The sequence below is a fragment of the Gossypium hirsutum genome, chromosome A01, assembly GCF_007990345.1.
Source record: "Gossypium hirsutum isolate 1008001.06 chromosome A01, Gossypium_hirsutum_v2.1, whole genome shotgun sequence".
NCBI lineage: Eukaryota > Viridiplantae > Streptophyta > Magnoliopsida > Malvales > Malvaceae > Gossypium > Gossypium hirsutum.
The window spans coordinates 6,039,861-6,111,485 of NC_053424.1; the positions used below are offsets into that span (position 1 = coordinate 6,039,861).

The window sequence follows — 71,625 nt, forward strand, 5'->3', positions numbered from 1 at the left end:
TTCCATTTAAGAAAAACTCCAAGCACTTCATCTTTAGTTTTCATGGTATACACCCAAACTCTTCTGGAAAAGTCATCAACAAAAGTAACAAAGTAGTGTTTTCCTCCCAACGAAGGTGTTTTGGAAGGCCCCCACACATCTGAGTGAATATATTCCAAAATACCTTTTGTATTATGGATAGCAGTGCCGAATTTCACTCTCTTTTGCTTTCCCAGAACACAGTGCTCACAAAATTTTAATTTGCAAGCCTTTGCACCTTTCAACAATCCTTGCTTTGCCAGAATTTGCAAGGATTTTTCGCTGGCATGTCCTAACTTCATATGCCACAACTGCATTGAGTCCAAGTCTTTGTTACCGGAAGCTGCAGCGACTGCTCCAATAACTGTACTACCTTGGTAGTAATACAAGTTATTTTTCCTGATGCCCTTCAATATCACAAGTGCGCCAGATGTCACTTTCAAAACCCCATCTCTCATAGTAACAACTGAACCATTGGATTCCAAGGCTCCCAATGAGATGAGATTTTTCTTCAAACTGGGCATGTACCGAACATCAGTCAGAACTCTGGTTGATCCATCTTTATTCTTTAATTGGATTGAACCTATCCCAACAGTTTTACAGGCATTGTCATTGCCCATATAAACAACTCCTCCATTTAGTTCTACTAAATCAGAGAACCACTCCCGGTTAGGGGACATATGATAGGTACAACCCGAATCCAATATCCACTCATCTGAATGGAACGACGATGATGATGCAACCAGTGATAGTTCAGAGTCACTAGTATCATGCTTAGCAACACAAGCATCTACAGCAGCTTTTCCCTTATTCTTCAGCTTTGGACAATTTTTCTTCCAGTGGCCTTTCTCATGACAAAAAGCACATTCATCTTTCCCGAGTCTGGACTTTGACTTTGATCTCCCCTTTTGAGTTTTCTTCCGAGTGTATGAACGACCTCGGACTACTAAAGCTTCTGTATCTCTGATTGAGTTTTTCTGTTTGTCCTTCTTTCTCTGTTCATAACTGTATAAGGCCGCACAGACTTCGCTCAGAGATATATCACTCCTGCCATGAAGTAGAGTAGTTTCTAGGAACTCAAACTCCTCAGGAAGTGACCCCAACAGCATCAAAGACAAATCTTCATCTTTGAATGTCTCATCCATATTCAGCAAATCAGTGACTAACTGATTAAATTTGGTGATGTGATCATTCATTGTGGTACTTGGGACGTATGTGAAGCGAAACAGTCTTTTCTTCAAGTGGAGCTTATTTTGACTGTTTTTCTTCAAAAATTTTTCTTCAAGTGCCACCCACAACTTATTTGCAGAAGTCTCCTTTGAAAAAGCATACCTCTGCTCTCGAGAAAGGCATGATCGAATTGTGCCACATGCCAACCGATTGATCGCCTTCCAATCTTTCTCCTGTACATCATCTGGTTTCTCTTCATCAATGGCAATGTCCAGACCCTGCTGAAAAAGGGCATCTAGAACCTCACTTTGCCACATACCAAAATGGCTCGTGCCATCAAAGATCTCCACGGCCAATCTTGCATTTGCAATTGTCGGTCTTGTCCACATGGACGATGTTGAAGCTCCTACACCGACCGTTTTCTCCATAATCTTTCAATATACCTAAGGAAATCTTTTCTGATGTGGAAGATCAGTTCAAACTGCAACCACAGAGCATACTACGATTAACCTTCGGCTCTGATACCACTTGTTGTTCCAATAGGGTCGGAAGCGTGTAAATTATTGTACTAAAAAATCACACAAAGTTCAATTCCCAGGGAAGAGAGGTGGATCACATGGATCTCTTAAATACCAAGTCTTTCCTTAGACAGAATATCCCTTCTATAGTAATTTAATAGCACAATTAAATACTACTATTATACCCTCAAATATTGAAAGAAAAATAGGACAAGAAAGAACACAAGAGATTTAACGAGGTTCAGTAAATTATACCTACGTCCTCGGGCACTAACACCAGATGATAACTTTACTATCTCCAAAGTATTACAAACAAATAGAATTCCTTAAGAATTCTCAAATGGGAGAAGAGAGAAAACTAAGAGAGAAAGATTGGTTGGGATGAATTGAAATGAAAAATGAGAATGCCTATTTATAGTTGAGGTTTAAGGACCAAACAATAAATAGCCCATTATCTCAAGGACCAAAAAAAAATTATCCCATGCCACTTTTTCAAAGTCAACTTTAGGGTGCTAAACTTGCACCACTTTGTATTGTTTGCCATTAATGTTGTCTCCCATTAATATTAACACGACCTATATTAATTTTTTATATATTTATTTAAAATATAATATATCAAAAACACTAAAAAGCATTGATAAATATTTTTCAATAAATTAAAAATAAATTAAAAATTATACTTAAATAACACTAACATAAGTACAATTTATTTTTAAACTTATATTTTTAGTTAAACCTTTGAACCCACTAACTTTTTGAACCCACATTTAATATATCCATGGACAAGTGTTGTTATTTTACTTCATTAACCCACTTTTACATTGTGTTGCTATTTTAATTAATGGAATTATTATGTATCTAAAAATATTTTTGATAAATAATAATATCTTTTTTAAGCAAGATAATAATAATTAAGATATTCATGTTATTATTAAATTTTATATGATATTTTTATTTATTTATTTATATCAAATTGTAGAGTTAAACATTGTCAGGTGATTCAGATCATCCTTCTTTTTCTCCCCAAAAATGACAACGAAAATAGATTAAAAGGGAAAAAGCCCATTCTACTCTCTAGCCTCTGTTTTTACTTTTTTTATTTTTATTTTTTGGTGTGTCTGTGTACTTTCTCTCATTTTCTCACCGCCCAAACAAATAAAAGAATATTGAAGAGCAAAGACACTGTAACACTAAAACGCTAGCTCGCCAACAGAACTACCGCAAAATGGCGGGAACCCATTAAACCTATTCGGCTCTTCCCGGAGCCCCACATCTTTTTCTATGCTAAAACTTTCCTTTATCCTCACAGTCCCCAATAAACCCAAAACTCCTCTTTTGTTTTGCCACTTCTCCAAACCAGAATCCCCTAAAAGCTCGAACCTTTTTTCTCATTTTTCTTTTCACTTCTGGGAAAAGCGAAATATGTCCACCAAAATCGTAGCTGAGTATGCCAAGTCTGGCAGGTCCTCTTGCAAAAAATGTGGGAAAACTATAACTGCTCAGGCCTTGAGGTTAGGCCTTGTTACCAGAGATGCTAGGGGCTTTGATATGACCAAATGGCATCACTTGGATTGCTTCCATGAAAAAATTGATTCCCTTGATGTTATTAAGGGCTTTGACTCTCTCAAGGTTGAAATTCCTTTTCTCTTGCAGCTAAAAAATTATTTTAAAAAATTGGGTTTTGATTAAAAAGGGATTATTTTCTGTTATTGGTGTTAGGGTGTTGACCAGGAAGCTTTAAAGAAATTGGCTGATGGGTCTATTAAATCGCCTAAGCAGGTACTTTGTTAAGTTTCCGAACTGTGATAGCAAATATGAACTGATGTTATCTTTTGCTGGTTAATTTTAGAGTTTCGTAGTTGGTTTAGCTTGGATGCTTCATAACACAGTTGAGTGTGATTTGAGAAATGCCAGTTAATTATGTCTGATTTATGTTTGTACTGTTGTGCTTTGTATCCGAATTTTAGGTCAAGTTTGTGTATTGATGAACCATTGTGTCCAAGAGGACTCTAGTTCTGTGTTCTGTTTAATTCTTTGCTGTCATGAGTGTAATGACTAATGAGTCGTACAAAAATGTATTGCTTATTCAGTTATTCTCTCTCCTACCTGAAACTATACATTAAGAACAAACAAGTATAACTAAAACAACTATTTATCTGTTTCGTGAACAGTTGCGAGGAAAAGATGATGAAGAGGAAAGGGAACAAGAAGAAGAAACTGAATCAGAGAAAAGCAATACAAAGAAAATTAAGGTAGGGGAGTACCCCTTTCCATTTTCTTGCATGGCATAGAGACCTTCAGAAAGAAAAGGAGAATAAGTTTTCCAGTTTTACCTTTCCGTTGCACTTATTATCATTTATCTTTCATATTTTATGCCATGTCATGAATGAAAGTGAATTAAAACAAAGAAGATATGAAGTGGAGGAAGTAAGGGCGGGTTATCCCTTTTTTCGCTTTCCTTGTATGTTGAGCACCCTAAAGAATAAACAAAGGAAATAACGTTGTAATCACCTATTGTTATTTCCAAATTCAAAGCCTGCTTAATTGACCGTGCACTAATTATTCTATGCATGGATAAATGTGTAAAGTGTGGTCGGTTCATGTGGTTAATACATATATATATAATGCTTGAGTTCATGATATTTGTGTAGTTGAGGATCCCCAACAACTAATCAATTCTAAATTTGTATGCCATCAACTAGTTGTCAGCGCCTGATGAGAAAGCTCAGTTTGACATAGCCTTTTCTGTCTCTGATATCAAGGATAAGTATAAGGTATAGTATATCTTACTTGATGTTTGAACCTTAAAATATTCTAAAGAAGTTTCATTATTTAGGGCTGAAATGTTTATAAATTGTTGAAAAGTTTTCGGCCTTTACCTGTTTGTATCTTTTTCTTTGCCTTTAGGATGCTGCATTAGAACCGAAATGGAAGGCATTCCAGACAATTATATTTCTTGAGCGGGTAAGATGCCAATCATTTAATACAGAAGAGAAACGAAGGAAGAAAAACTTGACTTCTTTTATGATAATGGATGCACAAGCTCAATAATTGGTTTAATCTTACAGATTCTAGCTATTTGTCATTTTACTTGTTTGATCTTTTGGTGGTATATCCATATGCTTCTTATGTTGAGACATGTTAATGTTCTTGAATCGTTATTTATTTTAATTGATTTTCTGGTATCGAGTACTTCAATTATAAGGTGACATCTCCCTCTGTCTTTCTCAGGATGATGGTCTCCATGATTCTGGTAAAATTGCAGCTTTTGATTTTGATGGTTGTCTGGCTAAAACATCTCTTAAAAGGTATGGTTATATGCAGTTTTTGTGCATTTAATTATGGTTGTTCTGCATATATACATTTGAATTTGCATAAATTTGACATGTATTGGCATTGGATGAATAAAGTACTTGCTTGTTTTTCTATCAGTTGATTTCGCATCTTTGTTATATGAAATTCTCGAATTTTTTTCTATGTCATTGATATGCTTGCCCATTTTTTAACTTGTTTTTGGTTCTGAATGATGTTAAATTCTTTTAAACATTTTTCCCTCCCACGCATTCAATTTGATTGGATGGAGTAGAATTCAACATAACTGCCATTCTGGATATAGGAATTAGAGGTTTAGGAGGTATGGGGAATAAAGGGGAAACGGTTATTGTGCCGATAAATGTGGGAAAGGTTATTGTGTTGAATTGAAGCAGCTGCTCAATTTTTTGAAATGATATCTATACTCGTCTTTCAGAGTAGGTGCAGATGCTTGGTCCCTTATGTATCCTTCAATACCAGAGAAGCTGCAGAGTCTTTATGAAGAGGGCTTTAAGCTGGTTTTGTCTCGTGTTCTGAAAGATTTCTGTTTGTTTATTTTCTAAGAAAATATAGCTGCAATCTGTTTTCTCATTGCAACTTTGGGTTGTGCAATATTTAGGTAATTTTTACAAATGAATCCAATATTGACCGCTGGAAGAATAAAAGGCAGGTAGCTGTGGACTCGAAAATTGGACGTATCACCAATTTCATCAATAAAGTAAAGGTTCCAATGCAGGTGTGGTTTTGCTCCCTTTGGTAAACCTTTATTATTCCTCCATAAAAGGAAAGATCCTCCATTCTATTTGAACAAATCTCGAATATTTTCTAGCACTGAGACTTAAACCAGCATGACGGTGCTTGTTGAAATAATTGCTCCCAGTCTTCATCTCAATGGTGTTATCAAGGTGGTGCTCAAACCTTTAGATGATGGAACCCTTCACTGAGAGAGTGGGGAAGATACTTTCATCTGGCAAACCCAACTAGTTTGAGATTAAGGCTTATTTAAATCGAGTCTAATGTGCTGCTTAAAGTTTGCAGCTTGCAGCAAATGAACAATTATAGTAGTAATGGGGACAATCCAAAGTCCAACTCAGAGGTCTGTTGGGATCTTTGAATGCACTGAATAAAACAACTTGTCAGGCATCATTCTCTGATATCTGAAAAGGTTTTCATGGTCACTTTATAATGCATGATGCTATCCGAACAATGAAGTACAAATCACCATACTGATTTCTGTAATGATGGGATCATCTCTAACGAACATCTGGCTTTATCTTCTTGCTTGATTTCATACTTTTTAAATGACCGTGGAATGCTTCTGAAATGCTCTACTATAATGTAAGAATAACATGAATTTGACAGGTCTTCACTTGTTTTATATGCATGCAGGTTTTCATAGCTTGTGGGATAAGCAGTTCTGGTGGTAAAGCTGTTGATCCTTTCCGCAAACCAAAGCCTGGCATGTGGCACATTATGGAGAAACATTTCAACTCTGGCATTCCAATTGATATGGATCAGTTATTTTTCCCGTCTTTGTTATCTTGTTTCGCTACATTTCACTATTCTAAACTTTTAAGTATCTATGTTTGTACTTGCTGTTGGTGATTCACGAAAGATTTTAGTATAATCGTGTCATGTGGGCATTTAAGTTTATTTATTTGACAGGAACTATGATTTTCTGTGTTCTAGATCTTTTTATGTTGGCGATGCTGCTGGGAGACCGAATGATCATAGTGATGCTGATATAAAATTTGCACAGGTCTCATTTAACTTGTTCATTGTATTGATTATTTTATTTCATTTTTCCGAATGCATTAGTTTTCATTATTGATTTATGTTTGCTTAACTTGTCTTTCTACGCTGGCATTTTGGCTGAGGCTGGAATACTGAAAATGGCCTTTTTATATCAATAACCAATATTCCTGCCTAGTTATACAATTTTGTAACCTTTTTTCCATGGTCTTGCTGTTGTTTCCGCTTAGCCCTTTTTCTGTAACCTGCAAGAACGAAGAACTATGGTCCTTTTAGTGCACATCTTCTAAACTGCCCCCCGTTTTCCGCTTGTGTGCCACTTGGATGCCTCAATTATTGATATTGATCAATGTCTAAACTCATATATATTTATTAAAATAGCGTCATTTACACGGTTTTGTTATGGTTGCAGGCGGTAGGATTGAAATTTTACGTTCCTGAGGACTATTTCAGATCTTAGTTCGGGTTAGTGGATGCCGGCATGTAGTACTTTATGAGTGACCGGCATGTAGTACTTTATTAGTTTCAAGCTATACTTTTATCTTATCTTAGATATCCTTTTAACAGCAAAACCTGGACTCAAATTGCTTGTGAATAAAACTTTATTAGTTTCAAGCTATACTTTTTATCTTATCTTATATAGCCTTCATGCTTTAGATTGTTTCATTTAAGGCCTTTCTTTGCCTTGGCAGCATATTCATGGAAAATAAAACTTCATTCGCATCGGTTATCCCTAAAATCGAGCACATTCTTCCTAACAGAAACACTGAGTTCCCCTGGCTAATTGCTAAAAGGATCAGCGTTCCTGTTGTTTTCGAATTTTGGGTACCTGATTTTACATTGTCATCTTGTTGGAGATCATGTACAGCTCTTGTTGAGATATTTCAGTAACAGAACATGAAACCAGTTAAGCTCATATGACTCTACTGGTATTTGAAAAGTTTCCAATTTTCTTTTCAACATCAAAATTGGAGGGTTTTAGATATATCAAGTAATAAGAATTTGGTGGAAATTCCGAACATGTTTAACATGACTGAGTTCATCATCGTACTGGATTGGAGATTTGCTGTTTCCGATTATTTCGAGTTCAAATTTACGAAGATGTTTTCAAATTTGAATATGATATTTAGTAATAAATAAATTATCGAGTATAAAAATATATTCATTATCCGTAACAACGAATTCAGATAATAAATATTTGAATTTAAATTTAAATATTATCCGAAATTATAAGAAAGAAGTTGAATATAATATGTTTTATTTAAGCCCATAATTGAAAATAGGAAGAATCTCATTTTAGCTACCTTTTAACACATAAGCTAATAGCTAAGCTTACGGAATGACCATAATAGCTAAGCTTATGGAATGACCATAATCTGATGTTGATAATTTGAGAATTTAATTAGAATATTTTCAAGTTTAAAAGCTGATTTAGATTTTAAGCATAATTTGAGGATGTCTGTTATAATTAATCCAATTCTCTAAATATACTTTACAGCTCGCGACGTTTATCGTACAAGTCACGTGTTCTTTCCTCCCATAAACTCAGCTGTCAAAGAAAAAGAAGAACACGAAATCAAAATCCGAAATCCAGTGTCAATGTCCAAGCGGAGCCACCATCACTTGACGGAACTCGGCTGCATCGCCTGCGAAGATTTGACGGAGTTCGGTGCCGGAAAGGAAGGTTGGTTAGCCCCTGATGCCGGCACCACCGTCCTCTGCGCTCTCGACGTCCATTCTCTCGCAATCGCTAACCGATCTGTTGTTCTCATCCTCGGCTGGTCCGACTCGGACGAACCTCGGGTTAAGATCCGACCCGAACTGTCACCTATCGAGGCAGAGCGCATCACGGCCATCGAGTGGCTGGTTTTCGATGATATTAAAGTGATTGCAATCGGAACCTCTAGAGGATTCCTTTTGATGTACTCTTTGCGTGGTGATTTGATTCATAGACAGGTAATGCTTCTATATACTTATTTTTCTTTGGTTTGGTTTGTTTGTAATTGATATTTTCTTGAGAAGTTAGTTTATAGCAAAATTATGTAATTTGATTAAACGAACAATAACTGGAATAAATGTTTATAATAAAGATTGTTACATTATGTAAAAGTAGACTTATGCATTTGGTCATCTAGAAAGATTGTGTTTTTAATTTTAATTCTTCGCACTTACTGCTTTTTATATTATGCTTTTGGAAAGAAGTAGTAGAAGCATCTAAAAAATTGTAGTTTGATGATTTTCCATTTATTCAATGCTGGGCTTATTTATTATTATTTTTGAATTTTATGCTTTGCTAACTTCATTAAGACATGTCTAGTTTACTATTGCCGTAAGTTTGTTGATGCTTAAGCTTTGTTGCATACCAGGCTTGGTGTGTTAGAATGCAAATGCTCGATTGGCTCGAATGTCTCACAATGGAGAATGAGCTTCTCGTTGTAAAAAAATTAACTTGTGCAAAGTGAAATTAACATTATCGGTATTCTTTTTTTTTTTCTTTTGTATAATTTTTGAGGAAACTATAAACTTGAAAGTTTTATATGTTTCATTAAATGATGAGCCATACGAGTCTTCTTGTGTTATAATCAGTTGTATCTAGTTTAATTAGGTATAGATCAGTTTAGATGTAAATTGCTGTTGGAATGGGTGAACTCATATGTTTAATATTTAATTTTATAGATGGTATATCACGGACAAATCATAAAGCTAAGAGTTCGGGGAACTAAGAAAGATCTGATGCAAGATATATCTTCAGAGGATGTTTGTGTTGTCATGCCGGGTGTAATCGCTCGTTTTGATGGGTCTGATATACGGGTGAGTTACATAGCTGTTTGGAAATGTACTAGTTATTCTGCAATTGGCATGAGCCTACCTGTTTATTTTATGCAGAAGCAAAATGTTATCAATATGTATATGTGGGACATGTTTGACTAACTTAGACTACCTGCCTCTGTTATTGTAGAGTATGCTTCAAAGGTGGTTTCAAGAAACTCATTCTCGTTTTTGGGATGAGAAATCAAATAAAGATTCAGAGGATAACGGCAACTTTGACGACAGATTGCCTTACCAGATATGGAATGTTAATAAGTATGGGTCATGTGTTGATGCAGCAATCACTGGCATAATGCCACCTCCACTCATGGAACTCCAGGTGATTTTTTTTATATTGCTTAATCTTATAGGCCCAAAACTCAAGTTAGAAGTGCAAGTACTCATTTTCTTATTCTTAATTAGTGGCCACTTGACTTTGAATGTGCATATGGAAAACTGTTTTTGCTTGTTCTCTGTTCATTTCTTGTTCCTTGTAGTACATTGTTATCTATGCTTTTGGTTCTTCTCTAATAAATTATGGAAGTTTTCTGAAGTTATGCTGTTATATGAATTCAGCTGCTTTTATTGTTGGGCAGTCAAGTCAACGTTACTATTGTGCTGTCACCATTGGAGATGATGCTGTGATCTCTGCTTTCAGGTTAGTTTCTCTGCATTTTGAAATATAATATGATTTACCTTCCATAAAAAATGGATTCTTTTCTTCCTTTTTATTATGTTTTACTGATCAAATTTTTTAAACTATATTGAAGACTTTCAGAAGATAGGAAACGTTCCTTGGTAGGAGTTATTTTGTCAAAAGTTATGCCTGTCACATTTTCCACTATTGCTTCTTTTTCCAAAATGATATGGCGGAGTGAACCAACACCAACCAGTAAACCAGAAGAGAAGCTTCAGTCATTTGCTCGAGGTGGAGTTTGTTAATTTTTTTCCTCGTGTTTCCTTATTTTGTTGGGGTATTGTTTTGTCCTAGGATGAATCTCTAAAAGTATGTGCTTGTCCAAAATCCATTTATTCTTTTAATTGTCCTTCAAGAAATGTGTTATCAGAATTAAATTTTAGGTTATTGAAGTTGATAGACATTTGTTTTAACTGATCTTTAGTTCTCATTATTGCTTTGGTACAATCACATTTCACAAATACGTTTAGCAGCATATCTTATATTTAAACATGGAAATGCTGCTTGCATCTTTCTCATCTTATTGTATTTACCAAGCTCTTAGTCTCTTAATTTCATAAATTTTCCTTCTCATTCATGCTACATGCTTATTTATGCTGTTCAACTATGTGCTTATACTGAGCAACAGAGTTCATCATAGTGTGTTCTGATGTGAAGTTAAATATTTAATATGTTTCTATCATAATCTCAGATAAAGAATGTTATAAGTTCTTTGTGCATTTTTGAGGTGTTGTGAATGCTAACAGGCTTAGCACACAAATCTTAGTCATTTTTTGTTCTTATTAATGTTTTTCCAAGACCCATAGAATAAGTTACTGATGTCATGACTTATGCCAGCTTCTTCATTGACATGTTTGAAGGACTACCCAAGAAAGGGTGAAAAGCTGACCTTATCACCCAGTGGCACTTTGGCTGCTATCACGGATTCACTTGGTCGTATATTACTCTTAGATACTCAGGCACTTGTAGTAGTGCGAATTTGGAAGGTTTCTTCTGCTTTTATAATTTTGAATTCTTGGGAACCAACTGCTCCTTTTTCTGGTCTAAGCAGTATTTTTCATGCACTCTTTCAGGGATATCGTGATGCAAACTGCTTTTTCATGGAAATGTTAGTGAATAGAGATGATAAATGTGCAAGTTCCTCTTACCATGTACCAGGAAAGAGTGACTATTGCCTCTGTTTAGCCATTCATGCGCCCCGAAAAGGAATTATTGAGGTTTTTATATTCTTACTTGGTTCTTATTGGAATTTCCAGTTTATAGTTTAAACGTTTGAGGGCTTACAAATCTAAGATCAAGTAACTTTCGATATAAAGCCCATTTTGCTTGTTGTGTTAGGACCTTGAGAATCTATTTTTATACTATGATCATTAAGGTAAGAGAAGCAAGAGTCTGACATTTATTGGTTTTATATCATCTAACGATCCACAGGTATGGGGTGCATAAGGGCTACACGCAAAAAGCCAGTGTGAACCCTTGCCTATGGGTGGTTGCAACTTGTATATATATTATTAAGGTTTTTTACTAAGCCAGTGTGCCTTAGCATTGCGCCTGGCACTTGTTCCTTAACTAATACCAGCAATGGTAAGGCACATTGCACTCCTAAGGGAGAACGCAGGTTCGAACTTTGGAGACGATATTGTTGGGATGGATCACCACGAACCCAAATATCTGTAAAACAGATATGGAGAATATAAAAAAAAACCCTTAACTAATGGTGTGTTGTAAGGGGCCAAATTTTTTCTGTGGAGAGGGAGGGAAGATTAAGTTATATATATTTATGAGAGCTAAAATGCAATTTCACGATTGCATTGGCATATATCTTTATAGTTTTTAGGACTAAATCAAAATTTTATCATTTTGGGGGGCCAGGGCCCATCTACCCCCTTACCTTTGCCTGTATGTTGTTGTAACTTTTTTTTATTGCTCCTGTAGCTTTTTATTTTATTATCTCTTAATCAATAATAGAACAATTCCAATAGTTTTATCCAATAAATTAATAAGAATCATAAGAAATTTCATAACTTTTCTAGGTGTTCCCCAAAATAATGTTCACCCACATATTCACAATATATCCTAATAATTTCATTAGAAATAAAAAAAGAGCTTTCACTTACTTTTTCTTTTAATTGTAAGACCAAAAACCATTCTCTATCATTCCTCATCTCTTTAGAGCTTCTCCTCTTTCTCTCAATTTTTTTTTTCCTTTTTGCATGCTTGATAAGAAATTGATGGCAACTTTGATTTTTATTTCCTTAGGTTTCCATTTTTTTAACCCTAGTGTGTTTTTTACTCATGGGCTTTAGTCAAAACTCTTACTAAAACAATTGGACCGTGCTATTATGATTTGATCGAGTAATTACATATTTCAAGTAGAAAAATTGTGTGAATGGATTGATGTATTAGTCTAAAACTTGGTTCACTCTTAAAGGAAACATCTTAATTTTATCTTCTCACGAGTGAATTGAATGTTACTAATATTTACTCTATCAGGATATATGAATTTGACTGATTTTTGGCTTTGCTGTTCTGATTTGAGTTGTGTTGGGGACTGAAAACTAGACAACATTTGGATGGTTTTCTTTATATATGCAGCTCTTAGATCTTCATATGCAATTACCGTTATGCACTTGATAATATCAATTTCTTGTGTCAAGTGGTTGAGTATGTGAATGTGCACAGGTGTGGCAGATGAGAACTGGACCACGTCTCTTAGCTATCCAGTGTGCTAAAGGCTGCAGATTGTTACAGCCAACATACAGGTTTGGATCATTATCAGACTCTCCTTATGTTCCTCTCGAAGTGTTTTTGTTGAATGGAGACTCAGGCCAGTTGTCAGTGTTGAATCGTTTTCTTAATTGAAAATTTTACATAGAAAGTTCAAATGTTCAGTCTCTGTTCTCAATTTGATTTCTTTACCTACAACTTAGTTTGCTTCTCTTAGAACCACAAATTAAGGTTCTATGAAATGTATGTATGTTGTAGACAGAATTCATGCCTCATTTCATTTTCCAGTGAAAGCTAGTAAATGGCAAAGGAATGGCTTAATTTGATGAGAAAATTAGCTCCTTGTTTCTGTAAATGGATGATAATATAAGGTTCAAGGAGACTTCTTTTTATCCATCTATAAATGGCATGAAAATGGCACAAATGATGCATTCTTAATAATTAAAAAAATGCAAGTATTGAGCACCCGGGTCTAGTGTAATAGATGATTTTTGGTTAAATTCTATAGTAGGTGCTTGTACTATATACATTTTTGTTGGATTTAGTCCCTCAATTTAATACTTTTAGTCGCTTTACTTTTTTTTTTCTTTTAATATGTGTTTCCAATTTTGAAGCCAACAAATTTTCATTAAATTCCAAAAATAATTTGGCGTGATTATTTTTGTTAAACATGTGGTGAGGTGACGAATATATCTTGACAGTTCTTTTACGGTTGGACATGTTATACATCTCTTTTTAATTTGTTCAACCATTAAAAAAAAACCCAAGGTCTATATGTTAGCTACGTTAAAACTAAATGATGGTAAAAAAGTTTGCACGAAAATACACATTTCAATCATAAAGGCAAATTTCATATAACTACAATTCTAATTAGAATCGAGACTACAATGTAAAATTAAAACTAAAAGTACATTCGTATGACTTCCATAGACGAATTAGGGAATTACAATTACAATTATTATGACAAGAATTAGAGTATTACAATGCAAAAAATGGATGAACAATCTAAATTAAAATAAATCTGGACAGGGTTTGGACATACAATGTGAAATGAGAATCCACACTATCCAAATAATGAGATACTTGAAGCTGTCTTTGTTACTTCTAACAAAATTGTCGTAATCATTTTTTTGGAAAACGGGGATCGACTTGAATTTTAAAAAACGAAAATGAAAAATGGGGAGTCGCCACCAATCCTTTTTGATGAGGTGTGATCGGATCACCTTAAATTAATCATTTTAATAAAAATTAAGATTTATCAAAACGATAAGTTTTGGTCTACGAAAATCAGAAAATGAGCTCGGGAGTCGGTTACGCACGAGGAAGGATTAGCACCCTCGATACGTCCAAAATTGGTACCTAGTTGATTAATTAGTGTCTTAGTGTCGAAGATTAAAAACTTGAGAGACTTTTGAAATACGATCCCTTTTTTATAAAAAAGTTCAAGTGTTAAAGACCTTCTCGTCTCGAAATATGAAATGTCACATCCAGTGAGTTAGGACTAGAGGTGATCATGGGCCGGGCCCATACAAATTTTTAGGCCCGTCTACTAGGCCTAGGCCCTGCCCGGCTCGAAATATGGGCCTAAAATTTTGCCCAAGCCCGGCCCGAAATAAAATTACTAAGCCCGAGCCCGGCTCGGCTCGGCCCATATTAATTTTTTTATTTCATTAAATAAAAAAATTTAAAAATATAATAAATCAAATATATTTAAAAACATAAAAACAAATAAAAATAATACTAAAACAATTCTTAAAACATACACAAATTAATAATATAATAAAAAATGATTATATTAAAAATTTAAAATAATTTAAAATAAAATAAAAATATATATTAATATATAATTCGGGCCGGGCCGGACTGAGCCCGGGCCAAAAAACTATTACCCGAGGCCCAGCCCGTTTTCTAAACGGGCCTCATTTTTTTGCCCAAGCCCATTTTTTGGGCCTATATTTTTACCCAAACCCTCCTATTTTTTGGGCGGGCCTTCGGGCCGGGCCGGGCCGCCCAGCCCATGATCAGCTCTAGCTGCGATGTCTGGGGCACTTATTCCTTTTTTATTCATTTTGTATTCCAGCAATGTTCGTTGACTCTGATTAATCTATTCCCTTCAAATTTTGTTTCTGACAAATTTCAGTTTGTCATTGTTATAATCTTTCGCAAGCATTTTGCATTGAAATGATGATTAATGGACTAAAGCCATTTTCTCAAAAAAGAGTTCTGTATATTACTCTGAAAGTTTCTAAATAGTACAGGAATCTGAAACAGGACTATTATTTAGAGCTAACCAAACTCAAAGATTGGAAGCATCTGAGAAGAAAGAGTTTAAATTGGGACTACCTCTTCAGGTTTTCTGTTCAAAATTTGAGCTGAACAAGAAGACAATGTGCCATTTTAGTGAAAGAACCTCGATGAACAAAGAGCAATAGCAACCTAAACATTAAAAGGGACTCACGCTCACCACATGTTGCACCCATACATTCATAGATCATTCATAATGCATCTAATTAGGAGCATTTGGTTCACTTTGGTCATAGCATCCTAATTCTTTGGCATAAGCATAAATACATGGAACTGATTCTACAGGTCATGTCCTTAGAATCAGTGAATTCACCAAGCCTTAAACCCCTAAGTAGTAGGGTAACAGGTTAAATTTACAGACCTTAACCCCCTAAGCAGTAGGGTAATAGGCTGAAAATTACAGATCTCGTCTCCCTAAAGTTATAGTGGGACAGATTAATTCCAGCGAATCTTTTCCTGAAGTCTCAGCGAAGCAGATTGAAGTCACTAGTCTTATCTCCCTGAAGTGCAATGGAGCAAACTGAAGTTACAAGTCTCATCTCCCTGAAGTCGCAGTGGAGCAGACTAAATTTATAGACCTTAAACCCCCTAAGCAGTAGGGTAACAGGTTAAATTCACAGATCTTATCACCCTAAGCAGTAGGGAAACAGATCAAAGGCAACGAGCTTTAACCCCTTAAGCAGTAGGGTAACAAGCTGAAGTTTATAGATCTTATCGCCCTAAGTAGTAGGGAAACAGATCGAAGACGGAGGGTCTTAAACCCCTAAGCAGTAGGGTAACAGGCTGAAGATTTACAGATCTTATCACCCTAAGCAGTAGGGAAGCAGATCGAAGATGATGAGCTTTGACCCCCTAAGCAGTAGGGTAACAAGCCAAATTTACAGACCTTAACCCTCTAAGCAGAAGGGTAATAGGCTGAAAATTACAGATCTCGTCTCCCTGAAGTTGCAGTGGAACAGATCAAATCCAACGAATCCTATCTTCCTGAAGTCTCAGCGAAGCAGATTGAAGTCACTAGCCTTATCTCCCTGAAGTGCAGTAGAGTAGACTGAAGTTACAAGTCTCATCTCTTTGAAGTCGCAGTGGAGCAGACTAAATGTACAGACCTTAAACCCCTAAGCAGTAGGGTAACAGGTTGAATTCAAAGGGCTTTAACCCCCTAAGCAGTAGGGTAACAAGCCGAATTTGCAGATCTTATCAACCTAAGCAGTAGGGAAACAGATCAAAGAAGATGGGCTTTAACCCCCTAAGCAGTAGGGTAATAGGCTGAAAATCACAGATCTTGCCTCCTTGAAGTTGCAGTGGAGCAGATCAAATACATCGAATTTTGCCTCCTCGAATACTGTGAAGCAGATTCAAACTACCAAGCTTTAACCCCCTAAGCAGTAGGGTAACAAGCTGAAGTTTATAGATATTATTGCCCTAAGCAATAGGGTAACAAGCCAAATTTTCAAACCTTTAACGCCCTAAGCAGTAGGGTAACATGTTGAGTTTACAGATCTAAACCCCTAAGCAGTAGGGAAACAGATCAATGATGACAAGCCTTAACCCCCTAAGCAGTAGGGTAACAGGCTGAAAATCAAATATCTTCTCCTTGAAATGGCGTTGGAGCAGTTAAAAGCCACAACAGATCTCCTTGAAGTTTCAGTGGAATTGATCGAAGCTACAGCAGATCTCCTTGAAGTTTCAGTGGAATTAATCGAAGCTACAGCAGATCTCCTTGAAGTTTCAGTGGAATTGATTGAAGTCACATGTCTTATCTCCATAGAGTTGCAGTGGAGCGGATCAAGACAAACCTTAACTTCTTGAAGTTGCAGTAGAGCAGTGAAGCGGAGCGAAGCAACAAGATTGGAATGAAGCTACCTGGAGAAAAGGAGCGCTAAACAAGTCCAAACACGGTGAGACCGGGCAAAATTGGTCTTTCTTAAGTCTTTGCTCTGTTCTCGTTACACGACAACAAGCAAAGAGGGGCAGCTGTACAAGCCCAATTTTGGGCCCAAATAAACATAACCCAACTACCCAATTAAAACCCAATACAAACCCAAAACCCTTAGCCCAAAACTTAGCCCAAAACACTAACCCAACCCAAAGAAAATCAAAAAAAGAAAACCCTAATCCCACTAAGCCTCACCTAGGACCCTCTGGCCGTCTGCCACCTCCTGCCTGCTGTAGCCACCGCCCTCGTCACTGTGCCACCGCCCAAAGCTGTACCTGCAAGCATTAATGAGACAAGACAGAAAGCAAGAAGCAAGTTGTAGAAAAAATGCCTATAAAAGGACAAATCAAAAAACCATTGTACATTCGGCCTTTGATGTAATGAAAAAATAATCTTAGGTTTTAAAACACAAGCAAAGAAGCTAAAAACTCTAGCAATATCAAAAAGCAAAGAAAAACAGTTCAAACACAGGAGCAAAGTTTGAAATCTAAGGTGATAGTTTTATTATTTTCGTGTTCTTGTTTCATTTTTTTCGAATCTTTGACAGGTATTAACATATATATATACATATTATAGATACATATAAAATATAAAAAAAACGTACCTTTTCGATCTCCGGCCACCGTGCACTGCGGCCGGCACGGCGGACGGCACAGCGGTGGTTGAGGCTGCGATTCCCCCCTAACCGGAGAGCAAAGAGGAGCTCTCAGTTTTTTTTTAAGAATGGTGTAAAAATGAAATTTTTTAGAAAAATTTTAGCTTTTATAGGCATTTAGAAACGACGCCGTTTTGGGCCTTGCTCCCACAGGCCAAAACGACGTCGTTTAGCTACCCTAACCCGAGACCCGGCTCCGACCAGCCTCAGGATTCGCGTGTTTTCGTATGATGGTCTAATTGCACGCGCGGTCCTTTCGCTTTTCACACGTTTTGCAATTAGCTTTTTATTTCTTTCAAATTGGCCTCTAAATTCATCACGTTTTGTGATTTAATCCTCCCTCCTGCGACGTCGTTTTAAGGGTTCGGGTAAATTACCCTTTTGATCCTCTGCAGTCGCGCGCGCATTCAAAGGGGTCCCTTCTTTCATATTTATTTTAAAATCGACCCCAAAACTTGATATTTGTTTCGAATTTAGTCCCTTTTTCATATTTAATACTGTTTCTGTATTATTTTTACTCTTTATTATTTTAATATTATTCATTATTCTATTTTACCATTCTTGTATTATTATTTTTAGCATATTTTATTATTATTTATATATTTTTTTAAATTAATATTACATATATATATTTTATAGTTGTTTTATATATATTATTATTGTTCCTAATATATGTTTTATGTATACATATTCAAATGATCTATTATGTACATTTTGTTATATCTATTCTTACCTCTATATTTATTATTAATATTAATATATGTTTTATTATATATCTTTAACATATATACGTATACATTTATATATTCTTATTATTAGTTTTTGATATTATTGTTTTGTTAATACATTTGTGTCATATATACATACTTTTAATATATATTTGTATATTATACTTCATATTATGCCCATGTAAATTAATATTATATCATGTCTATCATTTTGTTATAGTTTTTATGTATTGTAAATATCATATTATATTCTATCATGTATATTATGTATGTCATGTATATGTTTTAATATATTATGTGTTTATTTTGTTTTGTATTACACGTACATGTTATGTATATACATTTGATATTATCATATATTTATTTTCCATATATTTATGTAATGTTTTATTATTATTATCATTATTTTGCAATTTTACTATAATTACTATTATACCTTTCACTATTATCACTATTGCATTATTACTTTTATTACTATAACCTTTTTATATGTAATTACCTATACGCTATTGTTTTTATACTAACTAATTTAAAATATATATATACGTATTTTAGCGTACTTATGTCACTTATATATATATCATTATTCTCATTATTATCGTTTCGTCACCTATTTATTTATACCTTTGTAAATTCTTTCAAACCTTAAATCATTCATTATTTGTATCATCATAATTATTATTACTAACATATATATACTATGTAATTTTATTACGTATACATTTTTATATATACTATACATATGCATCTTTTAATATTGTACTATTATTATATATATTTCCTTTATATATTTCTCATTACTACGTATGTACCTTAATACACATATGTATATGCTTTTATATCGTTATTATCGCTATAATTGTCATTTTATTTTGCCATTATTTATTTATTTATCTATTTGCTTGCGTGTTCAACCATTTCACTTCCCTCACGCATTAGTTTATATTTACATATTACTAACTAGAGTTGATCATGGGTTGGGCGGCCCGGCCTGGCCCGAAGGCCCGCCTGAAAAATGGGAGGGTTTGGGTAAAAATATAGGCCCGAAAAATGGGCTTAGGCAAAAAAATGAGGCCCGTTTAGAAAACGGGTCAGGCCTCGGGTAAGAGTTTTTTGGCCCGGGCCCGGCCCGGGCCCGGCCCGGCCCGAATTATATATTAATATATATATATTTTATTTTATTTTTAATTATTTTAAATTTTTAATATAACTATTTTTTATTATATTATTAATTTGTGTATTGTTTTAAGAATTGTTTTAGTATTATTTTTATTTGTTTTAATATTTGTTTTTATGTTTTTAAATATATTTGATTTATTATATTTTTAAAATTTTTTATTTAATGAAATAAAAATTTTTTTAATATGGGCCGGGCCGGGCTCGGGCTTAGTAATTTTATTTCGGGTTGGGCTTGGGCAAAATTTTAGGCCCATATTTCGGGCCAGGCTGGGCCTGGGCCTAGGAGACGGGCCTAAAAATTTGTATGGGCCCGGCCCGAACCCGGCCCGGCCCATGATCACCTCTAATCGCAGCGTGAGCTTCTCTGTACTAACTTCTTGAGGACTCCCTTTTTTGCCCAATATGTGTTTAGGGGATCTAAAGTACCTTTGTAAATGCCCCAAGACGTAACATCTCTCTTCCTTGTTAATTTAGGTATCATAAGACTACCGCATGCCCCACCTTTGATCAAAATTTGAATCGCCCTTTACGGGTTTTCAATTCAAAATCCCTTTGGTCTCAAGGTGCTCTTTGCGAGTTTTCTCCCTGGCCTCTCCCTTTTTTTTTAGGCGAAGTATTTCTTAATCGAATCTGAATTCACAGGATTGGGTAAAATCTTGCCATCCATTTCAGCCAATATCAATGCTCCGCCAGAAAAGGCTTTCTTCACCACATAGGGCCCTTCTCAATTCGGTATCCATTTTCCTCTGAAGTCCTTTTGTATGGGCAGGATCTTTTTCAATACTAGGTATCCCTCGTGGAATTCTCTAGGACGAACCTTTTTGTTGTAAGCTCGTATCATTTGCTTTTGGTACATCTGACCATGGCGAATAGCCCTTAGCCTCTTTTCTTCAATCAAATTCAACTGATCGTATCGAGACTGGATCCATTTTGCTTCATCCAACTTTACCTCTGAGAAAACTCTGAGGGAAGGAATCTCGACCTTGATAGGTAAAACTGCCTCCATTCCATAAACTAATGAGAAAGGTATTGCCCCGGTAGAAGTTCTGACAGACGTTCGATAAGCATAGAGGGCGAATGGTAGCTTTTCATGCCAGTCTTTATAAGTCTCAGTCATTTTCCCCACAATCTTCTTGATGTTCTTATTGGCTGCTTCGACTGCACCGTTCATCTTCGAGCGATACGGTGACGAGTTGTGGTGTTTGATCTTGAACTGACTGCAGACATCCGCTATCATGCTGTTGTTCAAATTTAATACGTTGTCAGATATGATCCTTTCCGGCATTCCATATCGACAAATGATTTCCTTTTTCAAGAACTTGCTAACTGCTGATTTAGTGACATTGGCATATGAAGCGGCCTCCACCCATTTGGTGAAATAATCGATGACAACAAAGATGAATTGGTGCCCATTTGAAGCTTTTGGTGAAATTGGCCCAATCACATCCATGCCCCACATCAAGAAAGGCCATGGCGAAGTCATGACATGCAGAGGTGAGGGAGGTACATTAATCTTGTCTTCATAGATTTGACACTTATGACATCTTTTGGCGTAGTTAATACAGTCTCCTTCCATAGTGGACCAATAATAACTGAACCTCATAATTTGCCTGGCCATTGTAAAACCATTAGCGTGTGTCCCACAGACGCCCTCATGGACTTCTTCTAAGATTTTCTTAGCCTCAATAGCATCTACACATCTCAACAGTACCATATCCTTCCTTCTTTTGTATAGAATCTCCCCATCTAAGACATAGTCATGGGCCAGTCTTCTCAACGTTCTTTTGTCATTCTCAGTAGTTTGATCGGGGTACTCACGATTCTTCACATATAGCAGGATATCGTGGTACCAAGGGTGATCATCATTTTCTTCTTCTTTTTCGAGGTTGTAACAATGAGTCGGGGCCTCGTAAATGCTCATTTGGATTGGTTTCACATCCTCTGGTTGGTTTACCTTGATCATAGAAGCTAAAGTTGCTAGGGCGTCAGCTATCTGATTTTCTTCTCGTGGGAGGTAGCAGAAGACAATATCATCAAATTCTTTAATTAACTCAAGGATCAACCTCCAGTAATTGATCAATTTGGGGTCTCTTGTCTCCCATTCACTTTTGAGTTGATAAATCACTAGGGCAGAATCTCCATATACCTCTAACACCTTGATTTTATGTTCTATGGTTGCACATATTCCCATGATGTATGCTTCGTATTCTGCCATATTGTTCGTGCAGTCAAAATCTAATTTACTAGTGAAGGGATAATGATCTCCACTCGGGGACATCAGAACTGCCCCGATTCCGTTACCCACAGCATTTGATGCCCCGTCAAAGTTTAGCTTCCAAGGATGACCTTCTTGAGGGTCTTCTTCAGTGGTTGCTATGCACATTAGATCTTCATTTGGGAAGTCAAAGTTCAGAGGCTCGTAGTCCTCTAGGGCTCTGCTGGCTAGGAAATCTGCTATCGCACTCCCTTTTATGGCCTTCTGGTTCACATAGATTATATCGAACTCAGAAAGTAGAATTTGCAATCGGGCCATTCTCCCATTCAAAGCAGTCGACTCCATCAAGTATTTCAGAGGATCTATTTTAGAGATCAGCCAAGTTGTATGGTACAACATGTATTGTCTTAGTCTTCGGGTTGTCCAGATTAAGGCACAGCACAGCTTTTCAATGAACGAGTATCTTGTCTCACACTCAGTAAACTTTTTACTGAGGTAATATATCGCTCTTTCTTTCCTTCCCGATTCATTATGTTGGCCAAGCACGCATCCTATAGAATTTTAAAATACCGTCAAATACAGTATCAGTGGCTTATCTGGACTAGGTGGTGTCAACACTGATGCATTAGACAAATATTGCTTAACTTTGTTGAAAGTCTTCTGGCATTCCCCGTCCCAACCACCAGGGTTGTGTTTCTTAAGGAGACAGAATATGGGGTCACATTTCTCAGTTAGTTGTGAAATAAACCGAGTGATGTAATTTAGTCTTCCTAGGAATCCCCGAACTTCCTTCTGAGTACATGTTGGAGGTAACTTTTGTATGGTTTTGACTTTATCTGGGTCAATCTCAATCCCTTTTTCACTGACCACGAATCCTAGCAGTTTTTCTGACCTGGCTCCGAAGGTACATTTTACGGGATTGAGTTTCAACTGGAATTTCCTCAACCTTAAAAATAATTTCCTCAAGACTTGCACATGCTCTTCTTCAGTCTGAGATTTGGCGATCATGTCGTCGACGTAGACTTTAATTTCTTTATGCATCATATCATGGAATAGGGTTACCATGGCTCTCTGATATGTTGCTCCCGTATTTTTCAATCCGAACGGCATCACCTTAAAGCAAAAGGTTCCCCACATGGTCACGAATGTGGTTTTATTCATGTCTTCAGGATGCATCTTGATCTGATTGTATCCCGAGAAACCATCCATGAAGGAGAAGAGTGAGTAACCTGTCGTGTTATCCACTAATGTGTCAATATGAGGCAACGGAAAATTATCCTTCGGGCTGGCTTTGTTTAAGTCTCTGTAGTCTACACACATCCATACTTTTCCATCTTTTTTAGGGACGGGGACGATATTGGCTACCCATTCCGAGTACTTAACTACTTGTAAGAAACCAGCATCAAATTGCTTCCTGATCTCCTCTTTTATTTTTAACAAAACATCGGGCCGCATCCTTCGAAGTTTTTGCTGAACTGGCTTGCATTCTTCTTTGATGGGGAGCCTGTGTACCACAATGTAAGTACTTAGTCCAGGCATATCTTGATATGACCATGGAAAGACATCCTTGAACTCTTGGAGTAATTGAATAAGGTCCTGCTTTGTTTCTGTGGCAATGCAAGCTCCGATCTTTACTTCTTTCTTTTCTAGTTCATCTCCCAAGTTCACGACTTCTATAGTCTCTTTGTGGGGTAGAATCTGTTTCTCCTCGTGTTCTACCATCCTTAACAAATCAGAGGATAAGTTACAGTATTCTTCATCCTCAAAGTCCTGAGATCCCTCTAAACACATATCTCGCTCAAAAGAAGACTCTGAATTAGTAGCAACGTCACTCACATCATTGATATCTGGAGACCTATTGTAGGTGCGAAGGAAGATACAAAGAATAAGAAATCTAAGAACAATGATATGTATGGTATGATCATGAGTGAAAGCATAAAAGAATATTTACACGGAATAAGTCAAAAGGATGCATTTCATTGAAATAACGATTTCGAACATAAGCCTATTTCATAAAATGACACTTGTTACTCCTAGGCCTAGAGCAATAAGTGTGTTTTGGACATTACTCTGAGTTAGTTCTAAAGACTAAAGGAATCTCTTCTACGGTCCAATTATTCAGAACGCTTCCCGGCTCATAGGGGCGAATGCCCGACAAATTCTCTACCCCAGTTCCTTCTTCATATGTGGCGTTGATATCCAAACTCTTCATCAATCCTTCCACGATTTCTTTTCTGGACATCTTCCGCTCGGAGTGAATGACCCCTCCAGACACAAAAGTCTTCGATATATAGGGGAAGATCATTGGTTCCCATTCGATTTTTCCCCCGCTCAATCGCGCTCTTCTTCTTTCTTGCTTCTTCTCAAGTTCCTTCTTTTTTGTTTCATGTCCGGCTTAAACCCTAACCCAAAACAGTCTTATTTGTCCTTCATTATTGGTACATTAATCCTTCCCTGGAGGTATCTCCCGAGTCCTCTTTCGGGTAGAGCCCCTTTTCCAATAGTTAGCTGTAGTTCCATTCTTGTAGTCTCAGATAACCTGGGCATTGGAATCTTATTTCCTTCGGTGATGAACGTCGCGTTCACAAACTCTAAAGATCGAAAAGAGCACTCGATTGCTTCATCATTTGCCTCCAGATATGGGGCGTCACTGGTTATTGTCGCGATGATGTCCTCTTCAGCATTGATTGTTACTAACCGACCTTCAGTCACTAATTTTAACTTTTGGTACAGCGATGAATGGACTGCCCCTGCCGAGTGTATCCATGGCCTCCCCAATAGGCAATTATACGAAGGCTTAATGTCCATTACCAAGAAATCTACCTCGTATGTGCTCGGCCCGATTAAGAGGGGTACTTCAATTCTCCCCATTACCTTCCTTTCCGTGCCATCAAATGCTCTCACTACACTTTGGCATGTCTTCATATAAGAACTATCCACTGGTAACCTACTTAGCGTAGATACGGGTAGGACATTCAGTGCAGACCCATTGTCAATCAATACCCCCGGTAACGTGTACCCTTTACAGCGAGTCGTGATGTGCAAAGCTTTAATTGATCCTCGGCCCCCTGGCGGCACCTCATCGTCATTAAAGAATATGAAGTTGTCGGCACTTATATTGTTGACTAAGCGGTCCAGTTTGTTTACAGAGATATTGTTAGCAACATAAGTTTCATTCAGCACCTTCATCAATGCGCTGCGATGGGTTTCGGAGCTTAAAAGTAAGGCCAGTACCGATATACGCGCTGGCTGTTTGTGCAACTGTTCTACGACACTATATTCGCTGTGCTTTAGAAATTTTAAGAATTCCTTGGCTTCTTTTTCAGTCACTGATTCATTAACAGTTGATTCAGGCCCTGCCGGCTTCTCTTTCTTTTGATCAATTGCTAAAGATTTTTCTTTAACCTGCTCGACTTTTGTATTTGGGGTATAACGCCTTCCGCTACGTGTATAAAAACCTTCGTCTTGAACTTCCTCTGATGCATTAATCGGGATCTCCTCTCTCGAGAATGTCACATTGCAGCTATAGTTCCACGGTATCTTTTTGTTATCTTTATAAGGAAAAGCAATGGGCTTTTGGATCACGACCTTTGGCGCAACTTGTGCCCCGACTTCATTTATTCTCGGACGTGATATGATAACCACTGGGTGCTTGGCTTTGTAAACATCCTTCATTGATCCCTCTTCAGAGGCACACACATCTATTTCTTCTGGGCTCCCGACATATTCAAAGAATTCCAGCTCCTTATTATCCATCAATCCTTGTACTAAAGCCCTAAATTGGCTACATTTCTGAATCTCGTGATCCTCTTGATCGTGGAACTCACAATAATTCTTCGCTTCTCAAGGTCTGACCCTTGAATTCTGTGCTATCAAACCTCTTTCCACTATTTTCTTCCATACTTCTTTCAACGGGGTATTCACTTCTGCAATATTCATCTTAATTTCTTTCCTCGAACTCTCGATTATCGCATTTATTCCCTTACTGGATGTATCATCAAATTTCACAATCCTCATGTTAATGAGTCTTTCAACCAATTTCTTGAAAGTGTTGCAGTTTTCTATCGAGTGTCCTGTAGCTCCCGCATGGTATTCGCATTGGGCATTTGCATCATACCATTTGGGGTATGGAGGTTGCATTGGCTTTAGATAGAAGGGAGACATGACATGTGCATCAAATAAACTTTGGTATAACTCCTTGTACGTCATTGGAATGGGCATAAATTGAAGTTTCTCCCTATTTTATTTTGTGTTGGGCTCTTGTCTGGGTGGGCCCTATTTTCCAATAGTTGTCGACCTTGGTTGGCTTACGGTGATCGATTTCGAATATGAGCTCACATTATTCACCTCGTGCTCTTTCTTTCTCGACGCTGACCTCTTAGCGTTTTCCCCAGCCTCTATTTTCCCACATCTTATGGCATTTTCTATCATTTCTCCAGACATTACTATGTCCGAAAAACTCTTGGTTGCGCTACCCAGCATGTGGTTAATAAAAGGTGCCTTCAGGGTATTGATGAAGAGCATAGTGGTTTCCTTTTCCAACAGAGGGGGTTGGAATTGTATGACCACTTCTCTCCATCGCTGGGCGTACTGCCTAAAACTCTCGTTATGTTTTTTCTCCATATTCTGTAAAGTGATTCTATCAGGGGCTATGTCTGCCACATGACCGTACTGCTTCATGAAGGCTTGTGCTAAATCTTTCCATGAACTGATCTGGGCACGACTCAGTTGGTTGTACCATCTAGAAGCGACCCCAACCAGACTTTCTTGGAAGCAGTGAATTAATAGTTGGTCATTATTGACATGGCCTGCCATTTGTCTGCAGAATATAGTGATGTGATGGCCTGCCATTCGTCTGCAGAACATAGTGATATGAGCTTCGGGACAGCTAGTCCCACTGTATTTCTCAAATTCCAGAGTTTTGAACTTGGGACGGAGTACCAGGTCCGGAACCAAACTTAATTCCTTAGGGTCGATTCAACCACGATAGTCGGTGCTTTCCATTTCTTTAAATTTTTCTTCCAACCATCTACACCTTTCTTCAAGCTCTCTCGGGAGTTCTACCTTGGTCTTTTCTGCTTCTGCTACTTTATCGATGTAGCGACGTAAAAAAAAAATTAGCTTAGCTTGGTCGCTAATTGTGGCGATTTATTGAAAAAAAGTTTAAAATTTGACGTTTGATTTTTGAAATAAACAGGGAGTCGCCACCGATCCTTTTTCCTAGGTGTGATCGGACACCTATTAGATCTCTTATTAAAACAAATAAAAGGCTAAGTTTAGGTCTACGTTAAAATTCAGAGAAAATTTAGGGTTCGGGAGTCGGTTACGCGCGAGGAAGGTATTAGCACCCTCGCGACGCCCAAAATTGGTATCTTATTAAACACATGTTGTCTTGATTTTCAAAAATACGAATTCAATTTGAAATTTAAGTGTGATCCGATTGAAGGAAATGAGAAGTTGCAAGTTTTTTTGTTTTTTAGAAGGACGTCCCGTTTTTAACACGAGCCGATTAATTTCACCCAACATAGCGATGAAATCGATGACTTAATGTTAAAATCGGTACATTGCCTTATTCTTAAAATTAAAATGTAAAAAGTTTTTAAAATGATAGTAAAAAAAAATCCAAGAATATTATTGTCAAAAAAATGCGAATAATGATGTGAATAATAAAATATATAAAATATAAAATATTAAAATATCAAAATATTAGAATAATAATAATTAATATTGACAAATAAAAAATAAAATAGAAATAAAAAAATGTACATAATATATATATTAGAAATAATAATGATGTTTAAAAATCAATACTATTAATAATACTACATCAATATGTACATATATAAAAAAATAAATACGTGATAATATTAAAAATATGTACATAATATAGTGTTAAAAATACATACATAATATAGTTAAGATATATACATAAGATAACATGTAAAAATATATATATAAATAATATAATATTAAAGATATATACATAAAATAGTATAATATATATACGTAATATAAAATTTAAAATATACCTAATATATTAAAAGAATATATATAATATAATATTAAGAAATATAATAATAACAAAAAAAAAGAGAGAGGGAGAGGGTGGATGATTTTCGGCCACAAGGTCGGCCATCGTCCGGTCGCCGGACCGCCGCCGGCGCCACCGTACACGGCAGTCGGACCTCAAAAAAACTTTTTCGGTAAAAATGGGTAAGCTTCCTCCTTTTATTTTTTTTACTTTCGTATAAAAGAAACAAAATAAGATTGAAAGGAAAACAATAAGTAAACAAAGAACTTAAAATGAGAATAGACAAAGAAACCTCTTTTGCTTTGATCTTTGATTAATCTTAAAAAAAAAACTAGCTTTTCCAAAAACTAGCCTTCACAATAACTCTTCTCCTTGATTACTTTAAAAAGAAACCTCTCCAAAAATCCTTTACAATAACTTTCTCTCCCAAAAACTCTTCAAAAAAAAATCCCCCTGGTTACAAAATATGAGAAGGCTTATATAGCCATTTACAAAATATTTTTTTATTGTTTATATCTTCATTTGTAGGTACAAGTGGTGGTGGAGCAAGTGTGGTTAGTGGAGTAGGTAATGGAGCAAGTGTGGCTAGTGGATTTGGTGGTGGAGAAGGTGTGGCTAGTGGAGTTGGTGGTGGAAAAGGAGTGGCTAGTGGAGTTGGTGGTGGAAAAGGTGTGGCTAGTGGAGTTGGTGGTGGAAAAGGTGTGGCTAGTTGAGAAAAGTTTAAGTTGTGGGCTAGGTTTTTTTTATTTTGATTTGGGCTTAGGGTTTGGGCCATTGGGGTTTTGATGTAAATTGGGCTTTGGGTAGTTAAGATTTTGGGTTTTGGGTTTAATTTTGGTGGGTTAGGTAAGGCTAAATTGGGATTTGATGTAAATGGGCTAAAATTGGCCTACAACAGCTGCCCCTCTTTGCTTATTATCGTGTAACGAGAATAGAGCAAAGATATAAAGAAAGGCCAATTTTGCCCGGTCTTGCTAAGTATGGACTTCTTTGGTGCTCTTCTCATCCAGGTAGTCTCTTTCCAGTCCATCGCATCTTGTAGCTTTGGTTCAATCCACTGCAAATTCAGAGATATGCCTTATAGCTTCAATCTGTTCCAATGTAATTCAATATACTCTTCTATCGCTTCAGTGAGATAAGGTTTTGGGTCTTCTCTTCTGCCACTTTAGAAAGGCAAGATCTGATATCCTCGATCAACTCCACTGCAACTTCAGGGAGACAAAATCTGGTGTCTTCAATCAGCTCTAATATTGATTCTTTACTCGGCATGTGATCCTGAGCTCAACTCATTTCTCGCAATATGAATTGACTCTGTAAAACTAGACATTAAAAACAGAAATTGAAAATAGCTCAGCACGTGAGCCAAGGCTCAACTCACCTCTCGCAAAAGTAGATTTTGAAAATACCTCGACATGTAAACCCAAGGCTCAACTCACATCTCGCAATATAAGTTGATTTTTGAAAAGCAGAAATTGAAAATGCCTCAGCGTGTGACCCGAGGCTCAACTCACCTCTCGCAATATGAGTTGATTTTTTTGAAAAGCAGAAATTGAAAATAGCTCAGCACGTGAGCAAAGGCTCAACTCACCTCTCACAATATGAGTTGATTCTTTTGAAATGCAGAAATTGAAAATAGCTCAGCACGTGAGCAAAGGCTCAACTCACTTCTCGCAAAAGTAGATTTTGAAAATACCTCGACATGTGAACCCAAGGCTCAACTCACATCTCGCAATATGAGTTGATTTTTGAAAAATATAAATTGAAAAAAAACAGAAATTGAAAAGCAGAAATTAAAAAGACCTCAGCATGTGAGCCGAGACTCAACTCACCTCTCGCAATATGAGTTAATTTTTGACAAACAGAAATTGAAATTACCTCAGCGTGTCCCGAGGCTCAACTCACATTTCGCAATATGAGTTGATTTTTTTGAAAAACAGAAATTTAAAAATACCTCAGCGTGTCCTGAGGCTCAACTCACCTCTCGCAATATGAGTTGATTTTTTTTACGAACAGAAATTGAAGAACAGAAATTGAAAAGACCTCAGCATGTGAGCCGATGCTCAACTCACCTCTCGCAATATGAGTTAATTTTTGACAAACAGAAATTGAAATTACCTCAGCGTGTCCCGAGGCTCAACTCACCTTTCGCAATATGAGTTGATTTTTGAAAAATATAAATTGAAAAAATAGAAATTGAAAAGCAGAAATTAAAAAGACCTCAGCATGTGAGCCGAGACTCAACTCACCTCTCACAATATGAGTTGATTTTTTTGACAAACAGAAATTGAAAAATACCTCAGCGTGTAAGCCAAGGCTCAACTCACCTCTCGCAATATGAGTTGATTTTTTGAAAAATAGAAATTGAAAACACCTCAGCATGTGAGGCTCAACTCACCTCTTGCAATATGAGTTGGTTTTTGAAAAACATAAATTGAGCAGAAATTGAAAATACCTCAACGGGTCTTGAGGTTCAACTCAACTCTCGCAATATGAGTTGATTTTTTGATGATAAATTGAAAATACCTTAATGTGACTTGAGGTTCAACTCACCTCTCACAATATGAGTTGATTTTTTGAATTAAAACAGAAATTGAAAATAGAAATGGAAAACACCTCAGCGTCTTGAGGTTCAACTCACCTCTCGCAATATGAGCTGATTTTTTTGAAACACATAAATTAAAAAAAAAGAAATTAAAAACAGAATTTGAAAGGACCTCGACGTGTGGCCCGAGACTCAACTCACCTCTCGCAATATGAGTTGATTCTTTTAAAAAGCAAAAATTGAAAATACCTCAGCGTGTCCCGAGGCTCAACTCACCTCTCGCAATATGAGTTGATTTTTTTGATAAAAATAGAATTTGAAAATATCTCAGCGTGTCCTGAGGCTCAACTCACCTCTCGCAATATGAGTTGATCTTTGACAAACAAAAATTGAAATTACCTCAGCGTCTTGAGGCTCAACTCACTTCTCGCAATATGAGTTGATTTTTTTTTGAAACATAAATTAAAAAAACGAAAATTGAAAATACCTCAGCGTGTCCTGAGGCTCAACTCACCTCTCGCAATATGAGTTGAAATTAAAACACAAAAATTGAAAATACCTCAGCGTGCCCCGAGGCTCAACTCACCTCTTGCAATATGAGCTGATTTTAAAAAAGTAGAAATTAAAAGGTTCAACCCACCTCTCGCAATATGAGTTGATTCTTGACAAACAGAAATTGAAATTACCTCATCGTGTCCTGAGGCTCAACTCACCTCTCGCAATATGAATTGAAAAAAACACCACAGTGTGTAATCTGAAGCTCAACTCACCTCTCGCAATATGAGTTGATTTTTTTTTAAAAACAGAAATTGAAAATACCTCAGCATGTGAACCGAGGCTCAACTCACCTCTCGTAATATAAGTTGATTTTTTTTTTTGAAAACAGAAATTGAAAATACCTCAACGTGTCTTGAGGCTCAACTCATTTCTCGCAATATAAGTTGAATTTTGAAAACAGAAATTGAAATTACCTCAGCGTGTCCTGAGGCTCAACTCATTTCTCGCAATATGAGTTGATTTTTTTTTAGCAACAGAAATTGAAATTACCTCAGCGTGTCCTGAGGCTCAACTCACCTCTAGCAATATGAGTTGATTTTGAAAAACAAAAATTAAAAGGCTTAACTCACCTCTCGCAATATGAGTCAATTTAAAACATAAACTAAAAATACCTCGGCGTGCCCCGAGGCTCAACTCACTTCTCGCAATATGAGTTGATTTTGAAAAAAAAAATTAAAAATACCTCAACGTGTCTTGAGGCTCAACTCATCTCTCGCAATATGAGTTGATTTTCCTTGGAAAGCATGAATATTAAACATCAAAATACCAAAACCAGTCCTTTGGTAGAACTCGGGTATCTTTTCCTTTGATTCAGTGCGACTCTCATTCAAGATTTCTTGCTTTACTGGATTACCTGTATATGCCATGCATGATGTCATCATGATATGCACATGTTTGTCTTAAATGCCTTTATGCCTACATGATTATGCAGTGCTTCTTAAGCATATTGGTCGTATGTCATTTTCGCCATGATTGTTGAGGATCTGCGTTCATTGCTTTGATTCTCGACCTTCTCTTCAGGCCTCATACCTGTCTTCGAGCTTTACGAGTAATCGACGTTTCTCAGATATCACCCTTTTGCCCTTGGTTAAACTTTGTTCTTGCTTTGAAGATCTTGCACTTATCGAATTCTTATCCGAGTAATGCTTGACATTTCTTTTGTTTAGAGTATGTCATTTCACTATTTATCATTGAATAAACACATAATGAGATGCATGAAAATGGTCAGGTAGGGATAAAAAGGATATCTCATATTCCTTTATTTCAAATGTGGCAAACAAAGAAAGTTAACCAATGAGAGTAAAAATGTCAAAAAGAAAGAAAAGGTCGTATTCAACGGATACAAATGCTCTAGATATTCAACACATGAACTTTTCCACGTTCCTCAATCAATAATCTTTTCGAGCATGGCTTCTTGCGTAGAAAATTTCGAGCTTTCAGAAGTGCTTCAAATACTGTAGTCTCACTACTTGACCTATCGTTCGACCGCCAGGTTTGTTTCATTAGGACGCCCTCTCGGGTTTTCATCCTAATCTTTTTGTACTAATCAAGACGCCCTTTTTGGGTTTTCGCCCTGATCCCTTTTTTTTTTAAGATGCCCTTTTCGGGTTTTCATCTTAAGCATAATATTTCTTCACCGCATCTGAATTCACCGGATTCGGTAACTCCTTCCCATCCATCTCGGTAAGGATTAAAGCTCCTCCTGAGAATGCCTTTTTTACAACGTATGGTCCTTCCCAGTTTGGTGCCCATTTTCCTCGCAGGTCTTTTTGTATTGGGAGAATCTTTCTCAGAACGAGTTCTCCTTCATGGAAATCTCTTGGTCGTACCTTCTTGTCATGGGCTGCGATCATTCTCTTTTGGTACATTTGCCCATGACAAATTGCCCTTAGACGTTTTTCTTCAATAAGGTTCAACTGATCATATCGAGCTCGAACCCATTCTGCTTCTTCTAACTTTGATTCCATCAATACTCACAGAGAGGGGATCTCAACCTCGATAGGTAGCACAGCTTCCATTCCATAGACTAGAGAGAAAGGAGTTGCTCCCGTAGATGTTCGCACAGATGTGCGATATGCAAACAAAGCAAATAGAAGTTTCTCGTGCCAATCTTTATATGTCTCAGTCATTTTCCCAATGATCCTCTTAATGTTCTTGTTAGCTGCTTCAACAGCCCCGTTCATCTTTGGGCGATAGGGCGAGGAATTATGATGCTTTATTTGGAACTGCTCGCACACTTCTTTCATCATCTTATTGTTCAGATTCGTGGCATTATCTGAGATGATTCTTTCAGGCAAACCATATCGGCAAATGATTTCCTTTTTCAAAAACTTGCACACTGCAGTCTTCGTCACATTGGCAAACGAAACGGCTTCAATCCATTTTGTGAAATAATCGATAACCACAAAAATGAATCGATGTCCATTTGAAGCTTTTGGAGAAATTGGCCCTATGACATCCATGCCCCACATAGAAAAAGGCCACGGAGAAGTCATGACATGAAGGGGTGAAGGGGCTACATGAATTTTATCGCTGTAGATTTGACATTTGTGGCATTTTCTGGCAAAATTGATGCAGTCACTTTCCATTGTCAGCCAATAATAACCGAGTCTCATGATCTTTCTGGCCATATTGAAACCATTGGCATGCGTTCCGCAAATTCCCTCATGGACCTCTTCAAGTATTTTTTTGGCTTCAACATCATCCACACATCTCAAAAGCATCTGATCCTTTCCTCTTTTATACAGGATATCCCCATCAAGAACAAATCCCGCTGCCATTCTTCTAATTGTTCTTTTATCGTTCTCATTCGCTTGTTCGGGATACCTTTGATTCTTGATATATTCTAAGATATCATGGAACCAAGGCCGTCCGTCTACTTCTTTCTCAATGCTACAACAGTGTGCAGGGACCTCATATATGCTCATTTTGAGGGGCATTATTTCTGCTTCTCTACTTGCTTTGAACATTGAAGTCAAAGTGGCTAGGGCATCAGCCAGTTGGTTCTCTTCTTGTGGGAAGTAATGAAAAGATATTTCTTTGAATTCCTTGATCAATCCAGCCACTAAATCGCTGTACTTAATCAATTTTGAGTCCCTCACTTCCCATTCTCCACGGATTTGGTAAATCACTAGGGCTGAGTCCCCGTACACCTCCAAGATCTCGATGTTTCGTTCGATAGCTGCACAAAGCCCTATGATACAGGCCTCATATTCTGCGATATTATTGGTACAGAAGAAGTTCAGTCTTGCAGTGAACGGATAATGATTCCCGTCTGGTGATACCAGGATTGCTCCAATTCCATGCCCTAAAGCATTTGACGCACCATCAAAGCACATCTTCCATGACTTCTCTTTTGATGACTCGGATTCTATTTCTGTGATGCACATTAAGTCTTCGTCTGGGAAATCGAATCTTAAAGGCTCATATTCCTCTGTCGTTCGAGTTGCTAAGAAGTCAGCTATTGCGCTCCCTTTTATCGACTTCTGACTTACATAGGCAATGTCATATTCCGAAAGGAGGATCTGCCATCGTGCCATTCTTCCTGATAGTGCCGGCGATTCCATCATGTATTTTATTGGGTCCAGCTTTGAAATTAGCCATGTCGTGTGATACAACATATATTGTCTGAGTCTCCGAGCTACCCAAACCAGAGCGCAACAATATTTCTCAATGGATGAATATTTTGCCTCATATTCAATGAACTTTTTGCTGAGGTAGTAGATCGCCTTTTCTTTCTTTCCTGACTCGTCATGTTGTCCCAGTACGCCACCCATTGAACTTTCGAACACTGTCAGATACAAAATTAATGGTCTTCCCGGAGTTGGCGGTACTAGCACTGGAGGACTGGACAAATATTGTTTTATCTTATCAAAAGTCACTTGGCATTCCTCATTCCATTCTTCCGGGTTATGTTTTCGAAGAAGCCGAAAAATTGGGTCGCATTGGTTGGTAAGTTGAGCGATAAATCGGGCGATGTAATTTAATCTCCCTAAAAATCCTCTAACTTCCTTTTGCGTGCGTGGAGGTGGTAATTCTTGGATGGCTTTTATTTTATTTGGATCAACTTCGATACCTCTTTCACTGACAATGAAGCCTAGCAACTTTCCCGAGGTAGCCCCGAATGTACATTTGGCTGGATTAAGCTTTAGCTGAACTTTCTCAGCCTTTCGAACAACTTCTTGAGGTTCATTACATGCTCTTCTCCTCCTCGAGATTTAGCAATCATATCATCGACGTAGACCTCTATTTCTTTATGCATCATGTCATGGAATAACGTCACCATAGCCCTCTGATATGTTGCCCCAGCATTCTTTAACCCGAATGGCATCACCTTGTAGCAGAACGTTCCCCACATTGTTATGAAGGTAGTTTTCTCCATATCCTCAGAGGCCATCTTGATCTGATTATACCCCGAGAATCCATCCATGAAAGAAAACAATGAATGTTTTGCTGTGTTGTCCACCAACGTGTCAATATGTGGCAAGGGAAAATTATCTTTTGGGCTTGCTCGATTCAGGTCACGGTAATCCACGTACATTCGTACTTTTCCATCTTTCTTTGGTACCGGGACTATGTTAGCCACCCATTCTGGATATTTAGAGGCTGGTAGGAAGCCAGTGTCAAATTGCTTCTTGACTTCCTCTTTTATTTTCAACAGTATTTCGGGCCTCATCCGTCTTAATTTTTGCTGGATGGGCTTGCATTCTGGCTTTAATGGGAGCTTATGGACTACTAAATCTTCATCTAGCCCTGGCATGTCCTGGTATGACCACGCGAAAACATCTTTGTATTCGCGGAGTAAAGTGATCAAACTATGCCTAGTACTTTCTGAAATAGAAGTCCCAATCTTCACTTCTTGTTTCCTCTCTTCAGTGTCCAAATTTATTGTTTCCACAGATTCTTCATAAGGTAGAACCTGTTTATCCTCTTGTTCCACCATTCTTAACAATTCAGGAGACGAGACATAATCTTCAGCATTTTCTTCGGCTTCAAATTCTCCTAAGCAAACAGCCTTCTCAAAATCAATTTCAAGATTCGTAACGGGCTTATTCATGTCGTCAATATCTGAGCACCTGAAAGTTGAATGGAAAAGGAAGCTATCGGGGGACATCCAAGTATTGGAAACAACAAACAAAATGTTATGTCATGGCAATGAGGCAAATGTAAGGATAGGCTATGAAATGAGAAAATGATTATGAAATTAGTGATAATGCGAAAAATCGTGACAAAATGCATCTTCATTGATATTCACTTAAATGATAAAGAGCGAATGCAAGCTCCTACAAAAGAATTCCATTATATCTAAGGACACAATAGAAGGTTGATGTTTAGCATTACTCTGAAGGCTTATAAACTACAAGAAGCTCCTCAGCAATCCAATTGTTCAACATGAAACTAGGAGGGCAAGGGCGTATCCTCGAGACATCTTTACTTGCACCAGCTTCTTTGTCAATGACATTTATACTGACATTCTGAAAATCCCTTTTAATTAATCCCAGCATGTTTCGTGGATCATCTTGTCCAGGGTACATCATTCCCACAGATGTAAATGTTTTTGACAAAGGAGGGTACTCTATTGGTTTCCATTCTGGTTCTCGGCCCAAAGTTCTTGCAATTCTTCTCTCTTGATCCTTCTTCCACTGTCTTCTTCTTTTGCGCATGTCAGGCTGGAACCCCAAACCGTATCGGGCCCTGTGGTGCACTGGCTTTAAAGCCCTGACTATTCCTTGCAGATATCTCCCTAAACCTCTTCTCGCACGAGCTCCCCTTCCTACGGTCAACTTGACGCCCATTCTGGTATTTCTCGACAGTTTTGGCATCGGAATTCTATTTCCCTTAGCGATGAAAGTGGCATTGATGAATTCAAGGGATCGAAAGGAACATTCCACTGCGTCCTTGCTTACTTCCAGGTATGGCGCATCAGCAGAGATAGATGCGACGATGTCTTCTTCGCCCTCGACTGTGACCAAACAGCCATCCATGATGAATTTCACCTTTTGATGGAGGGATGATGGGACTGCTCCAGCAGAATGAATCCACGGTCTTCCCAAAAGGCAGTTATAAGAGGGTGTAATGTCCATGACTTGGAATTCGACCTCATAGATGTAGGGGCCCACTTCCAAAGGGATTTCGATCTTTCCCATGACTTCGCGCTTCGTCCCGTCGAATGCCCTTACCATGGAATGACAGGGATTTAAGTAGGAAAAATCCATCGGTATTCTGGAAAGCGTAGCCAATGGCATAACATTTAACGCTGACCCATTATCGATGAGTACGTTCGGTATTATGTAGCCCTTGCAGCGGGTCGTGATATGCAGCGCTTTCACCGAACCTCTACCATTCAGCGGTATCTCATCATCACTAAAAGAGATGAAGTTGTCCGCATTCAGATTGTTTACCCACCTATCAAGCTTTTCGACAGATATGTTGTTGGCCACGTAAGCTTGATTTAACACCTTCAATAAAGTGTTCCGGTGTGGCTCTGAATTTAACAATAGAGATAGAACTGAGATTCGTGCTGGCTGCTTGCTCAATTGTTCCACCACACTATACTCGCTGTGCTTGATAAATTTCAAGAATTCCTGAGCTTCTTCCTCATTCACAGGCTTTTTGGTTTCTTGCACGGGTGGAATTTCTTGCTCGACTTCGACTTCGTGCATCACTGCTTTCCCTTTTTGCTTCCAATCACTATTCTTTTTTACTGGTTCTACTTCTTTCGAATAGCAACGCCCACTGCGGGTAAAATGACCTACTTCCCCAATGTCTTCAGTTGTGGCTTCGGGCTTTTCCCCTTCAGGTGCGATGATATTGACATTATACTTCCATGGTACTGCTTTATTGTCCTTATAAGGGAAAGGAGATGGTACTTCGATTATCATTTTTGGTTCTCCTTCTTTGCGTCATAATAAATTATTAACGGTCGGTCGGCGCTATACGGGAAACCTGATGATTGATTGTCAGAGGCACATATTTCTCCACTATCGGCCTCTTTGGCTTTACAAAAAATCCCAATCTCCTTGTTATCCATCATACTTTGCAGTAATCCTCTGAACTCATCGCAGGACTGAATGTCGTGCCCTTCAACACCATGGAACTCACAAAGACTGTGACCTTTTGCATCTTTTCCTTCGAATACTCCGTCAAGACGATAGAGCAACTCTTTTTCAACTAGTACCTCCCAGATTTTCTGCAGAGGTGTTCTTATTTCAGAAACCCATCTTCTACTTTGCCGTTCGTTTTCCTCTCCTACTGCGCTCACATTCCCTTCGGTGTGGTTTGGGAATGGATTCCCGGTTGTACCGCCAGTACCATCAAATCGCAAAATGCCCGCATCAATGAGTCCTTGAACTCTCCTTTTGAAGGCAAGACAGTTCTCCGTAGAATGCCCCTGATTCCTAGCATGGTATGCACAACTAGCGTTTGGATCGTACCATTTTGGGTATGGAGGTTTAAGGGGTGTCATGTAATGGGGGGATATTAACTGTTTCTCCAAAAGTTTTGGGTACAATTCCCCATACGACATAGGGATGGGAGTAAACTGCGGTCTCTCGGGATTAGGCCTTGCTGGTCTTGGTTCATTTCTGGGTTGGCTTTGAGCGGGTATAGTGTTTTGTGGGAATGACGTGATGGGTCTTTGGTTGTTCGTGGCGTAAACGGGATAGGAAGGAGGTGGTGCTTGGTAGTAAGGGTTTTGAGGGGAATAATAGAAATTTGGAGGTGGATAATTTCGAGGTCGGGATTGGTTCAGATATGGATTAGAGGCATAACGGCTTCCCATTCCCACCATGTGGGCTTCTGGTTCTTTCTTCTTCATAGGTGCTTCCATTTTTGAACCTTCTGAGCCTTCCATTCTACCGCTCTTGACGGCATTCTCTATGAGCTCACCAGATATTACAATATCCGCAAACTCTTTCGTGGCACTTCCCACTAATTTTTCATAAAACGGCTCCTTTAAGGTGTTGACAAAGAGAACGGTTATCTCCGTTTTTGTTAGTGGGGGTTCCACTTGGGCCGAGACGTCTCTCCATCTCTGCATATATTGTCTGAAGGTTTCTGATGGCTTTTTCTCCATCATTTGCAAGGTCATCCGGTCTGGCACCATATCTGACACATGCTTGTACTGCTCGCAAAATGTTGACGCCAAGTCCTTCCAAGATCGAATCTTTTCTCTACTGAGTTAGTTGTACCACCGAAGAGCTGACCCTGTTAGACTATCTTGAAAGCAATGTATGAGTAGCTTATCCTTGTTCACATAACCGGTCATTTTTCGACAGAACATAATGAGATGTGCTTTTGGGCACCTTGTCCCATCATACTTTTCAAAATCAGGCGCCTTGAATTTCGGAGGCAAGATTAGATCAGATACCAAACTGAGTTCTTTGGCACCTAGTGCGGAGAAAACTTCAGTGCCTTCTATTGCTTTCAGTCTTTCCTCTAGACTTCTATATTTTGCATCATGATTATTCAATTTCAACCTGGCTACCTCTGCTGGGTCGTCCAGATCTGGAACTAGTGGATCAGCAGGGCTTGCCCCTGGGTTCGACGCGAACATTCCTTGCCCCAAATTAGCGGGTGGAGTAGGTGGCATAGGTCGTTGTTCCAAGCCTATGGGTTCCCCTTGAGTATACACTCGTTGTGTGGCGTGGGCATGCAGTGGAGTGAATCCCGGGGGATAGAGTGGATCCTGATCGTGGTGAATTCTTGACTGAGGTTCCATAGCATCGGGGTTCTGCATGGGTCCTTTTCCTTTCACCAAAGTTGTCATCATCTCCATCATTTTGACCATCTGATCTCTTTGCTCGAGTGATTCCTCTCGAGATCTCAGCATTAGATCTCTCGTCTCTTGTTGCGATTTGGCCAGTTGCTCTTGTAATTCCTTTTGAGCCCTTTCCATCCTTTCAATTCTCTCATTGAATTCAGCCTCCATTACTTTAGCTTGTCGGCGCGTTTTATACGGATGACGTGGTTCCAGTCTTGTGGTATTACAATTGCGAATTATATATTTTATCTTCAGCGACCGAGTATGGGATATGCAATGTATGAATGAATGCATGAATGAATGCATGAATGTCAATGAATGCATGAATGAATGCATGAATGTCAAATGAATGTCAGTCATGAATGAATATGCAAAAATTTGGTGTTAATTCAAGATAGCCCCTATTTAGGCATTTCCTTAATCAAAGGAGTATAACACAACGTGTCGGTCACTCGTATAATTGACTCCTCCATTAGAAACCCGTTTTTGGCAACCAATCTCTAATCAACACCTTCCTAACAAGATGCCTTCGATGCATGATGAAAAATAAAAATACAGACAAACGACCTTGGTTAGCGCAACACATATAAACAGAGAAAAACTATGGAAAATCTAACAAATTAAGCTACTTGGTCCAGTGGACTCGATTCCTTTGCTTAGAAAGCACAAATGTAAAAGAAATAGAAGGTAAGATGTGCTTTTCCCGTGTACTTATTTCGGTGACTATTAAACGAGCGGAGGTTCGGCATGGCTCTAGTTGGATGGCTCGTATGGTTCACTATATGCGGTTTTGGTTCTAGATGGGTACTCGAGTCGTCTGCACTGTCATCTACTAAGATTAGTACAGAGCCTCGGTCATGGCCCATCATAGGCTTACGAGATCAATTCGAGGGATTACATTTACTTATGCCTATGCGGAGGGACAAGTTAACTCACGAAAGCATAAGTCATATGTAACCCGAAAGTATTCACTAGCCTGTGCGGAGGGACGAGTTAACTCACGAAGGCGTAGCGTTTACTTTCACTTAAACGGACAGAGCCCGGGTATAGAGCTCATGTTATGTAAAGATGTATGTGCACGGTGTGTGGGGAGAAACTCATAAACCTTTACGTTTTATTTAAAAACTAAACCAAAACTAAAATCACAAAAATTTAAAGCTGAAAAACAACCGAATAAAACAAGTTAGAATATATACAACACGATGCAAATGCATGATTTTTTGAAAACAAAAAATTTGAGGATCACGACTAAATGTTAATTTGAACAAGGCACTTTGAAAAATTTGACAACGCACGTTTAATTCAACTCGACTCTCAAAAATGGTCCCCAGTGGAGTCGCCAGCTGTAGCGACGTAAAAAAAAATTTAGCTTAGCTTGGTCGCTAATTGTGGCGATTTATTGAAAAAAAGTTTGAAATTTGACGTTTGATTTTTGAAATAAACAGGGAGTCGCCACCGATCCTTTTTTCTAGGTGTGATCGGACACCTATTAGATCTCTTATTAAAACAAATAAAAGGCTAAGTTTAGGTCTACGTTAAAATTTAGAGAAAATTTAGGGTTCGGGAGTCGGTTACGCGCGAGAAAGGTATTAGCACCCTCGCGACGCCCAAAATTGGTATCTTATTAAACACATGTTGTCTTGATTTTCAAAAATACGAATTCAATTTGACATTTAAGTGTGATCCGATTGAAGGAAATGAGAAGTTGCAAGTTTTTTTGTTTTTTAGAAGGACGTCCCGTTTTTAACACGAGCCGATTAATTTCACCCAACATAGCGATGAAATCGATGACTTAATGTTAAAATCGGTACATTGCCTTATTCTTAAAATTAAAATGTAAAAAGTTTTTAAAATGATAGTAAAAAAAAATCCAAGAATATTATTGTCAAAAAAATGCGAATAATAATGTGAATAATAAAATATACAAAATATAAACTATTAAAATATCAAAATATTAGAATAATAATAATTAATATTGACAAATAAAAAATAAAATAGAAATAAAAAAATGTACATAATATATATTAGAAATAATAATGATGTTTAAAAATCAATACTATTAATAATACTACATCAATATGTACATATATAAAAAAATAAATACGTGATAATATTAAAAATATGTACATAATATAGTGTTAAAAATACATACATAATATAGTTAAGATATATACATAAGATAACATGTAAAAATATATACATAAATAATATAATATTAAAGATATATACATAAAATAGTATAATATATATACGTAATATAGAATTTAAAATATACCTAATATATTAAAAGAATATATAATATAATATTAAGAAATATAATAATAACAAAAAAAGAGAGAGAGGGAGAGGGTGGATGATTTTCGGCCACAAGGTCGGCCATCGTCCGGTCGCCGGACCGCCGCCGGCGCCACCGTACACGGCAGCCGGACCTCAAAAAAACTTTTTCGGTAAAAATGGGTAAGCTTCCTCCTTTTATTTTTTTACTTTCGTATAAAAGCAACAAAATAAGATTGAAAGGAAAACAATAAGTAAACAAAGAACTTAAAATGAGAATAGACAAAGAAACCTCTTTTGCTTTGATCTTTGATTAATCTTAAAAAAAAACTAGCTTCTCCAAAAACTAGCCTTCACAATAACTCTTCTCCTTGATTACTTTAAAAAGAAACCTCTCCAAAAATCCTTTACAATAACTTTCTCTCCCAAAAACTCTCCAAAAAAAAATCCCCCCTGGTTACAAAATATGAGAAGGCTTATATAGCCATTTACAAAATATTTTTTTATTGTTTATATCTTCATTTGTAGGTACAAGTGGTGGTGGAGCAAGTGTGGTTAGTGGAGTAGGTAATGGAGCAAGTGTGGCTAGTGGAGTTGGTGGTGGAGAAGGAGTGGCTAGTGGAGTTGGTGGTGGAAAAGGAGTGGCTAGTGGAGTTGGTGGTGGAAAAGGTGTGGCTAGTTGAGAAAAGTTTAAGTTGTGGGCTAGGTTTTTTTTTATTTTGATTTGGGCTTAGGGTTTGGGCCATTGGGGTTTTGATGTAAATTGGGCTTTGGGTAGTTAAGATTTTGGGTTTTGGGTTTAATTTTGGTGGGTTAGGTAAGGCTAAATTGGGTTTTGATGTAAATGGGCTAAAATTGGCCTACAACAATCGACATTGAGGACCACAAGGTTGGTTGGGTTGTCCCTCGGATTAGATCTCGAGCCGGCCTGATAATTCATTGGTGCCGAAACACCGGCCTGAAATGGTTGGGGCCTAATTATGACCGATGGCCTTCTTGGGTACATGTCAGGTTGTGTCTGAACGTCCGCTGGGGTAAAACCCAGAGGGTAGGTAGGATCTCCATTATCATCTCCCGCATTGATCAAAGGGCTTTTCCCTTTTTCTAATCCGCCAGCCAGTAGACGAGTTAATTGGTCCATCATGCTTTTCGTGGACTCCAGCATCTAGTCTCTCATATCTTGCTGGATTTTGGCAAGCTGTTCTTGCATACGTGTTTGTAATTGATCCTGCATCTCTTTTTGCATTTGTTCCAATCTCTCTAACCTTTGATCCATTGCTCTTGTTTTTCCTCTTGTACCGTAACAATGTTCCAGGGTAACTGCCATGATTTTTAGGGTTTTTTGTGAGTTTTAGCGCGTGTGATGCAATGCTGATGCGTGAATGCAATGAATGCAATGGATGCAGAAAAGCGTTGATTCCAATTTGATTTCATTAGAGTAACTTTCTAGAAAACAAGTTTCTTTACATAAAATAGATTACATATAAGGCTTGGCCCTGATACTTAAGGCCTTGACCTGTCTAAGAAGCCAAGCTAGCTCTCGGCCTTGGTCCGATTCTGACTCGTATTTTAAACTCAGCATATCGGCTTGTACTGCTAATGTTTGCAAGTGATCAGCCACTTTTCGCACTTGAGTCAAAACTTCACCCATGACGTAGTCCCTGCTTCTGACTTGGTCTTGAGATTGACGAAGTTGCTCCTTCCATCGCTCGTTATTTACTTCAAGGAGTTCAATCTGAAGTTCACGATTTTGCAGTGCTGTTTTGAGTTCTTCTATATTCTCTTTTAATTTTTCGATTCTGCTCTGACTAGCTTTCAACTCGATTATAGAGTTACGCGAGCGATATTGATATAATGACTTCTCTAACTCTGATACCCGGATTCTTAACCTTTCTTTCTCATTCTGGCTTTCTACCAAACTTCTTTTCAGAGTACCTTCTCGAGCTTGAGCATCGCGAAATTTTTCTTCCCACTGGTTGGCTTTGCTTTGTTCCCCTTTAACTTCATGTCGCCACTGTTCGGATGTTTTTCCTAACCCAGCAGTTCTCATTGATCTGCGCAGCTTCTTATAGTCCGTTTTCAAACTGTCCAAGTCCTCTTCAGCCTTGTTTTTCCCTTTTCTGAGTTTTTCAGCTTCTAGTTTCTGAATATCGACATCTAACCTTAACTGCATCTTTTCTTCTTCCAACTGCTTGATCCTTTTTTCTAGCTCCAAACTCTTTCTCTCGAAATCTTGCCTGATGATTTCTAGCTCAGAGGGGATTACTTTCAAATGCTCTTCTATCGACTGAGGATTCCCTTGAGCTAATGTAGGGATGTTGTTGTTAATCCTCTGATTCCACCATCGGTCATACTCAGGAGTAGTCATAGGATTGGCAGCAAATTTTTTCATTCTACAAGTTTGGTTCCAGGCATTTGATATCTCGCAAACTTTCTTTTTGTAATTATTCCTTGTGAACACGAACTCCCACTGGGCTAACCCGTATGTTGGTGGTGTAAACTATCTGGATCTGTACTGTCTTAATGTAAGCAGAGGAGCATATCCGACGGCTCTCCATACTCCTAACAAGGGAACCCAATCGAAATCTCCGCATCGGTATAATATTTCATCAGGAACCATCCACGGGGCTCTCCATTCAACATCTTTTTCTTGCAAATTTTGGAGAACCGCCATCCAATTTTCTTCTGTAACATCATCTCGCCTCAGTGTAGCCACTAACTCTTTCAGAGGAGAGTAATTTTCAGAGAAGATACGATACGAGACTTTTTCCACTTTCCAAAAATGGCTGTGGAACCAAGATAGCAAGAGCTGTACACATCCAATAAATCTCCCTTCACCCGCTCTTCTACAAGCATTCAATGATCTGAAAGTTTCGGCCAAGATTGCGGGCACAAGTGTAGTTCCTTTACCAAGCCTGTCAAAAAGGTTGGAAACAACCTCGTCTACATGCCCCAAAGCTTTGGGGAAGATGACCAGTCCATAAATGCTCAAGGCGAAGACATCTACCCTTTTCTTCATGTCGGGGTGTGCTAAGATTAGATCCCTCAGGTTCCTCCAAGGAATGCATTTACAATCTCCTTTTTGTTTGATCCGGGTTGTCACCCACTGTTCGCTCATCCCTGTGATGTTCATCAGCTTTTTTGAAAATGCTGGGACGTTAGCAGGTCTGGAATAAATTTTGTCAACCTGAATCTTTGGGCAATGGAGCAAGGTCGTATATTCTTTTATAGTAGGTACCAAATATACTTTCCCGAAAGTGAAGCAACTGTAAGCAGAATTCCAATATTGGGCAAGGGCTCGAAACAGGTGTTCATCTACCTTGACATCGAGCAGGTAAGGTAAATCACCGTAATGACAATAGAATAACTGTTTGACCTCGTCATCCCACTGACCCCAAATTTTTTCATCTCTTGGAGATTATTCTGAGTTACGCTGATCCGAGTAAAATTCCATAACTCTGACACGTACCCCTCGGTAAGACTGTCACCTTTCTTTTGTTGTGTTGTCTCAGCCCATATCCAGACAGCCGCATTGTCTTCTACTTTATCAAAAAACCCCTTTTCCATGATAAGCTATCTATTTAGGAACCGAATGCGAATCAACACCTTTTATGATGAAAATACCATGCAAATACAATCAAAGTAAAACAAAGCAAGTCAGTAATTTATACGCAGTTCGAAGCAAATAAAGAATAATAAATGTAGCACTTGCTCAGGTAACCACTAGGGTTTCGGAGTGGCTCTACCTAGGGTGGGTTCTTAAGGCTCGCTACATGGGGTTTGGTTCTAGAGTAAGGGTACCTGAACCAGCAGATTCCACGATCTTCACCCATTATAGGCTGATACAGACCGAGTTCAGTTCAGGGGAATACATTTCCCTATGGCTGCACGGAGATGAAAATCTCACGAAGACATAGGTACGAATGTATCCCGAAAGCGATCCACTATCCTGCACGGAGGTGAAAACCTCACGAAGGAGTAGTTTCTCACTCTCACTTAAAGGGGTGTGACCACAACGGTCATGCAATGCAATATACAAAACTATTTAAAGACTCGAACCAACGTAGCAGGTATCGTACCACAAAAATAGCTGATGAAATGCAATGAAAGGATCGTATTTCAAAACCAAATTTTTAATTTTCGATAAAAAGACAAGAGTTAATCAACTTGTGGCTTGACTCTCTTATTCGTGTCCCCAGTAGAGTCGCCAAGCTATCGTAACCATTTTTCTGGAAAACGGGAATCGACTTGGATTTTAAAAAACGAAAATGAAAAATGGGGAGTCGCCACCAATCCTTTTTGATGAGGTGTGATCGGATCACCTTAAATTAATCATTTTAATAAAAATTAAGATTTATCAAAACGATAAGTTTTGGTCTACGAAAATCAAAAAATGAGCTCGGGAGTCGGTTACGCACGAGGAAGGATTAGCACCCTCGATACGTCCAAAATTGGTACCTAGTTGATTAATTAGTGTCTTAGTGTCGAAGATTAAAAACTTGAGAGACTTTTGAAATACGATCCCTTTTTTATAAAAAAATTCAAGTGTTAAAGACCTTCTCGTCTCGAAATATGAAATGTCACATTCAGTGAGTTAGGACACAACATCTTGAATTTTTGAGAGCGAGCTTGCCTTTATATAAAACTTACGTATTTTAATTTGTTAGAAGGGTATTCGATTATTTAGAGTAAACGAGAAAAATCGAAACCCAGTAAGTTAGGGTACATTTTCCCGAATTCTCAAACACCGAATATTGCCTTTGTTTTAAAACAAATTCATATTTCGAGGTGACAAAATGTCATACCCGGTAAGTTAGGGCACAACACTTCGTACCTCCGAGAATGAGCATTTTCAAAACTCGTATAGCAATTTAAAAGAGTATTCCGTTATTTAGATTAAATGAGAAAAATCGAAACCCAGTAAGTTAGAGCACGATTATCTTGAATTACCAAATACGGAATATCACTTTTATGAAAGAATTATTTTAAGGCATTGAGTAAAAACATAATGTGATTTATAATAATATATAAAAGTAGATTATGATATTAATAATAACGTGTAATAATGAATGACAATAACAAGCAATTATAAAAAGATGACATAAAAGCAAGGTTAGTAATATGTAAATATAAACTAATGCGTGAGGGAAGTGAAATGGTCGAACACGCAAGCAAATAGATAAATAAATAAATAATGGTAAAATAAAATGACAATTATACCGATGATAACGATATAAAAGTATATACATATGTGTATTAAGGTACATACGTAGTAATGAGAAATATATAAAGGAAATATATATATAATAATAGTACAATATTAAAAGATACATATGTATAGTTTATATAAAAATGTATACGTAATAAAATTACATAGTATATATATGTTAGTAATAATAATTATGATGATACAAATAATGAATGATTTAAGGTTTGAAAGAATTTACAAAGGTATAAATAAATAGGTGACGAAACGATAATAATGAGAATAATGATATATATAAGTGACATAAGTACGCTAAAATACGTATATATATATTAAATTAGTTAGTATAAAAACAATAGCGTATAGGTAATTACATATAAAAAGGTTATAGTAATAAAAGTAATAATGCAATAGTGATAATAGTGAAAGGAATAATAGTAATTATAGTAAAATTGCAAAAATAATGATAATAATAAAAACATTACATAAATATATGGAAAATAAATATATGATAATATCAAATGTATATACATAACATGTATGTGTAATACAAAACAAAATATACACATAATATATTAAAATATATACATGACATACATAATATACATGATAGAACATAGTATGATATTTACAATATATAAAAACTATAAAAAATGATATACACGATATAATATTAATTTACATGGGCATAATATGAAGTATAATATACAAATATATATTAAAAGTATGTATATATGACACAAATGTATTAACAAAACAATAATATCAAAAACTAATAATAATATATAAATGTATACGTATATATGTTAAAGATATATAATAAAACATATATTAATATTAATAATAAATATCGAGGTAAGAATAGACATAACAAAATGTACATAATAGATCATTTGAATATTTATACATAAAACATATATTAGGAACAATAATAATATATATAAAACAACTATAAAATATATATATGTAATATTAATTTAAAAAAATGTCTAAATAATAATAAAATATGCTAAAAATAATAATACAAGAATGGTAAAATAGAATAATGAATAATATTAAAATAATAAAGAGTAAAAATAATATAGAAACAGTATTAAATATGAAAAAGGGACTAAATTCGAAACAAATATTAAGTTTTGGGGCTGATTTTAAAATAAATATGAAAGAAGGGACCCCTTTGAATGCGCGCGCGACTGCAGAGGATCAAAAGGGTAATTTACCCGAACCCTTAAAACGACGTCGCATGAGGGAGGATTAAATCACAAAACGTGATGAATTTTGAGGCCAATTTGAAAGAAATAAAAAGCTAATTGCAAAACGTGTGAAAAGCGGAAGGACCGTGAGCGCAATTAGACCATCATACGAAAACGCGCGGATCCTGAGGTGGGTCGGAGCTGGGTCTCGGGTTAGGGTAGCTAAACGACGTCGTTTTGGCCTGTGGGAGTAAGGCCCAAAACGGCGTCGTTTCTAAATGCCTATAAAAGCTAAAATTTTTCTAAAAAATTTCATTTTTACACCATTCTTAAAAAAAAATTGAGAGCTCCTCTCTGCTCTCCGGTTAGGGGGGAATCGCGGTCTCAACCGCCGCCGTGCCGGCCACCATGCACGGTGGCCGGAGATCGAAAAGGTTTTTTTTTTATATTTTATATGTATCTATAATATGTATATATATATGTTAATATCTGTCAAAGATTCGAAAAAAATGAAACAAGAACACGAAAATAATAAAACTATCACCTTAGATTTCAAACTTTGCTCCTGTTTTTGAACTGTTTTTCTTTGCTTTTTGATATTGCTAGAGTTTTTAGCTTCTTTGCTTGTGTTTTAAAACCTAAGATTATTTTTTCATTACACCAAAGGCCGAATGTACAATGGTTTTTTGATTTGGCCTTTTATAGGCATTTTTTCTACAACTTGCTTCTTGCTTTCTGTCTTGTCTCATTAATGCTTGCAGGTACAGCTTTGGGCAGTGGCACAGTGACGAGGGCGGTGGCTGCAGCAGGCAGGAGGCGGCAGACGGCCAAAGGGTCCTAGGTGAGGCTAAGTGGGATTAGGGTTTTCTTTTTCTGATTTTCTTTGGGTTGGGTTAGTGTTTTGGGCTAAGTTTTGGGCTAAGGGTTTTGGGTTTGTATTGAGTTTTAATTGGGTAGTTGGGTTATGTTTATTTGGGCCCAAAATTGGGCTGGTACAACAAAATCTAATTGGCACACGTTTAATACCTTATTTTATATTGATATTTATATTATTATACAAAATATGAAATATAATTAAGTTTACATATAGGACCCAATTAGTGGCGATGCGGTCCCTCAACGCATAAGTTTATCGACAAATACAAGAAAGGGAAGACATTAATTGAAGAAACAACGCGTAATTAAAGACAAGGCCAACCAAAAGCAAAACTAAGCAATGGGAATTGGCAGTAAATTAATTAATTTAAAAAAAAATTAAAAGCAATGGGAAAGAGGCCAGAGTAAAGCAAATGGCCTTATATAATTATAAAAAAAATGATTAAAAGCAAAAGGATATCCTATGCTATAACTGAAGCAATATAATAATAAAATAATTGTGGAGAATAATTATTTAAAATAATATAAAATTATATTAATAAAATTATAATTAAAAACAATTTTTTTAAAAAAAATCAATATTTACTTTTTATCAAATAATATAATTATATTTGATATTTATATTTATTCATTTTCCGAACAATTTCTTAGTATAAATTTAACAACTATAAAATCTAGCAATAAAAATTCAATACTTAATTTTTAGTACTTAAAATTTTAATTTATCAAACACATCTTTAATTATTTGAATTTAAGTGTATAATTAGAGATTAATATTAAAATTTTAAAAGCAAATAAACAGTGAAATGCGTAAAAGTAAAGCAAAAAACATATATTTAATTCTTTTTTCTTATGTGTTTACTGTCAACTTACACATAAGAATGGAAATGCAAGGTTTCAGAACTGGTTTGTTGTACCGATTTCTCCGTAAAATTGATTCCATCGATTCTTTTGATTTTATTAAATAAATTATTAAAAATTTAAAAAAAAATATTAAAAATAAAAAAAATCTAATTTAACTAATTTTTAGCTTAGTTCAACTAATCTGTACTGATTCCCAAATCAATTAATCTGATGCTTCTCTATTAATCGATACCCCGACCAATTTTCGGTCCAATTGGTTGATATGATATGATTTAAACAACCATGTGAAAATGTCATGCCTAAAAAATTAACAATTTTATCACTTCAATTAAAATTAAGAGCTTCTTGAAAAAATATTCATATAATAGGACCTTATTTAACTAAAACAGAAAAAAAGGCTTGTTTAAACAAAGTGTGATAGTTTAAGGGTTTTTTAGGACATACCTAAAATTAAGTAACTAAAAATATTTGAGAGAAGTTAAGGTTGTTTAAAAAACAAAATTGCATAGTAGAGAATATAGACTAAATCTGGGATTTTCTATATACTACAAGTTTAGAAATAGAATTTAAACACATTTTTTTAAAGAAAGAATTTAAACACATTTAACTGTTAAAATTTGGGTTAAAACTGAAATTTTAAAATTTAAAAAATATAAAAACTAAAATTGACTAATTCAAAAAATATATGAACTAGATTTGATCAAATTAAAGTAGAATAACTAAATCTACAACTTACGTATAGTATAGGAACTAATATAAAAAATTGATCAAAAATTTTACACCGTTGATTTATTTTAAATGTTTTCAAAATAAAAAAAAATTTATAATTTCCCACTAAGTTAGTATTCCATTAATCCATTCTTTATTAACTTCACTTCGGTTCTTCGTCTAATCTTTCGATGGTCTCAAAACTTGAGCCTCAAGCTTCCATACATCTATTTCAAGTTTGAAAACATCTACATTAAATTCAATTATCTAAAAATGCATAAAATAAAGGAAACAACTTTTAAAAGAAAATAGTTTAGATTTCCAAATGATGAAGTTGATGTGAGAGAAGTAGAGCACTTGAACTAAACAAATGAGATCGAAATAAGTCATCTAAATTAAAATACAATATTTTTGCTAAGGATCATGAAAAATGCTAAATGTTCGGGTCCAACATATGTAAAATATGTGCACTTATCAGTAGCCATTTGTTTAGCTCAAGTGCTCTACTTCTCTCACATCAACTTCATCATTTGGAAATCTAAAGTGTGAATTTATTGAAATTGCCTTCTAAATTTTTGTTCAATTGCAAGTGAACAAATTGACTAATAATTATAAAATAACAAATAAACATAAAAGTTTGATTACATAGTTTGGAAACTTGTTATCTTTGTATGGCCTTACCTAAAGAGTAATCCATTATAAATCATCAACAAGTACAATACATGATTTAAGTTAGATCACTCTCCTACTAAATCTTTCATAAGTCTTTCCCTTACAAGCTTAGTTGTAAGATAGTTTACTTATGCAACTAGCATTGATAATAATTCCTCATTGAACAAGTGCTCTCTCACATACATTAAACCTAATAAAGTTATCCTTTATATTTTTAATTCCTCAAATATGTATGTAATAAAAAGTGTATTGGTAGATGTCTTTTCGACATAAAATTCAATAAATATCTAATATATTATTTGTAGGAACTTCAATCACGTTAAAAATCTTAATATAATTTTTACTTAACTTAATTCTTGCACAATATATCTTCAACAATGGGTTGCTAAAAGTACCCAAAGATAAGGATTTGATGGCCAAAAATAGTTTTGATTGAAATATACTAACCAAATAAATCAAGTTGCAATGACATACTGAATGTTTCTTAAGTTGCAACTAGCATTGCAGCTAACCCTTGTAACTGGTACTGACAACTTGAATTGTTACATCTTTCATCAAATAATCTCGGTGGCAAATTCCTTCCCACTTAACGAACTTTTCATTTTGCCAATGAAACCTTTTGAGAAATAGTGGTTTGAGGTTTGAGATCTATTGAGGGGCAAATACAAAGTGAGCAAGCGGGCGCCTTAGACCCTAAAAAAAAAATTCAAATTTATCTTTTTATAAAGGCTTAATCCTTTATTTTAATGCCTGACAATACTAACAATGCCTCTCTAGGTCTAGACGATGGTGATTTATTCTGTTTTTGAATTTCATTACCTACTTGCTCTACTTAACGAGATCGGAAAAGTTATTTGATAGACCAAAACCAGAGTAAGTATTAGAACCAGACCTGTTGAGCTAAGAAACGACTGAGGTATTGGTCTGAAAATAGGGGTTGAACCAATTGACTTGCGAACTAATACAAACTAATTAAATCAAGCTAAAAAACCAATTGAATTGGTTTTTTCTATTTTAAATATTTTTATTTTATAAAATTTTTAATAATTTATTTGATCGAACTAGTCGAACTGATCAAACCGAGAACTAGTTGCTTGACTGGTTCAATCATCATTCTTATTTTGAAGAAAGGAAAAAAGGAAAAAAGAAAAAATATATAAAAAGAGAAAAATGGTATAGTTTAGGTACCAATTTATGGGTTAAGCTTTTTATAAATAATCAAATTATAAGTAAACATATGGTAAAATAGCGCATTGCTCCAAAAAAATAAAAATAAAATAGTTCCCTCAATTATGATGAAATTATAAATTAGTACATGATAAAAATTGTATATTGACCTTTCAAAAAATTAGAATTCAATTTTGGCCCCTAAAGTGTGTTTGGGTGAGAGATTTGCAGTAGGAATTTCATTTTGTATCAAAGTTTTCAAAATCCTAAAAACAAATTTACTTGTTCAGGAAAATATATTGGAGAATTTCAAAATTCATGAGTAATTTAAATAGAGATGTGTTTGGATGAAGAAATTGTAAGAGAGATTTCATTTATATCAAGGTTTTTAAAATTTTAAAAATAAAAATAAATAAAAATATTAAATAATTCCAAAATTCGTGAGTAATTTCAATAGAGGATTTTAGTAGTTCAATTTTCCTTTTCAAATTCCACCAAAAGAAGTGGTTTTTTAAAATTCATCCTAATTTTATTTTATTTAATACACATGGCCCCCTCATAAGATAAAAAATCAAATTAAAAAATTATTTTTATTTAACTTTAATATATATATTATTAAAAATATTTATAATCATAATGATATCCATATTGAATATTTTTTATTTTATTTATTTTAGTATAATTATTCTTCTTTTATAAATACTTTTTAATTTATATAATTTCAATAATCAAGTTTTTCCTAAATCAATGATTTATCAATAAAAAGCAATTACAGATGCTAACATTTTGAATTGATAAATTCTAAAATGTTAGTATTTTAAAAATCACAAAGAATTTAAAATTCTTCATCCTAATGCACTCTAGGTAGTTTCAATAGTTCAATTTCCTTTCTCAAATTCTACCTATAGAGGTGATTTTTTAAAATTTCTCGTAACTTTATTTGATTTTAATACACAAATCCTAAGTTAAAAATTTTAAACTTTAAAAATAATTTTTATTTAATTTTAATATATAATTTTTAAAATTATTTATATTTTTAAAAATATAATGATATCTTGAATTTTATATTATTTATTTTCAGTATAATTATTCTTTTTTTATAATTATTTTTTAATTTGTAAAATTCTAATAAATTAATTTTTTTCTAAATCAATTATTTATCCTAACAAAATAGTTACAAATACTAGCATTTTAAATTGATGAATTCTAAAATACTAAAATTTTAAAAATCTTAAAAATTTCAAAAATTTTCATCCAAAATACACTCCTAAAATATTTCTAAATTCATTCCTCATTCCATTGAAAAGCAATTTAACACTTCCTCTAGCAGCGACTTGGGATTGGTGTGGCTTGCCATTGTCAAAGAAATGCGGAAACATTGCACAACTGCCTTCACCAAGATTCGCTGATGATGAGGATGATCAACGTTCTAGAGGCTTGCCTAAGATCCAACCTACCTCTTTCACTCCAACCCCTATTATTTATATTATTTATCTTAGATTATGATCATAGGTGAAAATTTTAATTTAAAAAATTAAATATAATAATGAAATAATTGAAACGATAAAATTGATTTTACTAAAAATCATAATTTTTTAGATTTTAGATGAAAATATAAAATTATTCTCAAAATAATATCTATTGTTTTGTATAAAAAAAAGAAGCTTTTGAAAATTCTCTCTTGAGTTGGACCCAGTTGAAAGGTGATACCAACCCAATACAAATATTAAATTTTAATATAAATGATTAAAATTTACATTTTAATAATATTTTAAAAGTAAATTTAATAAATTATTTTTACAGATACAAAACTTATACCAAACTCTTTAAATATATTAAAGCTAGATTTGTTAACCTAATAAATCACTTTACAGATTCTCCTGAACCTCGGTGGAAACTATGGGAGCTTTTTAAATTAATTGAGAAAATGGTTGAAAAATTGGTGACGTGACTTGCAAAAGCCGGACTTTCTCGGCACTCTCTTGGGTGGACTGTTGAGGACTAATTTTCTTGATTATTTGAATTTCCTTTCACTTTGCTTCCTCTTTATGTGTCCTGATAACTGTATTTTATTCTATATTTTGGGCGTCTGTAGTTGTACCTCAGCCTTTTGGCTTTGTTCTAGTAATAAATTTTAACCTTTGCTGATAATAAAAAAATTACAATCACTTCCCCCTATAACATGTACAATATATTAATAAAATATAAGATAAAATAGGATCATATAACATAATTTCAATATAATTTTTATAATTTAAAGGATTCGATTACTTGATCGGATCGAATTTGATCTACTCAAGATATATTATTTCAAATAAATTTATCTTCATAAATATATTATCATATTTATACAATATCAAACATAATTCAGAACTCAAAGATTTTACTTAAAAAATTGTCTAACTCCTTACCACAGTATTAACTACAATGGTGACTACTATTGTAACGGCGTAAATTAGTTTGAATAAACTTGCCTGGAATGAGGTGACTTGTTATTTTGTAGCACTGTAAAGTTTATCTGCAATGTTTTTTATTAATAAAAAGAAGCAGCATATTCGTTGAACAATCAACGTGTAATTGAAACTACCGAATAAGAACAAAAGCAAAAAGCAAAACTATGCAATAGGAATTGAAAGTAAATTAATTAATACAGACTAAAATTAATTACCAAAAAAAGCAAAAAGCAAAAGCAAAAGCTAAAGAATTCGTAGAATTGGTGTACTTAAATTGCAGAAGACTGACTAATCATTAAATCAAGACCACGGTAAAAAAGGACTTCCTCTATTGTTTCTTCTTTTATTTTATTTTCTCCAATTTCCTTTTTTCGATATGATATTGCCTTTTTTAATACATGATAAAAAAATAATTTTATATTGATAGAATATAAATTCACATCGTTAATAAATAATAAATAGTTCTAAATATGAATTAGAAAAGATATTCACGTTGAAATATTTTGGATCACAAAATATGCTTTACTTACATAGATAACGATTTAGATATCCAAATCCTATACCTATTACATTTTATTTATGATTTATGCTAACATTGATGTTAATGCTTAGAATATGCAACAGCGTGATGGAATAATGGGGAACAAAGAGCATGACTACTGAAATTAATATTATTGATTGAAATGACTTAAAAATTTATGTCTCATTGTCAAAAGTGAAATTAGATGATAGTACACCTGCTCACACTAGTCATCACCTTTTGAGATTTGCAATGGCATTTCCTTGATTTCCTTTTAGTTGGGTATTAAGATAACATTTATTAATTTTCAAATGAATAGAAAAAGAACTCATGAAATTGGACTACACTTACAAACATCGAGACTCAACAAACCTGATGGTCAATAGAATAAAATTAACTCCCACTGGTTTACTTTTTTAACCTCCAATAATTGTTTCTTAGAATTTCATATTCGAGCTAAAAAGTTATGAACAATATAAAGTCCTGAAATAGTGCTCCATATTTGATAATAAAGGATGATTTTCATGTTATTTCATAAAGATGAGCTCTAGTTATTATTATAGAGTTGTTATTTATTATGAGTTAATATTAAATTATTTCATTATGTTTTAGTTTTCTTAAATTTAAAAATTGTGACGTTGATATTTTAAATCATTTTTCATATAATATGATAGAACTAATGGAAATTTTATTTGTATTGTAAATATTTAAATTAATTATTATTTTAGGTAAATTATGTTGCATTTTAATAATTACTTTTAAAATTTCAAGTTTTAAAATTTTAATTTAAAATTATTTCTTAAAATATTTATATTTTAGAACTGAGACCAAATGGACACAAATGTGTAAACGTGTTGAACTAAATTTGTTATTATACATGTTGTATCCCTCCGCCAGTACGAGCATGTGTCAGAAGCATAATTATTGTTGACCCTCTTGTTGACTTCGCCTAAGTGCCTTTAAGCAACATTACGAAAAGTCCGCCATAACGTAAAATGTGGAAGGGTTTGCCAAGATGTAAGACATGGGATCCCAACAAGGGAGTTCACCACACAAGAGGTACGCCATGGGCTAAGATAGAAAGAGCAACGTGAATGACATGATGAATTACAAGTATGCATAAGCGAGGTTCATCCGAGGGGTATGGATCTTTTGAATAATAAAGGGGTTTGCCAAAGATGATACAAAATGGGGCTAACAACACGTCAATCGAGTCCATTAGAGAAGCAGAAGATCTTATGAGGATAAATAAATCTGGGGCAAACTTTATTGGCCTAACGTTGTGGGCGGATGGAAGGTCTATCAACAAGCCGTAAGGGGGAAGAGGTGGTAAATGACTAATTGTTCAAAGTAGTTCATCAACAAAATATGGGAATGTAAGGTAGCAATGGGTGATCAAGCAAAACTCGGTCAATAAGGATTTGGAGGTGAGGGTCTACTAGGGGTGAAATAAGTTTGTTAATAACCACACGGAGATTTGATCATTCGGGCTAACAGGGGAAGGGATCCGTTAAGAGCCAAATTTGGAATAGATAGTTCACCAAGATTAGTGGTGAACGAGTGAAAAAGTAAGGTCGGGGTAAGACAGAGATAGGTCTACCCTATCAAGTGACCAATATCATGAAAGATCGTGCTTGTGTCTCATAGAGAGATTGAGTCAGGGCAACAAGAAGTTGTAAGAGAAATGAAGAGACAACAACATTTCAGGTGAATTTTGGACATACCAAAAAGGGAGATAGGGAGTTGAAATCTCTACCCAAAACTTGTTTCTTATTGTTCTCTCAAAAGTTTGTTATATAATGTGATTAGCAAATTCTCACTAAGTCCATTAGAATTTACAGATTTTACTGCTTAATAGCAAGACCAAGCGTGACAAGAGATTCGAATGGAAGGGCCAAGCCAGCCATTGCTCAATTAGTGTGGTGTAGTAGAAATTGTACGTGTATGTAAAAGGGCACTCATAGAGGCCTCACCTCTGGGGTTAAGTCAAACATAAGAACAATAGAATCCTATTCAAATATTGTAACAATACGTAGAAACTAATGTCATAGGAAATCCTTACGAAATTTTCAGTGTATGTTATTAGTGGCAATTAGGTCAATATGATTGAGTTGTTCTTGTATATAATTAAATTAATTATGGATATGTAGTAAAATTTAATGGGTTCTTCTAGCATTTAGTACCCGAACCCAATGATCAGGTTGGGTATGGGGTGTTTTGTATACGCTTGTTTACAAAATCAAGCTTTAGAGTTAAGTCGTGAATTCAAAGGCAATCACCAAGGTTGAGAAGTTCCAGCCATCCAGGGTCCATAATCCTGACACCAAGAGATTAGGGTCACAATGTTGAAGCTACCAAGTGACTTTGGGAGTAGGCTGTTGGTAATGTCGCGACACCAAGTTCTTGGTATTCCAAATTGGATCTCTCATTATGATTCTACTTATCTTAACAAGCCATTTGAAGCTTCTAAAATGGTGTTCCAAATTGGAGCATTTAAAGCCCCTTTATCCTTTTTCAACTTTGGGCATTTTTTAAGAGTACTTAATGAAACTCTAATTGTTCTCATCCTGAAAAGAAGTTCCAAGACTTGCCCAATTGATTTCTGTCCCATTAGCCTCTACAATATGGCTATAAGATCATTTCAAAGACCATTGTCAATCACCTTAAGAATGCTCTTCCTTCTTTTATCACCCATTTCAAATGCTTTTGTCCTTGGACGTCTTATTTTTGAGCAAGACTTTTGATAGGATCAATTGGGACTTCCTCCTTTCCATCCTAGACTTTATGGGCTTAAACCAATATTGGATCAACCTTATTAGACAATGCATCTCTACTTTCTCTTATCATGTATTGGTTAATAGCTTACTGTTGAAAGGTTTTGCCCTCAATAGAGGTCTACGGTTGGGAAACCCCTTATCTCCTTTTTTTTGTCATTTTTATGAATGCGCTTTCTCATCTGCTTCAAGATGTTGAAAATAATAGTTCTATTCGAGGAATCAAAATCTTAAGAAATACTCCTATTAGTAATCACCTTCTTTTTGTTGATGATTGCTATGTCTTTTTCAATGCTTCTGTTCAATTGTGCAGGTCACTTAAAGCTTTTCTTCTTAATTTTTGTTCTCTTTTGGTTAAAGCTTTTCTTCTTAATTTCTATTCTCTTTTGGGTTTCTAGATTAACTTTGAGAAGTCTGAGTTTTTTCTCAGCCATTCCACTAAGTTTGAAGCAAGAAGAATAGATGGTGGTATTATTAATGCAAAAGGAGTTGACATCCTTAGAAAGTATCTTGGTCATGAACTAGGGAAAATTTAAAAAAAGAGGGAATACTTTCACAATTTGTTGGATAAGATAAACACAAAATTGGCTTCTTGTAAATCTCACTCTGGTCAAGTTTACCCTTTTCTCAATTCCTCTTTGTCTTTATCTATCTTTAAAGCCCATATTAATATTTGTGAAGAATTTGACAAGAGAATTAAATCCTATTGATGGAGCCATGACCCAAGCACTATAAAATTGCACACTTGTAGCTGAGACACTCGTTATACTCCTACATATTTGTAACACCCTATACTCAACCTGTGTAATACCCCAAAACCTGACCTATGAGTTTAGATCGAATTTCAGAGGTCACATTGATCACCGAAGTGATCTGAAACAATTTTACAAAACGAGTTGTTAAAATCTTATTCGAACACAGTTATTAAAATTGAACTAAACCATTTAGCCCTTTTAGGGTTTAAAATGGAGAGTTCAAGTTACGTTGAAAGCGTTCGAAAATAAAGTTCTGAAGTTTCTAGAAATCAAAACAAAACTACTTACGAAAATCCAAAATTATATTGTACCACAGTCTTTATAGATGTTTACAGTCTAAAACACGTTACAAATTTAAAAAATTTGAAAAGTCCTTTTAGCCTTTAAACATGTCACTCCGAGACCTTTGGCATGCCAAGTCCAGCAACAGAATTCGTGAATGTACTTGAAAGGGGGAAACACTAAGGGAGTGAGCTACATGAGCTTAGTATAAGTTCGAGACATGACCAATAACGGAGTTATAGATAGGAATTCCAGATGGCTGTACAATAGTGAAACGTACTTACAGTAATATACAGAACCAGAAGGTATACACAAAGCCAGTGTCCCAAACGAACGTACTCAAGCAAAGCACTTTTCATCACACACAGTGTTACAAATGTCATTACACACAAGAACGATCGCATATGATAAGTTAAACAGACAAAATGCAGACAAGCAGTGAAAACCCACCCATCCAGCCAAAACACCTCTTCATCCTCCGATCATACCCCAATAGAACTGTTAAAGCTTATCCAACCAAACACACCATATAGGTCCTCAAAAGGCCCATACAACCCTACACACCATGTATGTGGACTAAGCCACTCAGATAATAGTCCGTAACAAAGCTAACATATATTTAGTACAGTGCATTGTGGTAAACTGCTGTATAGAGATGTTGTAGTTAAACTACTAGATCAGATCAGATCAGAATCAGTCTTCTTTCTCTTCACAACCAAACCCCAAATCATGATGTAAATGCAACAATGCTCACCAAAGATGAATAATTACATAGACATAGAAGGTCGTAAATAGTCAGACAAATACAAAATTTCATGGGATTACAAAAATACACACTTTTTGAAATCAAACACACAAAATCAGAGTGCAGAATCAGAATGCTCTTACAAACGCAAACTCAATGTCAAATTTCTTCACAGTTATCGGACATGATTTCATTTTGCAGAGCACATTACAAACATGAACTATCAAATTGAAGGTTTAACACCACGCTTATAGTTAATCATATGATCCTAAGCCGTATCAGAGTCCTTATTACTTATATAGGGGCCCCAACAACCATTGGACAACACAAGATACAGAATGGATAGGCTATGCTACAGAATAATAATTTTCAAAAACAGGGTCACACGGCCGTGTGCTCCGACAGTGTGGAAGTGCCTAAGCTGTATAGGGGTAACACGCCTGTGTGAAAGGAGGCACACGGTCGTATGGCTAAGGCACACACCCGTGTGACCTAAGGACATGGCCGTGTGATTCAACCGTGTAACTCTCTGTTCAATTTTGCTAAAATAGGGTACAGGGCAAACACGACCGTATGAAGGTTTCACATGCTCGTGTGCCCACCAGGTACATCTGTTTGTCTTAAAATACACATCCGTGCGGAATCTCTAATCCCCAAATTACCCACACAGCCGTATGGTATCAAATCACCCAAACCCTAATTCCCTAGGGACAGGCTGTGTGCCCAAGGGACATGGCCATGTGGGAATCAACTAAAATTCCCAAATTAGCCACACGGCCATGTGGCACCGAAATTTACCTAGAAACCCTAAATTCCAAAAGTACACGACTGTGTAAACTGTCCGTGTGGCCATCCGTGTAGTCACGAATCCACACCAAAATTGGTTGTAATCATACCTTTCTTTCCCGAAATGCATTCCCAACATCAATATATCTAAAACCCACCCCGAAATTGCTTAACTATCCTTCAACCATTAACAAAATGAATCCCATTCGCTTTAATCCAAAAACATATAAGAAAAAGCCAAACACCAACATCGAAACTTAATGATTCAGAAAACACCAACAACTGTCGAATTTCATATATCCAATTCATAATTTCATTAATGAAAAAGAAAGGTTCGAATCTCACACCTTACTCGCGACCAAAACCTTCAGATGCCGGCTTGACAACGGAGAACAGAAGCTTTCCAAAATAAAACCATTCTTCTTTTGTTTTTGTCCAAAGGAGCAAGAAAACTAAGAAGAAAAGAAGGAGAAAGTAAACTATGGTGAGGGAGAAGAGAGAACGTGCCAACAAAAAAAATAGAAGGAGAAAAAAAGAAAGAAAAAATAAAAAATCCAAACTAGATACATATTTAATAAATAAATATTTAACTTTCTCAACAAAACAAAACTTAAATCAAAGTAATTCCTTCAAAGTACACTTGAGGCTCGAACCTGAAACCTCAAACTAAACTAACATTCAACCGACCACCAGACCAGTAGACCCATTCTAACATTAAAACGCGGAAACAAACTCACATGCCTGATCTAGCCACTGACCCTAACTACAAATATCAAAACTTCTAACATAAAAAATCCGGGTGTTACAACCCGATCCATGGGTTCGGGTACAAAATGTCACAAACCATGTATAATTTAACAAACTCTTTAACTGTCATAATTATATATTTTGGGTTTTAACATTTCTCAAAATGTAGCATCATTTGTAATCTATTTCGAACAAAATTTTAGAATTCTTACAATTTCACTATAATGGTAAATTCTTGACATTATTCACCATTTTAATTTAGGCCTACTACTTTAATACATCCAACCCAGCTCTCGTGGCGTAGCATCTAAGGAGTGCCCTTCTAGACACATGAACAATAATCATGCCCCTTTCATAAGCTAACAATGTCCAGCTTAGTCCTTCCACTCGATTATCAAGACAAAGCTTTATCCTAAAAAAAAACATTAAATTTGTAAGTTTGAATGAACTTAATGAGAATCTACATGACTGCACTATAGTAATAATCCAGAAACTTTAAGGAACAAGTTTTAAGTAGGGATTTCAACTTTCTGATCATCCTTAGCCTTCCCTAGATTTCACCTGTGAGGTTGATATCTCTCTTTTTCCCATAGCTTACCATTGGCGTCTCATTCTCTACCTGAGACACAAGCGTGTTCATTTATGGTGATTGTCCTCTATTAGTAGATGCCTAATTTTGCCTCATCCCAACTTCCTTTATTACCTAACAAGCTCATATTCCCTTTTTTTCACAACCTTGGATGTGAATTCCATTATTTACCATTGGTTGCCATCTATTTAATTCCTCAAAATCTAGATCCTTATCTTCTATTATTCTTGACGGGCCATTCGTCCTCGATTTGTCCCTGACGGACACTCATTTTGTTAGTTCCATGCAGTCTATTCGGTATTATTTAGTCTTGGTTAAACTTCCTTCCTCTCTATTGGTTTAGATAAACTTTACCAGTCAGACCGTTACGCTATCGTTGTTCCCAAGTGAAACCCCAACGGACTTATCCGTCCAAACAGTCTTTTGCCCGCGAACCCCTTAGACTTAGGTTTTACTTTATCTTCCTAGTTTGCCATTGACTTGGGTTTACTTGCCAATACATGAAAACTCATAAGTTCATACTCTCCTTTCTTATCTTCTTAATTTGGTGGATCCTAGGGCTATCCCATCTACCCATGTGTTCGGACAAGCCGTGTTCGTCCTTTCGTGTTACTATCTAAATAGATCACACTTTGATCTCTCTCGTACTTTGTATTGTCATTTTTCCTAGCCAAACTTTCTGGCAAAGTTCACTTGGAACTGTATCTGAGTTACGGTCTTACCCAATCTGAACCCATGTTTAGTTTCCTAGTGGACTTCTCTATGTTTATTGTCCTAGCAGATTACACCGTGTTTACTGTCTCAATGGACTACCCGGTGTTTATTGACCTGACGGACTCTCTATTGGTTTCTATAGTCGAGCTATGGTATTACGCTTTATACCTCTCTTGAGGTGTTGTCCTGAAGGACTTTACCGTTGTCGCGGTGTCGCCCCATAAAGCCTACTGATTTCCATTGTGGTATAGCTTTAAGGAACCGGAATACTATCGTTACGGTATCACCCCGAAGGACCAGTTGATATCATTCATTTTCATATTTTACCTTGATGCTCGAACACCAAAGTGTCACCCCTCCGCAATACCCAGAGCTTCACACATTACAGTTTGCACTAAGCTACCCTCTATGGCAGTATCATAATGGAATTCTATTACTATTCATCTGCCTATTCATCAGCTTATTTCTCCATTTTTCCATTCGTATACCTTAATGCTCGAACATCGTAGTGTCCCCACCGTAATGCCCAAAGCTTCGCATATCAAAATTTGCACTTAGCAATACCGTATAGTGGTATATAATAAAACCTCTCATTCCCCAAATCCTATCTTTATCTGTCCCGTCCATACTTTTCCCTTTGTGCCCCAAATTTCATAAACACACAGGTTTAGTCATGTAATTTATCATTTAACATTCATCGCATAGATTATCTAATCATCAGTAATCAGCCATTAATGGCGTTATCTATCTAGCAAGAGTTCAGACAGTTGTTGTATAAATATAACCTACTCTTTCACTCAACAGTCACATATTATGAACTCAGGCCATCTCAGTACATGTTAACGTGGTTCGTGCAAGAAACATAACGACATTTTATCACCCAAAAACAATGTATAGAAACTCACATTGCTTCATTTTATCTTGATAGCTTAGCTTGTCCAAACGCTAGAGCCTCTGACATCCTAGTAGCTAAGTATGGGAACCAATTATTGGTTAATCTAATGGTGGTAGGCTTTTAGAAACCCAGAAGCTTTAAATTTTACAAAAGCTTTGAGAGTCCTTAATTTACTCATTCCTTTAATCTATGAGTACTGAAGGATAGGAAGCTTACCATGTCGCATCCCAAAAAACTAGGTTACAAGAAAATTGGATTAGTGAAACCAAGAGTTGTCACATCCTATTTTGAATTAAGGTTGTGAAAATTATGTCAAGTAATGGTTCAGTGGTTAAAAGTTTTGTTTGTGTGTGAGAGGTTCTGCGTTCAAATCCCTTTCCTTAAATTTTTGTTAATTTTTGTTTCAACCTTTGACTTTGAAGACCTAGCTTATATCCTATTTTCGCTCAACTGATGACAAGAATGAGCCTACGGTAAAGGTTTAGCTTACCCTTTGGTCTTGTGCTCGAATCCCTACATATGCAAAGTAGAAATTATTTTGTTTTAAACTTTGAGGAAAATTTGATAAGGATAACTAATCAGATTTAGTGGGGATATGATGGTTTTAAAATATATATTGTAAATTTCCCTATTTTCCCTCACCCATTAAACTATCCACTATTCCTGGTGTGTCATTGAAAGCACAAAAAATAATCTATCCCTATGAAATAACGAAAATAATAGTAGAAGGGAAGTAGGGTCAAACCCTTAAGGATTGGATTGCTACAACTTCTTGTTCCTCGAAATCCTAAGTGTAGTCATGCCCAAGAAAAACTGCGTACCTGGAAAAAAATAAAAAATAAAATTAAAAATATGGAAGAATTGAAATTGTATGAATTGAAATTGAAATTATAAAAAGAAACAGAATTGAGAAAATGAATTCTTCAATTTAAGGGATTCTAGCCTCCGGTTGTCTCGATCCATCTTGGGTTCAATACTAGGCTTTTAGGTGATCCTTCTCGTAACAGAATAAGCCAGTTATAGTGAAAGAGGAGGTCTACGACTACCAGCTCTACTTAGATTTTAGATTTACAATTTAGAGAAACCTGACTCTAGCCAATCGTCATTTTTGTGAGACCGTCTTACACTAGATCATCATTTCTCAATGGAGAATGCCATGCCATTTTGTCTTTTAGGCTCGGCAACCATTGACATAGTAAGTTAGCGACCTGACTGTGTAACCCTCTCAAAATATACAAAGCGGCCGTTCCTTACACAAGATGAAAATATCACTTTGGAAGGACATGGACGGAAGCGTCAGTCCCGTAATGTAGAGAAGTGATGAATACTCGTTGAAAAGGCTAAGTGCAGGTTCTAAGCCTCATGAACCTTTTTAGGGAATCTCAACAACCTTTGGCTAGATGAGTTTAGTGATTCATGCTTTTCAAGGAAAATAAACAAGTTTAATGGAATAGAATTTTATTGGACAATGAAAGGAACAAAAAGGCTAAGAGCCTTAGGGGGAAGGAGTTTTTTACAGAAAAGATGAGTGAATATTTATGTCACTCCATCCCCTATTTATAGTATACAAGAAACCTAGTTTGTTCCTATTTAAACTTTAAAAGATAAATAAAGATAAAAGCTGAAATTAAATCTAAATAATAATCCTCACAATAATCATAATAAAATTCAAATTTAAATAGAGTCTTGTAACACCCCAAACCCGGCCTAGACATTATGGCCGAATCTGGTGATATCACATGGAATGGAATTTGAAAACAAATTTATTATGTGAAACCTTTTCTGTTTATTAGCTTCTATTTATCTTTTGACAATTCCAAATGATTTTCTCATTGAATTGGATTCATTTGAAAATAGATTGGGTAGCAAAAGCTTTTAAAACTGTGATATTTTAAGAAAACAGTTCGGGTTTAGAAAAAAATGTTGTTTTTAGTGAAACTGAGTTTTCGTTGAATTTCGCAGTTTTAAAATCCATGAAAGCAATTAAACTCCCAAAATAACAGTAAACAGTCCAAAAAATCCAAATTACATCAAGTAAACCAAAATAAGTAATAAAAACCATAAATATAATAGAAACCGTTCAGTAGACAAATGGTCACCGTAGAGTCCCCCACCGCACCCATCCGTTTAAGTCTGGGGATTACCTGTACAGATAAAACAGAACGGGGTGAGTTTATGTAAACTCAGTGTCTAATCTCCACAAATAACATGCATACAATCAATCAGAGCAAACAGTCAAACGCAGTCTGGGCCTAAGCCCATTTCAGTTTCAGTATCAGATATGCATTTAGGGCCTAAGCCTATCATAGTAACAGTATCAGATATATATTAATCAGTAAACAGAACCCTACCCAACCAGCCTCTACACACCATCTCCGTTCATCCCTACACTCCATGTGGGGTTTAAAACACCTGTCTATCCCTACACTCTAGGTAGTACCGAATGTGGCACATAATTAGTAAATTGCAGCTGAGCTGCTAGATAATAGGCTTAAGAGCCTTTCAGTACACTTCCTCCAAATATCAACATCCCAACCCAATACAATGTAACATACAGTACATGACATGCTAATACACATACAGTTCAGTTTCATTCATATAATCATTATGCTCAGTACATACATCATACATACAGTTCACGCATTTAGGGGTCTAAGTAATGCTTACCGACCCTACAGTAGGTTCACAATTGACTTGGCGACCCGTGCAACCTTAGAACATATTTTAGTTAAATGGGCTCACACGCCCATGTGGCCTGCCCGTGTTTGCCCACACGCCCAGATTGGCCTTGGCCCGTATAGATCACACAGCCTGACCCAAATTCCCACAAATTTGTATAAACTACCCGTGTGGCCTACAGGCCCTAATTCGATCAGGCCCGTGTGTCACACACGGCCTATCTGGCTATCACACGACCATGTCTTACACGCACGGCCTGGCCTTATCGATCACATGCACGTGTTATGGCACACGACCTACTACACGGGTGACTACATGACCGTGTGGCATTGATAGTGGGGTTTTTGACTTTCGTCTAAACCCTGTTTTCTACGTTTCTGTACACATTTGTCTTGGTTTAGATGCAAAAGCACTTCTGAGGCCTTGGAACCTAAGAAAGGAGCGTCCAAAAGCCATCTTAGCAGTCAATTTATGATTCAATACTAAAACCCGAAGTAACGCTCAAGACTTACCAGTGATGAAATCCAGCACTTAAACCGTTCAAGTGGAAGTTGCAAAATTCACTGCTCACAGTCTTCTCCTATAGCCAAAATAGTCGCAGAAAAATCAAATCTGACGATTATATTAACATAAACTAACTCAAAAACAAACTATCTCAAAAACACCTCGAACCCTTTACCTACACAACAACACGGAGGATCGAAATGTCAATGTACCACGGTTAGGAAGGAAGAAAAATTGATGGAAGTACAAAATAGAAAGCTGAAAGTTTGAAAGTGGAAGAACAGAGAAAAACGTCAGTAGAGAGAGAAAAGAGGGAAAAATTTTCAAAAAGAAAATCGAATCCTAGATATACCCATATATCCCTAATTTCACTCTCCCACTAACCCACTTCACAGAATTCCTGTTTAACCGAAACTCTCTCGGTCAAACGAACAAAAATAAACACCTGCGCTCGCACAAGGATTCAAACTCTAGACCTCCAACACACCAACACACAACTTAACCATCAGACCAGCAAGCCTATTCTAATATGGTTTTACAATTAATTAAATATAAGCCCACTGAATAGAGATATGGCTTATATCAGAAAAATACCAAAATTTGCCAAAGTTAAGGCTTGAACTTGCGACATCTCACACATACCCAGAACACTTAACCACTAAAGTAGATACACGGTTGTGTCATATTTTAACATAAACAAAAATAAGAATTTAGGTGCGTTACAACTCTTATGCTTATAAATCTATTCTTCGAATTTTTTCCCCAAGTCTTTCACACTTTGTATTTTCGGCACCACTTCTTTCTTATTTTGTATGCTGACCCATTTGGTCTTTAATTTCACGCTTTCGCTCCCAAATTTCCTTTTGCCTTCAATTTAGTCCCTATAAGATAAAAAACCATAAATAACCCAAATTAGTAGGATCATACTCAAAATAAATATGTAATTAATACATAAAAATATGTCATTTCAGAGTATTATCATATTCCCCTCTACTTAGCTCATGCTTGCCTTCAAGTATCGTTTATAGCCACTGTGTAATTTAGATTTTGTCATGAAGAATGCATATGAAAAATAAAGAGAACCTTTAGCTTGCTTTAAGTAAAATTGAAAAAGTATTCCAACTTAAACACACACAGATTAAATCGTCTTGGATTATTTTATGAAAATTAGATAATTTACTAAACTTACCAAGACACCCTATTTGTTCCACCCTTGGTCCCCAAATGCAATTCTTTATTATTGTTATATATATTTTTACTTGTTTTTCCTTTATTTTTTTTCTTAAGAACGTATTGAACCTTTTGACACGAAGAGGGATGACAACCAAGCACCCCACCCCGGTTACTCAGCCCAACATACTCTTAATTTATTATTTATATATATTTTGATTTAAGAATGAATCGACCCTATTGATGCGAAAAGGGATGACAACCCAAGCAGCTCACCCTGGTTAATACTAAATGTAAACAGGCCAATTTGCCCGGGTCCACATCAAATCCCAAAATAATAAATAAATAAATAAAACCTAATTACAGTCCAAAAATTCAAGGCCCAAGTGGCCCAAAATCAAAATAGTTTCAGAAACCCTAGGTTTCTTAGGTGCGCCGCAGCCAATACCCCCATGTACGACCTCCGTGCGCCCAAAGCCTGGCTCCGTACCCTTTGTGCCACCACGCGCGCCTCTGTACGCCTCACACCAAGTGCCAGCACATGCCCCGTACCCCGTACATGCAAACAAACAAGAGAACAACAACAAAAAGCAAGAAAAATATTGTATTTATTTTCCTTTTAGTTTTCGGCTATAAAGCCAAGAACACTTCCATTGCATTTTTTTTACGCACACAAAACAGAGAAAAAGAAATCAAAAATAGTAAATGTGATTTCAAGCTTCTTTGTTCCTTCTCTTTCGATTTATTTTCCTTTTCGTTGGCTCGATTTCCTCTTTTAGTATGTGAATCGACACCAATGAATAACCAAATATCTTGAAAATATAGAGATTCGGGCGAGGGTCGAATGTTTGTTTCTTTTGAATTTCTGCTTTGTTTTTAAAGAGATTAATGAATGATTTGAGTTTTTTTTTAAAGAAAAAAAGGAGACGGATTAATTTACCTAATTTTCATGGGTGATCTTTGTGGGCAAGATAGAATCTCTACTCGTGCACCGTCGACCATCAAATCGAATGGTAGGTTCGGCGGCTGCAAAATGAGGCTCTAGCAGGTTGATTTTAGGCTGTAAATATTTGTTAAAAAGTTGGCTGCAAAGAAAATGGGATAAGAGAGCTGCTACTCCAAAACCCTAATGGTTTATGGCTTGAAAAAAGGGAATTTCCATTAAATGGCTTTTAATTTTGAAATAAATTGAAACGGTGGTGTTTAAGGGTGGGAACCGCGTGTTGATCCATGCCCAGACCCAATTTGTGCATTTGTATGTCAAATGAGAAATTTCCACGATTAATCCCTCACTTTTTGCGTAGCATTTCAGCAGACCCCCATTGGCATCCATGTGTTTTAATTTTTCCCCAAAAATTTGTATGCTATTTCATTTTAGTTCGCTCCAAGGTGCAGCATTTTGGGACCTGGATTATTTCCAGTTCTAGTCCCTGTACATTTATATCTTTGCATGTTTTTTAAACTATTTTATTTGTAAATTATCCCTTTTATTTTAGGTTTAATCTTAATTTGGTCTTTTATTTGTATAATCTGCTAATTTAAAATACTCTTAATATTTTTGTATATGTTAATTTATTTTATTGATTTTATTTGTTTTCATTTGTTCAATTATTTTGAGGTTTCTTTTATCTTATTATTTTTACATTTTTCACAATATTTTTTTTAAATATTTTATACATATTAGTATACATATTATTCTCATTGAGTGTTCAATTTATAATACCTATTATTTTGAAGATTCACAATATTTTTGTACATGAGTTGAGCCATCTTAATTACTTTAGTTTGTTTTATAAAATCACCATTTTAAAATCCTTTTTGTATTAAGCTATTTTAATACTTTTATATAACCTCTTGTTTAAATATTTATATATATATTAATACATCTATTACTTTAATAGATTTTTCTATTTAAAATACTTCTTGCTTTATGATTCAGCAAGTATTTTTCTTTATGAATATATGAAACTATTTTAGGAACTTCATCTTTGTATTTATAAAATTATTATTTTGGAATGTTTCTTTATATTATATTATTTTTATGTTTTATATAGTATCTCATTTAAATGTTTTTTTATGTATAATGGTACGTATATAATTTATAGATTAACTTAATTTTTATATATATTATTATTAATCTCATGCTATTTTTACAATAAATCTATTTATATATGCATGTTTTGTAAATCTATTATGTGTATTATATCTTATCATGTATTTTTATTATTCTTTCATATTTTACATATTATTTAAGTTATCGTGTACATTGTCAATTTTTAAATGAATTTGTGTTTAAAATATTTTGCATATAATTTGATTCAAACTTTTATTCTATAATATCTATTTCCATAATTATATATCTCTAGTTTTTATGCAAATTTGTCAACTTATATATTATGTGTTCATTAATTCATCATTATTTTGGAAAATGTCTTATACCACATTGACTTCTAAATTCCATTTTGTTTTGTACATGTTTTGTTGGTTGATTTATATGGTGCCATACATTGTCGTTGCATATTATTTATTCATTGTTTTGTATTGTTATATTAATTATTCGCCGTACATGCTTGAAAATTGGGTTATATTTTTAGATTAATCATATTTAATTGTTTATTTTGTTAGTTGATTAAATAAGACTATTTTATCTTTATTCATCAAGTGTTATATTTTATGTGTGTATATCATCCCATGATCATTGTTTTCCTTTTGATTTATGAAATATTGCTTTGTAACTTCCAACTCTTTGAAACTAAGTATTCCGTTTTATTTCAAGTCGAATTAATGCGCTTTAAGCTAGTTTTATAATCATGTCTTTAAAAATTCTTTAAAACGAAGGAAATGTTTGATGTTTGGCAATTCGGGGAATCGTGCCCTATCGTGCTGGGTTGCAATTTCCCGTTTGTTCAAAATAATCGAATATTCCTTTGGAATTTCATTCATGTCTTTAAAAATTCTTTAAAACGAAGGCAACGTTCGATGTTTGGTAATTCGGGAAATCGTGCCCTATCGTGCTGTGTTGCAATTTCCCATTTGTTCAAAATAATCGAATATTCCTTTAGAATTTCACTCATGTTTTCTAAATTCTAAAACAAGGCAATGTTCAATGTCTAGAAATTCGAGGAATCGTGCCCTACTTTG

General features: G+C 35.7%; 2 protein-coding genes across 3 annotated transcripts; both read left to right on the forward strand.

Annotated features, from left to right (window-relative positions):
• Positions 1-2,779: 2,779 nt before the first annotated feature.
• LOC107916715 (polynucleotide 3'-phosphatase ZDP) lies at positions 2,780-7,389 on the forward strand. Its single transcript, XM_016846064.2, has 11 exons — positions 2,780-3,335; positions 3,426-3,485; positions 3,878-3,958; positions 4,409-4,480; positions 4,614-4,670; positions 4,938-5,014; positions 5,455-5,536; positions 5,638-5,754; positions 6,408-6,535; positions 6,708-6,777; positions 7,183-7,389. Exons 1-11 carry the CDS (start codon positions 2,988-2,990, stop codon positions 7,228-7,230), a joined length of 1,140 nt encoding a protein of 379 aa, XP_016701553.1. The 5' UTR covers positions 2,780-2,987; the 3' UTR covers positions 7,231-7,389.
• A 749-nt stretch (positions 7,390-8,138) lies between these two features.
• Positions 8,139-13,336, forward strand: LOC107918043 (rab3 GTPase-activating protein non-catalytic subunit). Of its 2 annotated transcripts, XM_016847541.2 has the most exons (8): positions 8,139-8,726; positions 9,447-9,581; positions 9,730-9,918; positions 10,175-10,236; positions 10,349-10,506; positions 11,113-11,261; positions 11,349-11,492; positions 12,958-13,336. In XM_016847541.2, exons 1-8 carry the CDS (start codon positions 8,370-8,372, stop codon positions 13,135-13,137), a joined length of 1,374 nt encoding a protein of 457 aa, XP_016703030.1. In that variant the 5' UTR covers positions 8,139-8,369; the 3' UTR covers positions 13,138-13,336. The 2 variants fall into 2 exon arrangements, with proteins under 2 accessions (XP_016703030.1, XP_016703029.1); XM_016847540.2 differs by having other exon boundaries at positions 11,113-11,492.
• The last annotated feature ends 58,289 nt before the right edge of the window (positions 13,337-71,625 follow it).

Coding starts and splice junctions, on each gene's coding strand:
- LOC107916715 (XM_016846064.2), top strand. CDS start 2,988: ATGCTAAAACTTTCCTTTATCCTCACAGTCCCCAATAAACCCAAAACT. Junction 4,671..4,937: donor CAATTATATTTCTTGAGCGG/GTAAGATGCCAA, acceptor TGTCTTTCTCAG/GATGATGGTCTCCATGATTC. Junction 5,015..5,454: donor GCTAAAACATCTCTTAAAAG/GTATGGTTATAT, acceptor CTCGTCTTTCAG/AGTAGGTGCAGATGCTTGGT.
- LOC107918043 (XM_016847540.2), top strand. CDS start 8,370: ATGTCCAAGCGGAGCCACCATCACTTGACGGAACTCGGCTGCATCGCC. Junction 9,582..9,729: donor TTGATGGGTCTGATATACGG/GTGAGTTACATA, acceptor CTGTTATTGTAG/AGTATGCTTCAAAGGTGGTT. Junction 9,919..10,174: donor CTCCACTCATGGAACTCCAG/GTGATTTTTTTT, acceptor ATTGTTGGGCAG/TCAAGTCAACGTTACTATTG.